The 72,089-nt window shown below is 39.5% G+C and overlaps 1 protein-coding gene and 1 pseudogene across 1 annotated transcript; both read right to left on the reverse strand.

The window, feature by feature from the left end:
• Positions 1 to 10,915: 10,915 nt before the first annotated feature.
• Positions 10,916 to 40,394, reverse strand: LOC147446397 (uncharacterized; annotated as a pseudogene).
• Positions 40,395 to 40,583: 189 nt separating this feature from the next.
• On the reverse strand, positions 40,584 to 41,258 carry LOC147446398 (uncharacterized). Its single transcript, XM_086524699.1, has one exon. The coding sequence runs from the start codon at positions 41,256 to 41,258 to the stop codon at positions 40,584 to 40,586; it is 675 nt and encodes a 224-aa protein (XP_086380825.1).
• Between the last annotated feature and the right edge of the window lie 30,831 nt (positions 41,259 to 72,089).

Below are 72,089 nucleotides of genomic sequence, written 5' to 3' on the forward strand. Positions count from 1 at the left end.
ATTGGGCACAAAGTAATAGTTATGGTGCAATCTGTAGAAGCAGCATTCTACAATTCTTGTGATTGACTACATTTGTCATAGAGGTGGAAAGCCAGAGCGTCATGGTTTAGAGAATAAGAGAATTAGAAGATCAAAAAAATGTGGTTGTCCATTCAAAGTTCAAGTGCAAAACCGTGATGATAAAGATGAGGTTACTATACAGATTTACCCTAATCATGATGGCCATGTCCCAGGTAGTAGAAGTGATCTCTATCATTTGCCAGTACACCCATCTATTGAAGTTGTGTTGAGGATTTGTTTGATATCGGTAGCTCTCGTCATGTTGCACAAATGTCACTATCTAAGGAAAGGTATCAAAGGGAGAGAGCTACCATGCTTGATCAAATCATATTTCGGTTCTTTATGATTCCGAAGGAGGTTCAAATGTTGTCCTATCAAAAGTGCATTGAAGGTAGGCTCAATCTTTTTTTCTTTGCCATTATTGAGGTGTATAACCATGCTTTTACTTATCGTGGCCATGTGGCCATGTGTACAGGTAGAATCCCTAATGATGATTGAGCAACCATGCATAGTGAGGTTGCAACTTTACAAAAAAAAAAGGTTGTAAATCTACCGCTTCTTCTCCATCAATATCTTGCTAGTATTCTATTGACATGTTCTATGTACGCAGGTGGTCTATTTCCAGCTTTATAATCCAACGCACAAAATCCAAAGGACAAACCATTCATTTGAATTCTACAAGATGATTGGATGCTACATATGGCTATGCGATTATATTCCAACAATTCATGGGTGATTGATAGCACATTCAAGACAAATGTGTTTGGTCTTCCCTTATTTGCAACAGTACTACCCAACCAACTTGGACAAGGCATCCCGTTATGGTTCATGTTATGCACAATGGATGCAGGGGCACATCATGATGTTATTTCTTTGGAGGTGACACTCAACATAATATGGGATGCATTCGACCTGCTGCACTCGTCATTGACAAGTCGCAACAGGAACTAGAAGCATTTTTAAATGTGATCGATCAGGATCCATATTGTTGGGAAATGTCAGTAGAAGGGCCACGCTGTCAAATTGCATGTCACATTATTCTATGTTGGTTTCATGCTAAGAAAGCATGGGTGGAAAATCTCATTCCACAGGTAAATGCTCCTTATATTTGCCAAGGTGTTCGATGTCTAACTTTTTGATTTTTCAATGTTCTCTCTTATGCTTGAAGGTTCCAAAAGAGTTACGAGGAGATCTATACATGGAAATGTCAAATCTCATGCACTGTCCAAGTGAGATTGACTTTGATGCTCTATATCAACAATTACTTGATCGATATTCAGGCCTTCCGAATGTGGTGCATTATGTCACTAATGGGTGGTGCGGAAAGTTTTGTATGTGGAGATCACGATGGCCAAAATTTGGAGGGTTGCTTTCCCATGGTAATGTTGACACCACAAACTTGGTAGAATGATTATGGCAATATCTCAAGTACACTCTATTGGAGGCACGCATAATCGCTCTATTGTGGACCTAATACATGCACTCGTGAGTGATTCCAAGACAGAAAATTGCATGGGTGGAACCTTACTTAGGTTCTTTATGCAAAAGCAAGAAATAGGTCGCATTTTGCACTACGTTTGGTCTGAGACCGTGAGGGAATTGATGTTGTGTTTTACAAGTGTGAGCTTGGTGCTTGAAGCTTCCATCTTCATTGCACCAACAAGTAATTGAAGGAACACAATGTATTGTATTGTAAAATGTCTCCCTTGATGGGGGAAACCTATAATACAAAGCCTTTTGGAGGGGGGACCGGCTCCATGTGTAAATCCGGTCCTCAATTGTTGTCAATAGCTTAATTTCTCTCTCTTTTTGAAGTATTGTTCATGCCTATCTAGCTAGGTGTTATTCTTTTGTTGCTCTCTCTATCCAAACACTCTTGCTATGCTTATTAGGAATCTATTCTAATGAAGTGCGCACTATGTCTATGTTATTTTCCGCTACACACAAGTTACTAGACCATTAGATGTTACATTGGTATCAGAGCACAAGGTTTCTCTTTTCTTGCTCAAGAAGAGAGGTCTTCAAGCTAACTATAAATGGTTGGTATTATTAACTGCAATTGAGTAAGTAGAATAGGGATTTTTCAGCCTTGCAGTGCGCCTGCTTTGTGCACATAACGGGGTATCATCGTCGAGAGCTGTGGTCTTAATAGTGGAGTCCTACGGGTCTTGCCTACGGCTTAACCACTATTGAGCTATTAGAAGCTTGACAAGAGCCGGCACTGTTTTGGTGGTGAAAGACCCTCTCTTCTATTCCTTGCAATTAATGATATCCGAGCCACAGGTACAGGAGCTTGAGTGCTTTTCTAAAGGGGTTAAAGTAGCAACTAGGGCTTGAAGTGCCAAAGCACACTTAGAAATTTTACATCTAAAAGTTGTTAGAATGGCTAACAATAGTAAAGAGAGTGAAATCAATGTTGATAGCTCTGATTTTGCTAATGAACAGGCTACTAATGATGCCTCTATGCTTGTTAATTATCTTGTTTCTAGGCTTCAACAAGCCATGGGTAATTCATCCCTCCAAAGTGAAGTGCAACGGCAGCTATGTGCTCGTGGGATTCTCCAAACTCCCCGCCAAGAAGAGAGAGTACCTAGGGAGCCTCCTTGTGAGACTTCCAAAAGAGGCATCTCTTCGATAAGGGAAGAAGAAGAGGATCCGTATGAAGGGCAAAAATCTACTACTTGACGACGCATCTTCTTCCCAAAGGAGAACTCAAGTTTCAATGGTAGAGTCCCCCACCAAAAGAATGAGAAAGAAGTGAGTCTCCTGCCACCTCGGCGGAGATGGCTCAACGAAGATGACGGGCAAAACGCTCTCCATCACCCCCTAAATGGAGAAGACCATCGCACACTTCTCCACACCATAATTCAAAGAGGGACAAGAGAAAACAATAGAAGAAAAAGGCAAGAAAGAGGTCACCCTCTTCTCCATCTTCTTCATCCTCTTCCTCTTATGAAGAAAGTGATGGTGCAGACAAGGAGGAACAAGGGAAGAAAAAGGCGAGAAATAGGTCACCCTGTTCTCCATCCTCCTCAAATTCTTCCTCTTCTAAAGAAAGTGATGGTGCAGCCTTCGAGCCACCAAAAAGAAGAGTCCATAGGAAATCCTATGCCACGTGGAAGAGGTCGTCCAAGCTCAAAAAGTTCAAAGAGGGAGGAAAGAACATCTCTTTCCTTACCTACAATGGCACCTTTGGTGCTACGGACAAAGTCTCGGCCTTCATTCAACAATTCGATGCGGCGTTTGGAGATGAGGGCTTCACGGAATTCTCTAAGCTACGCCATGTAGCTATGCATTTTCAAAAGTCCTCCAGGCAATGGTGGTCTAGCCTACGGGAAAACGATGAAGCTCCACAACATGGAAAGCTTTAAGAGCTTCCATCATGAAGCATTTTTTGGCTACCGATGCCAAAGACACTGCGAATGGTGAAGCTTGAAGCTCTCTCCCTACGAATCTATTCACAAATATGTATACAAGTTTTGGGACTTACATCTTAAAGCCATTGTCTTTAAAAAGATGGATTTTGGAGAGAAAAAACAACAATTTTGTGCGGGTCTAACTGAAGATATGGTGGAATGTCAACTCCCAAAGGTCACACACCATATCTGCGGTCATACACCATAACATGGTGGCTTCACGAATCAATTTCCAACAAGGGGCTAAGAGAAATTTTAAGCCCACGGAGAACAAGTACTGTAATAAATAACGAGCCCAAGGGGAAGGACAATCTCCAAAAGTCTCCTAAAGGCAACGCCAACAATAACAAAGTTAAGGAGAAGGGAGTTTATAAAGGAAAAAATTAACTCTCTCCTGAAGAGCTTGAGTGTTATCGTAAAGATAACCGCTATTTCAAGTGCGGGGAGCAAGGGCATGCCTATCGTGCTTGTCTCCACAAGAATACACAAGATGAGCCTCCTAGAGCTACCTTGGTCGAAATCCAAGAAGAGGATGCTCACCACAAAGGATCTCCTCTATGCCATGCTTGGGGAAAGGTAAGAGAACATGATGCTTTTATTCTCTTTGACCCTGGTTCTACTCACAATTTCATATCCACAGAGTTGGCCACCAAGCTAGGCATCCAAGCCTATGAGATGGGAGATGTCCTACCTGCCGATGGTGCTTTCAAGGGACAAGAAGCCTTAGTCAGTCCCTTAATTGGGAAATTGAGGCTCCATGTCCAAAGCTATGTGGACAAGGAGGACTTCTTTATCTCTCCTCTCAAGCACGAGGATGTAATCCTAGGGGCACCATGGCTTGATCGCATATGGTTGCCAATGTTAAATTCCTTGAAAGGCAAATCTACTTTAGGTTCAGGGAAAAATATATGTACATAGATGCTAAGGAGTTGGGTAACACCATACCCATTGTACATACGCAATCTTTCAATAAGTCAATAAAGAGCTCTATTTTTGTGTACATGATTTTTGTTAAAGATTCTCAAAATGAACCTAATGCTTTAGCAAAAGAAAATATAAACAATCACAAGGAATTAGAGTTATCCAATTTTCTCAAGGGATTTCAAGATTTTTTTATTGAAGACATCTCTTGTGAACTACCTCCTAAACGAGGCAATGATGACCATGCAATTGAACTTCTTCCAGGAAGTTCACCGCCTAATAAACCTCTTTATAAAGTTTCTCAAGCTCAACAAGAGGCGATTATGCGGCAAGTGCATGAGTTAGTTGAGAAGGGCATGGTTATTAGGCCTAGCTCATCTCCATTTTGTTCACCTGTGTTATTAGTGCAAAAGAAAGACGGCACATATTGTATGTGTGTCGACTATAGAGCACTAAATAGGATCACTATCAAGAATAGGTTTCCCGTTCCACGGGTAAAAGACCTATTTGATAAGCTACAAGGGTCGGCCTACTTCAGTAGGATTGACCTAAAAAGTGGCTACCATCAAATAAGGATAGTTGATCAAGACATTGTCAACACCGTATTTTGCACTACGAATACATTGTCATGCCTTTTGGCTTGACTAATGCACCAGCCACATTTAACCGCTTGTTGGAGAAGCTATTCAGGCCTCACCGAACCTTTAATGGAGTGTTCTTTGATGATATCATCATCTACTAGACGAACACAAGCAACACCTCCAAATAATATTTCAAGTCTTACGAGAGAATAAACTTTATATTAATCGAAAGAATTTTTCTTACAAGAGATTCAGTATTTAGGTCATAGTATCTCTCAAGATGGCATCCAAATGGATCCATCAAAGCTAGAGGTAATAAAAGGATGGCCTAATCCAAGGAATCTACATGAACTCAGAAGCTTTATAGGTATGCGTGCATACTATAGACGCTTCATAGAAAAGTTCTCACAAATTGCGGGACAATTACATGACCTAACAATGAAAAACATTAGGTATACATGGTCTACCAAGGAGAACAATGCTTTCGAAAATCTTATCTCTCAACTTGTGCTTACACTATCGGATCTCTCAAAGCCATTTGAGGTCCAATGTGACGCTTGTGGTGATTTCCTTGGAGCTGTTTTGCTCCAAGAAGGGCACGCCATAGCCTATGAAAGCCGACGGCTCGACCCTGTTGAGCAAGCTCTAGGAATATATGAAAAGGAACTCCTCGCAGTTCTACATGCCTTAGACTCGTGGAAGCACTGTTTATTGGGGACTCCTTTCATTCTGTGGATGGATCACCAAAGCCTTAAGTACTTCATGACGCATACCAAGCTCTCCAACAAACAAATGAGTTGGGCAAATTTCCTTTCACAATTTCATTTTCATATTTCTCACATTGCTGGCAAGCATAATCAAGTAGTCGATGCACTCTCAAGATGGATGAGAGTGAATGTGGTTTCCATAGCAACTCACAATGATCTATCTTCTATTATAGATGAGTACGCTATTGATCCCAATTTTAGAGATGTGATTTCACCCCTTGCATTAGGGAAGAAAGAGTAACCATTTACCTTACAAGATGGTTATCTTCTCTATGGCAATAGATTATGCGTTACTAACTCACTACGTGAGAAAGTAATGTATGAATCTCATGCTCCTCCTTATGCGGGGCATAGAGGGATTCAATCTATCCTAAAAGGGATAGAAACATATTTCTATTGGCCTGCCATGAAAGAAAACAAACAAGAGTATGTTTCTAAATGTGTGGTATGCCAAAAGACGAAGTTTGATAGAGGGAAGCAACTTGGATTGATTTAACCGTGGGAGAGCATATCCATGGAATTTATCTTTGGATTGCCTGAGTCTATCCATGGGAATACGCGAATATGGACGATAGTAGATAGGTTCAGCAAACAAGCTCATTTTATACCTGTCAAAAAGACTATCAAAGCCCATCAAATGGCAACCCTCTTCATATCACAAATCTTCAAGTACCATGTCTTGGCAATGTCCATAGTGTCGGATAGATATCCTAGAATGACCAGCAATTTTTGGAAGGGTCTCTTTGAGAATTTAGGGACAAGGCTAAACTTCTCTTGGGCTTATAACACGCAAACGGATGGCCGAAGTGAAATAGCTAACCTAACAATTCTTGATCTATTAAAAGCCTACGTTACGGAAGTAGATCAAAGGTCCCAATGAGAGAAGTACTTATCGTTAGTGGAGTATGCCTACAATAACACTGTACATACCTGCACAGGAAAATCACCTTTCGAGGTAATTGAGGGAAGATCTAAAAGTCCCCTGCTACTTAAGGTACACGGGAAGATCTTCACTCTGCAGATGAGTATAGCCGAGACCTACAAGAATCTTTCCAAAAGATTAAGGATGCTATCTCTATCTCAAAGGAAAGGCAAAAGGCTAGCACAGAAGAGGCCAAGCTTTTAAAGAAAATGACTGGGTCTTGCTTAAATTTCCCAAGGCTCAATTAAGGCACACGACGTGCAAGAATCCTATGGGACACCAAAAGTACTATGCTAAATTCGTAAAAAGGTAATATGGTCCCTTCTAGATTCTTAGACCAATCAATGAGATGGCCTGTCAACTCAAGTTGCCCACTCATTGGCTCATACACAATGCTTTTCATGTGAGCCTACTAAAGCCTTACAAAGGAGAGCCACCTCAAGAACCAACTATTGAAGACTCACCGGAGATCGAGGACCAAGAAGAGGCGTTGCAGCCCGAGTCTATTCTCCGACATGAAGAGAAGGTATTGAAAGGCGGTAAGATTATCGGATGGTATCTTATTAAGTTTAAGAACTATCCTTTTGAAGATGCTAGATGGATGCAAGGCATACAATTAAAGGATAACCTAAACCTTGTCAATGCTTACAATGCTTCCCTAGAGTAAGCAAATGTTTTGTCTTATAAGACTCTCTTTTTCTTTATTGTGCACAAATGTTAACAAGTATGCATGCTTACAATCAAGTTTGCCTAGACGACGTCTTCCAAAAACCAAGTAGAACTTGTCACTCTATTATGGAAGATTGATAGAACTAAATCGCAGACATGCTTGTGGTAGCGAAGGCTCTCAAGCACCAAAATGGATTAGTCATCCATTTTGTAATGATGTCGTAGGGTAAAATGGGGATCCTCTACCCGCTAGAAAAAGGACTAATGACTAGGCTTTATCTTCTCTACCTCATAGTCGAGGACTACTATGATTTCAAGAGAGAGGTAATGTCATAATAACTAATATCTAATTCTCCTAAATGATTTTCTCATGTTAAACTGATCATTTAATTTGGGGAAGTACCAGGGGAGAAAAAGATAGAATATTGGTTAGGCTGGCAGGCCAATCACAATAGGGATCCAAAGGAGGGAAAATAGGGATCCAAAGGGGGGGGTCATCTGCAAAAGAGAAATCTGCATTAATGGACTTCAAAGACCCTAAGATTCAGCCCATTAAGACTTCTAAAATGCTAAGGTTCCAAAATTCAAAGGTTATGTTCAATTGTCAAACTCTAGGTAATATTGGATGTTTGTGGCAAGACTCAAAAGTCTTCCCACATCCCTATCCTTGGGGCGGCGAGCCCTTTTAGTAGGGGATGAGAGAGAAACACACACACACTCTTGCAATCTCCCTTTACACAAAGGGCATAATGGACACATGTCAACTCCCTAGCCCAGTTGCCCCCAAGGTGCATTCAAATCCTATTGGATGGCCATAGAGGTGGACCAATGAGAATTAGGCTAGAGTAAACTTAGTTTAATTCATTTAAAAACACTTGATAAAAGAACCAATAGAAATTAAGCTCTCTAGAAGACTATTGGACAGTCTCCCAAGGGGTCCAATGAGCATTCAGCAGCCCAATGGCTTGTCTGATTCCTATTGGCCGGAAGACTAAGAGGTCCAAGAGAGTTTAATTGCATTATTTAAATACCTAAAGCTCTCACAAAAGCGGAAAGGGGGACACATGTCACAAGGCTATCACTTATGCTTCTTAATTGTCATTGGTTAAGCTTTGCAGAGGCCAATAGTATGCCAGCATGAGTAAAAAGCAAGAGGGGTCGACCAAGAGAGAGGGGGGGGGATGATTTTGGCAAGGATTATCACACACACACTCACACAAGCTCATGTGTGAAGTAAAGAAGACTATCTCTCCTTCTCAAGCTTTAATGCTCATCACCTACTCCAAGCTTGTGAGAAGGAAGGCCTACACCAACAACTCTTGGCTTTGTGATGCAAATCCAACCAAGAGACAAGCTCCAATGCATGCTCATCTCCTCTACCATGCTAATTACTAAGCTATGCTAAGCTATTATGAGTTATTATGTGAGGAGACATACTTCTTTCTCGTAAGAATACTCCTTCTTCCTCTCGATCTACTCTCATACTCCGCTAGCTCTCACCATCTTTGAATGTGTGTGAGGTCTTGGGTCTGAGACCGTGAGGGAATTGATGTTGTGTTTTACAAGAGTGAGCTTGGTGCTTGAAGCTTCCATCTTCATTGCACCTATATGGTATTCGTCTCATAGCTACTTGGTACTTTCAATACTTAAATGATATTCTTCCAATCGTGGATAAGGCTCATGAAATGATGGATAGAATGGAGAATGATGCTAATGATGCATCTGACCAAGAAAAGGGTGCAATTGAATGCTTGCAAGACATCAAGGAGATACTTCACTCACTTGAGAAACGGCTTCCAAATAAAATTTCTAGAGAGATGACAATTGCCATGCATCAACTAAAGTCCGCAAGAGACACTCTTGGATCACTAATCAGTCCAAACGAAATTCAACTGTCAATGCGAGGTAGCATCCGCCAAGTTCAAGCACACGTCACTCAAACTCTTGGCCACAGGAAGTGCAAAGTGGATTGTGAGGCTTTGAATGAAGGAGACATCAAGGGACCAATCACCCACCCTAAAAAGCCCGTCCATCAAACTGGTATTCTTCGTAGAAAACACCAACGAGGTCGTAATCGTGTTCAATTTGATGAGCATCCTCATATTTATTGTCCTCATTGTTGTACAAAGACATTATTAGTGGATCTGGAGCTACATTCTATTGCCATACATGTAATGCATTATTGCCCTTGACTAGTTGACATTGTGTAGAGAAGGAGAGTCAAGGGCTAATTGGGCGGGGGGTTCAAGCTTGCAATGGACCTAGTAGCTTTTGTGCCACTAATGCTTCTTGTGAGCATGGGAAGGAGGACCATTGAATTGAGCGTGTTCTCACTCTTATTAGCCATGATGGTAGTACTTGTAAAGTACAAGCCTCAAATATGAGGATCTTGCTTATGTACGCCCTAAATCCTACAACTCAAATGCGATTATTCCAGATTTCACCCGAGTTTTTGTAAGAATTTAAATGCTTATCCCTTCTATAATTTTAGTTTATAAGTCTCATTCATGTTATGTGGTCGTGTATTGGTTCTTCAAGTTTACACCCGAATTTACTACAGTTCAACTCCAATTTATCAAAATTCTAGAGAGCATGCCAAATTGAAGTTGCCTATATCCCGAATTTACTAATTATGCAACCCAAAATTACTAAATTTGCAGCCCAAATTTACTAGCAATCCTATTACCTTTTCTCAAGTTCTTTTCAAGAGCTCTTTAAGTGATGTTGTGCAAAAGTAAAAGTGATTTTGCTAAAGAGAGAGAGTACTTACACTAGAACGTTAACTTATCTTTTATGTTGTAATTATTACAACACAACAAGCTCATATCCAATCTCCACAACTTACTAAAACATTTTTTTAATCTGTTGACTTGTTTTAGCATGTTGGTACTACCCTTCTACCAAAAACATCCTCACAACTCTCTAATTATTTGATTGATACCTTGCACCAAAAAGAAATTGTATATGTTACATTGCACCCTTTTTCCTTTTTCTTTTGTTATCAAACTCTCCAAGAGTTTCTTCTACCCTCACTAAGCTTAATTAATCATCTCTTTTCTAAGTAAAATCCAAAGGTGGCTATCTTCTATTGCTGTTTATTTAAAAGTAGTGAGTTGAGGCAAGTCATATGGCACCCTAAAACCACATCAAAGCAATAAACTATAAATCAATCTCCTCACTAAAAGTTGATGATGGCAAGATTGTAAAGTACATCATGTCATATAACAAAAAGTACATATGTATACCATGTACATGAGTAAGCCATACACTAGCTTGATCACAACATTGGTCATTCTTTACACCACTACTAAACCACACCTACATAAGCCTTAATGAAGAGACCAAAGCATAAGCCATAGAACAAACCCAATCATCTCTTTATACTCCTTGAATGTAGTCATACAAAAAAGACACATAAATACGTATACATTTCTCCAAAAGACACATAAATATGCGCATATCCCTCAAAAAAGATACATGGTCTTGAATTTTTGTTCATCAAAGCAAAAAAAACATAGATCATTGTCACGGCTTGCTAATAGCTAGGGGATCTACAAAGAAACACGATGTGTCCAAGCACTAAGCTCCAGCTTGAGCGTCTCCACGATCACATGAGAGAACCATCCTGAAGTGAGCTACAAAAATTTAAAGAGATTAACACATTCTAGAATCATAACCCATTCTAGTAATAAGTATCACCAAAAGCACAAGCTCACGATATACTTACCCACTATTTTGGTGTGCAATTATTCACACCACCTTTGATCAATAACTTCATGACAAGCATGATGTAGTACCCAAAATCCTTAGTATTTGCTTGCCTTGGCATCTAAACAAAAAGGAAAAAACACCACATACAAAACTTGTATAGAAGCCAAATCATCAAACTGTTTCTCAACACAATACCATATATACCTCCATTGTTCTAACATGACAATTTTCCAAATCTAAAAGCTCTTTTCTAAGAACTGGATGCGATGTATAAGATCCAAAATACTGCAAAACGCTGAAAGCACAAACTATCTTATTCAAATAAAAAAGACACGAGAACAGTGTAGAGGAGAACTACACATACCTCTTCAAGGGGATAATATACCAATTAATTTCTCGCAAGGCAAGAGAGTCAAAGAACAAAATTGCACTCTTGTCTTTTTGTAAGTGAGACACATGCCGTACATGGCAATTGAAAAATACATAAAGCATCCAATGGCCTCTGCCAAAAGACATTTGCACAATATATGTAAAAGTTGAGGTAAACACATATGAATAAATCATACTTTACTAGCATCTCCATACTCATCCACAATAAAAATAAAGTGAAAATGCGGTTGGAAAGGTCAACTCTGGCAAAGTAGTTTTGCATTTCCCTTTCACTAGGCAAGGTTTGAACAAAAGAAAACCACAAGCTATCAATAAACCAAACATGATTGAGAGCCTCTTCTTCAAAAATATGCTCTATCCACCTACAAGGTCATGGCCTTATTATGCTACATATCCGTAAACCATTCAATCAAAAATCAACTCTAACAAGCAACACTTACATGACAAAGAAATTGAATGCACGTGAACTTGCCCTCTTGCTTGTAATTTCATTTGCAAGTTTAGCATCATATGAGATATCTTGCTTGTAATTTCATTTGCAAGTTTAGCATCATATGTTATCTCATATGATGCTAAACTTGATGAGCACAATTGGATGGGGATACTCTTAGAAGATCTATTAAGCATAGGTCACTCATTACATACTATGTCAAAAAGGAAATGGGCCCTTATATGGAAGAGGGTGTATCATGGCATGCCCATCAAGAGGTCATGCGCATAAGTACTCCCACTTGGAGAAGAAATGTCTATATGTGTTTGAATTTTGCCTTTATCATTTTTCATTGGCAACATGATCACCTCGTTTTTCTTAATGGAATAGAAAGAAAAGAAAACAAAAATGTTAAAAATTGAAAATAAAGCCGTGACAATTTATGGGTACAAAGTAATAAAACAACCAATACTTAGCAAACTATCGGAGATATGGTTTGGGGATGTTCCGCGCCCTCCATTTGTGATGTATATTCATATTCACTCTCCATACTCTTAGTAGGTGAGAGAGCATTATCCTCATGTTCTAAATCCATCTCCTTTTATTCTTCTCCATCATGTTTGTTATTCTTGTATTTTCTTGACTAGAGATACATTTAAGCATGCAAACAATCTTAAACTTAGAATTTATACATAAGATACAATTATGAAAGCATTGAAGCAAAGAATGAGAGCATCTCTTACCATCCTCTCGTATCCTTTTGCAATATTTGTTTTCAATCTTCACAACTCGAGTTGGCATGTCACTCTCCCACTTTTGTCATTTCCTCTTGCACATGGTTTGCAAACCATTCTTTGTATGGCATCTTTTGGAAGGAAGAGCTTAAGTGCCATCTCTTCTCACCATTTGTAACATTTAATGCACTAGTAACTTGTGTGTAGCAGAATTTGATAACATAGTGAGCATTTCATTAAGAACAAGTTCCTAATGAGCATAGAGGGAGTACTTAAAATGAGAAAGCAACATAGCAATTTACACCTAGCTAGTTTGGCATAGACAATACTTGAAAAGAGAGAGAAAGAGAACAATTGACAAAAATTGAGGACCGGATTTACATGGAGCCGGTCCCCCCTCCATAAAGGCTTTGTATTATAGCTTCTCCCATCAAACAAAACTTTTGTACAATATAATTCTTGTGTTCCTTGACAAAAATCATTGGTGCAATGAAGATGGAAGCTTCATGCACCAAATTATGCTTGAAACACACACCTAGTGTCCCTAGCCTCAATCCCAAGACCTCACACACCTTCAAAAATGGTGAGAGCTAGCAGGGAATGAGGATGATTGAGAGGAAGAAGATGTATCTTACAAGAAAGAAGTATTCTCCTCACATAAGCACTCTAATAGTATAGCTTAGCTTAGTAATTAGCATGGTAGAGAAGATGAGCATGCCATTGAAGCTTGGCTCTTGGTTGGATTTGCATTCCATAGCCAAGAGTTGTTGGTGTAGGCCTCTACTTCTCAATGCTTGGAGAAGGAGATGGAGTTCTTCTTGCACACACAAGTTATGTGTGTGTGTGTGTGTGTGTGTGTGTGTGTGTGTGTGTGTGTGTGTGTGTGTAGAAATGTGTTAGTAAAAAATGGAGCCCTCTCTCTCTTCTTGGTCGGCCCCTCTTGCCAATTACTCTTGTTGGCCTCCCATTGGCTCCTACAAAGCTTAGCCAATCACAAATTAGAATCATAATTGATAGTCTTGTGACATATGTCCCCCTTTCCCCTTTTGTGAGAGCTTTAGGTAATTAAAATAATTTATTAAACTCTCATTGGATCTTTTGGTCTTTTGACCAATAGGAATCAGGCAAGCCATTGGGCTGCTTGATGCTCATTGGACCCCTTGGTAGACTGTCCAATAGTCTTCTGGGGATCTTAATTTCTATTGGTTCTTTATCAAGCATTTTAAAATTAATTAGACTAATTTTACTCTAGCCTAATTCTCATTGGTCCACCTCTATGGCCATCCAATAGGATTTGAGGAAAGATTGGGGGCAACTGGGCTAGGAGTCTGCCATGTGTCCAGTATTCCCTTTGGGGGAAGCTTTGGAGTGTGTGTCTATGTGATTCTCTCTCCTCCCCTACTCTCAGGGATCGCCCCCTCCTTGATAGGGATGTGGGAAGACTTTTGAGTCTTCCCACCATCATCCAATTTTCCAGCTTTGACCATTTGGACTTTTTGATTAAAATTTTGGAACCTTAGCCTATGGAAGTCTTAATGAAGCTAAACCTTAGGTCTTTTAAGCTCCATTGATGCACATTGCTTTTTTGCCGATTCTCCCCCTTTGGGTCCCTATTTTCCCTCCTTTGGATCCCTACTGAGAGCGGTTTGGCAGCCTTACCAATATTCTAGCTTTTACTCCCCTGGCACCTCCCCATATTAAATGATCAGTTTAACATGAGAAAATCATTTGGGAGAATTAGATATTAGTTTTTATGACACCATTTGCATTGAGATATTTTAAATGCTTCTTTTGGGCAAGTTTTATGCGAGTCTCAATGCTTTGAAAGCGCATTTTGGCTTGCCTATGGGATCGTGATCCATTAGCCAATTCAGGATTTTGACTACCCTTTGGTCTCCCCGCGGCTCTATGAGGAACGTCGATGATAATACCATGACGCTCTTTGATATGGTCGATAAGGTCAATGCGTTTCTCCCATGCTCTATTCCACTTTGGACAGGTTTCATCTACTCGACAATAGCGAACAAGCGCCCCATGTCTTTCCTTAAACTCCTCAATGAAGAGTTGCTTTGACTAGACATTAATAGGCATTCTCATCTCTTACTATCTCCCCCCCGTTCGCTCTCTCTCTCTCTCTCTCTCTCTCTCTCTCTCTCTCTCTCTCTCTCTCTCTATCCAAAATACGAAACCGAAAAATGATCAATTTAATCACATCATATTTCACAAATTTCCTTCTCTCAAAAATCTAGATTGAAGAAGAGGTGTGTTGATCATACCATGATCTCCGGCTTGTATGCAACAACATCTCATTGTGAATGCAAAGAGGAAGACTCATCTCTCCTCTTAATGAGACTTCATTTTTCTTTACAAGCACGATTAGACGTTGTCGAGAAATTTGCGGTCTTCCCAGGAAAGCACCGGGCTTATGGCTGTGAGAGTTTGTGAGAGAACTCAACAAAAACTATATGAAGAAGTTAAACCATAGATGCCATGAAGACTAGGGTTTGGAAAGAAGTGCAATCAAAGAAGACTCGCTCTTTCTCTCTTGCACTCACACACACAAAGAAAGAACACAAAAGAGAATGTCAAAACAATACAAAAATGAAAACATCAAGGCTATGGTCATATCGTATCATGGGTAATATGAAAGGGTTAATAGATGAGTTAATGGCATTCAATCTTGACTAACCAAATAGGCTACGAATTGTTCTTTGGAATTGCAGTTTTGTGCTTACCATAATATATATATTTTGTCTAGTGATTGGGATTAATTGTGTGTACAAATCCTCTTGGTTCATAGCAAGATAACTACGCTTACGTCAAAAGAAAAGTTATAGTCTATGAGAGGTAGTATGATGGGATCCGGTGATAGAAGTATTTCATTAAACCTTTCTGGGCCAAAGAGAAACACTATACGTTGTTGAAAGTGTATTTTTCGGCTAATCCATACGTTAATTCTAATAGATCGTACAGAGTGAAAGCGATAGAAATGATCATCATGTGGGTTATTCATCTAGGATAGTATGTTAGAATGTAGCTATGAGAGAAGAGAAGAGATGAGAAGTTTCCCTCCCAAGCCCTATTCTTGCCCGTAGGCAATAAGGATACTGCGGGGAGAGATGTACCTGTAGAAAAGAGAACCTAGAATTTGCAGAGAGGATGAATTACTAAGAATGAGAGATATAGGTTTGGTTAAGGAGATGAGATTAGATACATATATATATGTATATGTCGGATTAGAGATGAAAAAGAAAACAACAAGAAATCAAGAAAACATCAATGTAGAACACATCTTACTTGACAAACCCTTCGGCACCATTATTGATGGAGAGAGAAGAAGAGTGGATAATTCCACTTTGATTGATACACCAAGTGCAAGACCTTCTTTGATTAGAGTTGATCTTCCAAGGTTAGCTTGTTGCAAGAATGGCTAGTCTCCCTCTAGGAGAAAGTGTAGGCTTGGGCTTATGTTAATGGCTAAGTACAATTAGGCATTACTACTCACTCCCTCAAGAATTCCTCTCATCAATGGCTTGAATGCTTGAGTTATTTTTTCAAGGAAGAAGAGGTCCCCTTTTATAGGTGAAGGGAACCCCCAAGGGTTTACACAAGAAGAGAGGAGCCAGTGTGAATAGGAATTGGAAAAGTTGGAAATGAGCTGTCCCTGCATGATGTGGGCAGATTGGGGTCCGGTATTTTGATCATATCTCCTCAACCGTGGCTCCAAATAAAAAAGTAAAAATATGGGCAGAAACTTCAGCTCATTAGCTACGATTTTCATTTTAAAATCATTTTTCAATTCGAATTGGAACCTTGTGTAAAAAATTCATCAAAATAGGGTCCATTTCTGGCAGCAAAAGTCTTCCCGTGGTCCCCTTAGCCTAGACTTTCATTTAATTCCAAAGGACACCTCATGCCATATGAAAGCATGACATTGCTCCTTGACAAAGTTTTGTAATCATGCTTGCAATAATGCATTAAAATAAGTGTATCTTTGAAATCATGGCACCTAGTGTCCCACTAGGATTTGATTCCCTCCTAGTAGCTATTTAAAAAAAAATATAAGAAAAGTATAAAAAATACATAGAATATATATATATTGGAGTTTACCCTATATATAGGATCTAGCTAGGGTGTGAGATGATAATGAGATATTAGAAATAAAGAATCAATGATTTTTGCCCCAAGTTAAAGAGGCGGAGCTATTGAGCTTTTCCCATAGTATTTTCTGATGGTAAAGTAAGGATAGGTTACCCTTGAGAAAAATAATAGGATGAGATAGAAAGCTTATTATTATACTTAAATATGCATATGTACATTATAGGAAAGATAATTATGTATCTAAAAAGTTACAAGATAGATCTTGTAGCATGCGTTCCCACTATGTACGTGTTACAGCACGACATCCACCCCCTCTAAACCTGCACATCCTCCGGTATGTGCCACATTATTTCTTTGTAAGATCAGCCCTCTTGTACATCTTCCTTGCTTTCTTCTTCACTGGATGATTCCAAATCTTCATCTTCACTTTGATCTTTACTTGTGGTTTGCTCTTCTTCCTCATCAACATCTTCTGAATCATTGTCTCCTCTTCTCTTAAACATTTTGATCCTTTTTCCTGCAATGGGAATCTTTATTTCTGTACCATCTAGTTCAGACAAGCTGTAAGTAGCATTTTCATGCACATGCTTTACAACATACGTTCCAAACCATCTTTTTGAAAACTTACGCATGACTATGTGCTGGTTATCAAGGCTACTATCATACACCAAAACCTAGTCACCTTTGTCAATTGCTTTGCTCCTGAGTCGATGTCGCTTATCAAAGTATTCCTTGTTTTTCAACCTTGCATTTTTGAGTCGTTTTTTTGCAGCTTCAATGTCTCCATGTCTTCTCTCTAGCTGCCTTATACGCAGTGCAAGGAGATCTTCCCTGCTAAGCCCCTCTTGCCAAGGTAGTACATTCCATGTGGGAATTGTATCTTCAATCGGCATCACTGGCTTTTGACCATACATTAGCTCCGCAGGCATGTAGCCAGTTACTGAGCTATGTGTTGTACGATCAGCCTATAAAGCATATGGTAACAGTTTTGGTCACTCACCAACTCTTCCTTCGCAAGCCTTGGCCAAAGCTTTGATGATAGGAGGATGCCCTCTTTCACTCTTTCCATTGCCTTCAGGGTTGTAAGCTGTAGTAAGAGAAAGCTTGATTCCTAATCTAAAAAAGAACTCCCTTGCTTCTTCGGCATCCAGTTCACCTCTATCTGCAGTGATTTTTCCTACACAACCATAACGGCAAATCACCTCATCAAGAAGGAATTTGCACACAGCTTCTGTGGTTTTAGCTCTTAATGCTCTTCCTTCAACCTGGTTAGTTAGGTCCTCTCGTGCAAGAACCAAGTATCTCATCTGCCAGAGTCCTAGAGGCATTGTGACTAGATCCACAACCCATTTATAGTGCATGGCTAGTGGATATGTAGGGTGCAATCCATCACGATGTCGAACATTTGAATACACTTGACAAGTTACACATGTCTCTACAAAGTGAGATACATCTTTATACATACCCTTCCACCAGTATTTTTCTTTCAACTTGGAGAAGGTTGCCCATACACCCCTGTGTCTAGCCCATAGACTCTCATGAAACTCTTGCATGAGCTTTACTTGAGTCTCTTTTTTACATATAACCCTTTGTGTTGTAGCACCCTTTTGTTTAGGATGCTTCCACAAGTAACCATCCCTCAAAAAGTACCCATATGCTTTCCTGCGTATCCTCTTGAATTCTTGTTCAGACCAATCATCCTGTTTTGTTAGAGTACTCAAGTAGCTTCCAATAAGAAGCCAATCACCTTCATAAAGCTCTTTCAAGAATGATTCAAATAGATTAGTCATGCAGACATTGTTACCTTTGACATGAGAGATAGAATAGAACTTTGTGCCTACATCATCTCCCTCGTCAATCATTTGTGACTCATCTTCATACCTTGCCCTTGATAGCATATCTGCCACTGTATTGTTTTTACCTGCAATGTGCTTAAACTCGGGATTTAAGGACTTAATGTAGGCAATCCACCGCAACATCGCAATGTCTGGTGTTGAGCAGCTTGTAATCATCCCAAGAAGTGGTAGACAATTTGTTTCTACAACCACACATGTACCAATTAGGTACTCTTTCCCACTTTTCAAGGCTGTAACCATACCCCATAACTCTCTCTTTATCTGTGGATAGTTTCTTTGGCGAGAACTTAGCACCTTTGCTCCAAATCTTACCACATACCTGTGCCCTTCTTTGTCATCTTGCCCTATTGCCCATCCAATCCCTGTAGGACTGGTGTCTACTGTCACAATTACTGGCCTTTGACACTCATAGTCTACCTTTCTCAAAGTTGTTTCTGACTGGAGCAACTCCTTTAGCTTTTTCATGGATTTTACATGTGCTTCTGTCCATTTAAACTTCTGATTCTTTCTAAGCAGCTGATAAAGAGGATCAGCTACATGTGCATAATGTGGAATCCAAATAACATAGAAGACACATGCTCCCAGAAACCTTCTAACCTCAGTGATGTTAGTGCACGTTTCTTTCATTCTTTGGATGGCATCTACCTTTTTTGGCCAAGGTTTCCTACCATATGGCCCGCACATGTGTCCCACAATAAGCACCTCATTGACACCAAACATAGACTTTTTCCCTGACAATGTAAGATTCACTTTTTCCAACCTAGACAAAATTTTATCACAATCATTTATGTGATTTACCACAAACCTGTGACATCCCTTGAGATCCAAAGCTTCATCTTTGTCACCTTCTTCACATCTTTTGATAGGCAAATCATCAATGAAAGGCATTGTGATTTGAGGAATAAAGTCATGTAAGACCTTATTCATCACATTCATCATATGTGCAACCGAGTTGGTTGCTCCCTGTGGCAAGGTACACATCCTTATCAAACCCAAAGGTGTCCTCATGGTTGTCAAGTCTCTGCTTTTGATTGCAAGCTGAAATTGATCATACCCTGAGTAGAGATCCCCCATTGAGTAGATTGCCCTCCCTGCAAATGCCTCTGCAAACTCATCCACATTTGGACCTGTACCTACATTTCTAATTGTCACCTTGTTCACTGGTTGCATATGTTGGATGAAGCGTAGAGAACCATTCTTCTTCGGAACTGTGAACCACCTGTTTGAGTATGGAGTACAAGAAGGCTCCAAGATTCCCATTTTGATTTTCTCATTCAGTAGCTCTACTAACTTTGGCAAATGAGCCTTTGGAACCGGAATAGGCCGCAGATTCCAAGGCACATGAGGTATTGTGAAAATTACCATAGGAGCTACAATAGAAGGATCAACACATCCCATCTCATGTGGCTCAAATGCAAAAGCCTTACCATGCTTTGAAAGCATTTCTTTGAAGCACTTTGTCTCCTCCTATGTTAGAAACTCCTTGCGACCAATCTGCAAGTCTTGGAAAGACTCCTTTGTGAAGGTATGCCCAATGTTTTTCGGATTCCTCAAACTTGGTTGTAAAGAAGCCTGCTCAATGTTTTCCCTGTTGTTGGGTGGTAAGGGTGAAGCTACTAGTTTCACCTTCTTTGCTACACTCTTGTATTTAGTTTCAACATGGACTTCTGGGCCAACTGTTTGGATTTTTTTAAAGGCTTCTATTACTTGATACATTTCCATAGAGCAAACTTCCACAACTTCATTTTCAAGATGCAAATTAGACCCCATTATAGCATCAAGCTCACCCATAGTATCTACAAAAGAAACTTGTTCACACAAACCCAAAACATTTTCAGTAGGCTCTAGCAACCCACTATTTTTCATGCCTATTTGTACATTATGCACATATTGCCTCTCACATCTCTTCAAATCTTCAAGTTTTGTAAAACATACTGATCCATTCTTTGTTACCAAGGAGCTCGTTGAAAATGCTTCACCTATTTTTGGATCAGGCGAGACACTTTTTCTTTCTGTACCACTGCAATCCCGCTTTACAATGGTACTTGGCCAAAACCCATCATTTCTCTATGATCATGAAACTCTTTGCTCACCTTTGGTAGAGGATGTTCTCTGAGGTTGTCACGATTTCTTTCATGGTTTACACAAACTGTGAGAAATTGGACAGCTCGTTTACCATCTTTGCTACGTATCCTAGCATATGCTGAACCATCATCCATTACCTTTGTTTCCATTCGAACTCCCACAATGTAGGGCTGTCCAAGGATGAGATGATATGAAGATGTATCCTGTACAAAGAAGTTTTGTTCAATCTTTACATCACCTATTGTTACCTTCACACCTGGACATGCTGCATACAATTCACCGGATGAATTGTTTGCCACTTTTACCATCCAGCCATGATCTGTGTCCATCGGCCATTTGCACTTGTTGTAGAGACTCTTTGACATTATGTTTATTTCTGAACCATGGTCAATCAAGGCAACAAATGGCTCTTCAAGATCACCTACCTTGACCAAATTTTCTGTAGTATCCCTTGCTCAATGACTTCGTGAATAGTAACTCCTAGGAATATCTTCAACTTCTTCATCATCATTTGAGAAATGCACTTGCTTCACTCTCCCACTAGATTAGTAGCATCCTACCACATCTCCATCATTCTCCTTATTTTGCAGTTGCATCCCTTGTGTCTTTGAGGTTTCCCCTTCAACCTGTGGACGAAAAACTTCAGCAAGGGTTTGCCTCTTCCTCTTGATGATGTCAATGATCTCCTCATGGAATTCACGCTTTGCAATGCCAAGAACTTCTCCCAGAGTAAACTCAATCTTGCTATTCAAGATCCTTTCCTCCAAGACTTTCTTTAAATCTATAGCAACCTCAATATCAGATTGTAGTTTATAAGTTGGGCCTTTTGTCTTACCTTTCGTTGGCTCTTTCTTCTTTCCTGTTGTAGACTCCTCCATGAGTACTTCAGGTGGAGATGCTCCTTGCGTTGAGGGTGTTTGAGAAGGCATTGAGTCGCTTCTTCCCCCACTTCTAGAAGCTCTTTTTGATGGTCCTTCATCAGCATTCTCACGTCTGCGCTTCTCTTCTACAATTGCCTCATTTTGTTGGCATTTTGTAATGTAGGCATGCACTGACAATGAGTCCACTGGATCATTCCATCCTGTTTCTAGACGTATGCAATCACCTGCTTTATGTAGAATCTCTTTTGTAAGCTTTCCCTTTTTAGCTAGTTGCATGACATTTGGCCAAATTTGACCATGATGGTCACTCACCTCTTCATCACAAAAATGTTCAATTTTTACTCCATAAGTAGCTGCCTCAACTGAAGAGGTGGCATGCTTAGTTGCCATATCTTCAACTAAGGTTTGCATTCCCCCCTTCCCAAAGTTAGTTCTCAAGGGTAGATATGTCTCTCTTAAGTGAATTTTACCATCCTTAAAAAAGACAACATCTTTTGACAAAGCATCACTAAAATCATCACAATCCCTTCTTACATGGTCTGTACTATCACACCTAATACATCTATTAACAAACCCTTCTTTGGGCTGTTTTCTTCGCCTAGGAAGTGGCCCTGATGGTTGGCCTTTTTCTTCAAGCTTTGCAAACTTCACCTTCAAGTCACGCATTCCCTTCACAAGCTCATCTAGCATGGACTCATCAAACTTAGGAGCGATAAAAGTAGGCTTCACCATTTTGTCAGAAGATGAGGTGGAAGGACTTGTAGTGTTTACTACCATCTTGTCCCTTCTTCTTTGTCGTTTGGCAAGCAGTGAGACAGCACCTTCAACCTCATTCCAGTCGGTCTTTAGTCCTTGCTCAGCATCTTTATCTTCAAGAAGAAGCTCCAAATTTTCTTGAAACTCTTTACTTGCAGCTTGTAAGAAAAGATCTGTCTTCTCTGCATCTAGTGTGGCCCTTTCTGTCCTGGTGAGTTGTGCATAGCGCCGCTCAAATTCCCTAAGTAGCTCTGTTATTGATAGTCCTTGCTTTGGGTTGACTACCCATTCTAAGAATGTCCTTTTGGTCACTCTCTCAGAGTCCTCCATGAAATATTCCTCCTTTAAAGCTACTTTGAGTTCTTCCCAATTTCTCCCATGCCCATCTTTAATTACCCTAACATGCTCTCTAATTTCTGGAGCAACAACTAGCTCAAAGCTTTGAATCATCTCACCTTATGACACGCAATGCAGCTCCATCTCCTTCACATACTCGCGTAAGTACTTGGTTGCATCTTTGCCATTGAACTGATCCATTCTATTGACAACTGCTTGTATGGCCTTCGTTGCTGAAATCTCCCTTCTTTCAATGGCATGTTGTTGTTGCATGAACATTGCAAATTCTTGAAACATTTGCATTGTTGCTGGGTCAAAATGCATACCCTATTGCTCAACATGATCACCCATGGTTATCCACAAAATCTCACCCTGGCAGTTTCGCGTCGGGTTCACCAGAAATATGTCGAGAAATTTGCGGTCTTCCCAGGAAAGCACCGGGCTTATGGCTGTGAGAGTTTGTGAGAGAACTCACCAAAAACTATATGAAGGAGTTAAACCATAGATGCCATGAAGACTAGGGTTTGGAAAGAAGTGCAATCAAAGAAGACTCGCTCTTTCTCTCTTGCACTCACACACACAAAGAAAGAACACAAAAGAGAATGTCAAAACAATACAAAAATGAAAACATCAAGGCTATGGTCATATCGTATCATGGGTAATATGAAAGGGTTAATAGATGAGTTAATGGCATTCAATCTTGACTAACCAAATAGGCTACGAATTGTTCTTTGGAATTGCAGTTTTGTGCTTACCATAATATATATATTTTGTCTAGTGATTGGGATTAATTGTGTGTACAAATCCTCTTGGTTCATAGCAAGATAACTACGCTTACGTCAAAAGAAAAGTTATAGTCTATGAGAGGTAGTATGATGGGATCCGGTGATAGAAGTATTTCATTAAACCTTTCTGGGCCAAAGAGAAACACTATACGTTGTTGAAAGTGTATTTTTCGGCTAATCCATACGTTAATTCTAATAGATCGTACAGAGTGAAAGCGATAGAAATGATCATCATGTGGGTTATTCATCTAGGATAGTATGTTAGAATGTAGCTATGAGAGAAGAGAAGAGATGAGAAGTTTCCCTCCCAAGCCCTATTCTTGCCCGTAGGCAATAAGGATACTGCGGGGAGAGATGTACCTGTAGAAAAAAGAACCTAAAATTTGCAGAGAGGATGAATTACTAAGAATGAGAGAGATAGGTTTGGTTAAGGAGATGAGATTAGATACATATATATATATATATATATATATATATATATATATATATATATATATATATATATATATATATATATATATATATATATATATATATGTCGAGTTAGAGATGAAAAAGAAAACAACAAGAAATCAAGAAAACATCAATGTAGAACACATCTTACTTGACAAACCCTTCGGCACCATTATTGATGGAGAGAGAAGAAGAGTGGATAATTCCACTTTGATTGATACACCAAGTGCAAGACCTTCTTTCATTAGAATTGATCTTCCAAGGTTAGCTTGTTGCAAGAATGGCTAGTCTCCCTCTAGGAGAAAGTGTAGGCTTGGGCTTATGTTAATGGCTAAGTACAATTAGGCATTACTACTCACTCCCTCAAGAATTCCTCTCAACAATGGCTTGAATGCTTGAGTTATTTTTTCAAGGAAGAAGAGGTCCCCTTTTATAGGTGAAGGGAACCCCCAAGGGTTTACACAAGAAGAGAGGAGCCAGTGTGAATAGGAATTGGAAAAGTTGGAAATGAGCTGTCCATGCATGATGTGGGCAGATTGGGGTCCGGTATTTTGATCATATCTCCCCAACCGTGGCTCCAAATAAAAAAGTAAAAATATGGGCAGAAACTTCAGCTCATTAGCTACGATTTTCATTTTAAAATCATTTTCCAATTCGAATTGGAACCTTGTGTAAAAAATTCATCAAAATAGGGTCCATTTCTGGCAGCAAAAGTCTTCCCATGGTCTCCTTAGCCTAGACTTTCATTTAATTCCAAAGGACACCTCATGCCATATGAAAGCATGACATTGCTCCTTGACAAAGTTTTGTAATCATGCTTACAATAATGCATTAAAATAAGTGTATCTTTGAAATCATGGCACCTAGTGTCCCACTAGGATTTGATTCCCTCCTAGTAGCTATTTAAAAAGAAATATAAGAAAAGTATAAAAAATACATAGAATATATATATATTGGAGTTTACCCTATATATAGGATCTAGCTAGGGTGTGAGATGATAATGAGATATTAGAAATAAAGAATCAATGATTTTTGCCCCAAGTTAAAGAGGCGGAGCTATTGAGCTTTTCCCATAGTATTTTCTGATGATAAAGTAAGGATAGGTTATCCTTGAGAAAAATAATAGGATGAGATAGAAAGCTTATTATTATACTTAAATATGCATATGTACATTATAGGAAAGATAATTATGTATCTAAAAAGTTACAAGATAGATCTTGTAGCATGCATTCCCACTATGTACGTGTTACAGCAAGACAACGTCCCCTTTGATTCCATCTTTGTAGCTCCAATCTTTGTGAGTACTGAGGCTTTTTGTAAGCACATGCTCGAGTGAGACCATCGTGGAGCTTTGCGGGGTGTCATCCTCTTGCAATTTGAAGATTTTTTTAGAAGCATGCTTAAGGTTGAGCTTGACAACGGCTTCAATGCAATCCATGGTCCACCGGCTCCCTCTCACGCGGCCCTCCTCTCCTCGCAGCACGTGACCCTGGTTTTTAAGTGACCATGCTCAACCTTATGCGGAGGTAAAAGTGTGAAAGCTTGAGAACGATTGAATGATGCAGTGAAGGTGTAGCGAAGCCTATTCGGGAGTGCAAAGAAGTCAATTTTTAGAATGCAGCCGTAGGAGGGACTCGAGGGTGGCAATAGAGGGGAATGTGGCCTCAGGTAAATTCGGGCATTGTCAAGCCTGCAATGCATATGCTTGATTATCTTGAAAGATCTATGGTAGGAGAGAGCTATGTCAAGAATCGGGACTTAAGGGCTCATAGCAGATGGAGGCCACATTGCAGGACACGATGCATGTTGATTTCCTTGCGCAGCCTTGAGTTCCCTCGCCATTATTCCCCACGTAGAGCTTTCAACGCCTTGATTCCCCCGCTGCCCACTTCCCCCACCCAAATTTACATGCCCCGCAACCAACAACCCTGGCAAGCCCCACCATCGATCCCCTCCATTTAATGGTGTGCCATATAGAGAGGAGGATAGGTGCCTGAAGAGAGCTGCAGAGATGCAGAGGTGTAGCTCTATAGAGCTATGGAGCGAGAGGGAGGTGAAGACCACTAGGAGTTGCTTGTGTCAGAACCAAGGGAGGTGCCTGGTGTAGAGGTGCGAGAGAAGAGGGGGGCATGCCTTGTGTACTACGCTAGGAGGTAGAGGATGAAGGGTCACACATGGCGCCATAGAGGGCCGAGGAGAACACAGCTCTACTTGACCATAGGACCATCATATGCAGGAAGCTATCAATAACTCAAAGGCCAGTTTCCTCATCTTCTAGGGTTACAGAGAAGCCACTTTGATAGTTTGCGGTGATTTTTTGCCACCATGTTGCATATGGATTCATGGAGAAGTGAACGCCTTAAAGTGTCCTTGCTTCATCAAGGACGTTTGAGAAAGACCCTCTTCCTTTTTTGTACCATCTTTGCCATGAATGACCTCTGTTGTTGGGATATCTCCAATCATTACTACCTACTGCAGCCTGCTTGGTGATTTTACAAGCCCTTGACCAGTCATTTGAGGGGCAAGTATAGATAAGGACAACCCAGCAATCTACTTCGCATGTGGTGATGATGTTTGGGGCTATAGTGCCAAGAAGCAGAGGAGGGATAGGTGGATGTGTGCAATGAGTGGAGGGAGAGCTTCATGGTGAGGATGCATACATAATAAGGGTATCTTTTGAGTTTTGAATTGTCTTTAAGACTACTTGGGTACAACCTACCTAGCAAAGTTGATATTAAATTTTTTCGCATAAGGTCCCCTCAAATATTTGCAGCACACACATTCCGTAGTGCCCCTCTAACTCCCAAGGGTTTAAGGGCTTTCGCAAGAGGGATCTCAGGACTACCGTGGGAGCCAGATCTTGGGCATTAACTGTCTGGTCAAAGAGCGATAGGCGATCATTGGCAAATTTTGTTCGAGCAGCAAACAATCTCAGCAGCAGCTAGCGATCCAGTCACGGTCGACCGAGGGAAAAAAAGGTTTGCTAGTCGGCGAGCATCCACTCAATAAATCAAGAATGGTTCGGTGTGCATGTAGTATGGCAAAAATTCAAAACTCACAATTGTAAGTGGTTGGTGTATTATAAAGTCACGAAGAGTAAATTACAAAGCAACGTCAATCTCATGCTGAGCCTTGAGGGATAGAAGGTTATCAGAACTTAGTCAGCCATATCAAAAGTTTTGAAGATCTTAGTGGTTGCAACATGTTTCTATGTTTGTTTGTTTTTTTGCAAAACTCACAATTTTGAGTGATTGTATTATAAACTTACAAGGATATATATGTAAGGTATAGCTCGGTGAATGATTGAGCAACTTATTCATCTTAATGGAGCTACTGGTAGATTACCAAATAAAGGGTACAGATCTCGTCTTTCCCTTTGCAAATGTGGAGAATCAGGAGCATAGTGCCCCTCTTCCTTGCAGTTGTAGCATTAATCTAGCAAAGACCTAGCTCTACCTCTTCCCCCTCTTGGCTGCCCTCTGTCCATAACAATTAACTGCAACTATTACATTTTTTTAGACAGGCACCCATTATTGTGGAATAGCTGCCATGGATCTATTTGTTTGATTCTCTGTTTAGGCTTTGTCATGCAAACTTTGCGGTTGAGTAGACGCCATCGCTTTGCTAATGCACCCTACTCAATTTTCTTGTCTATCTTGCGATTCTTTGCTCAAGCAATCCCTACAACCCCATTGTAATTCTCTTGGCTCTTAAAATCCACGTTTTCCTGCACCCTGGAATGCAAGCATGCCATCCATTTGCCTACTTTGAAGTACTCAACGTTGGCTAATTGCATAGCCATCAACAATTCTATTCGACATTCTTCAAACGGTAAAAAATATATATATCAAAATCTTCACTTGCATCTTGCTTGAGGGACTTTACCTACCATGCCTCTACTTTAACTCCCTCAAAGAAAAAACTTTCCCTTTTTGGAGGTCTCATTACTTTTTTTGGTGCATGTGCATGTGGCTCACCATTTTTGGCTACTCAGCACATGTGTGCAACCCCAACCAAGGGGTTTATTACATTAAGGCCATGAGAGTGCCCGGGATAAGGTTGGCATGGGATCTAGCCCTTCAACCACATCCGATAACACCACCAAAGACGCCAACAATGCCCACGAGAGCCAAACACCAGCCAAAATAGTGCCAGTAGTGCGGGCCCCACCCACACGTGTGCCAGTATGGAGCAGGAGGTGGAAACATTGTAGCCATGGAGCGGGAGGTGGAGACATCATAGCCATGGCAAGGAGAGCTCCAAGCTCTCTCCCTTTCATGTGATGCTTGAGAGAAGTGCTCGCTCCATACTTTATACCATCTTTTTTGGTCTTTGATCTTTACATGTGGGCTTATGGCCCCTACCACGTGGAAGCTTGTGAGGGATTGCCCCTTCTAACTTCCAAGTTCCAAAAATTCCACACCTTTGGACTTGGTTCCATCTTTAGATGCTCAAAACTTCCTGCTCACAGATCCATGAAGCTCAACTTGAAACCCACATAATGGGCTACAAACTTGACCTATTGCTTCTCATTTTGAAATTTTTGAACCCCCAAACCAGTTGCACCAAAAACAAGAAAAATCAATTTCTTTTCCTAGTCGTCGTTCACTGTCAACTTCAAATCTACGCGCATACACCTTTGATTGATGAGTTGTCACTGGCATCTTGTAACTTGTATTAAGTTTTAGCATCTTGAACCTTGGCAAGATCGAAAAATCAATTGGTACATGCTCAAAGAAAATCAATCTACTACATAGTTAGCCCCCCAAAACAACTTCCAAGTGGATATATCTTTGTTGTTCAAGCTCTGATGGGGATCCACTACCTTGATCTGCAAACTGTTAAACCTACAACCTAGCATAACTTCCTGCTCGTAGCTCCTTTTGGCGAGCTATAGAGATGAGCTTGTAGAACCCACCAAGGAATTCACCAATAAACATGCAAATTTTTTGCTTTGAACCGTTCCAACCAATATGCTCAAAACACACAGAAGTGGCCTAAAACCAAAATTTTCCATATACATTTTGATCCCCATGCAAACACAACCACCTAGTAGTCACACAAGCCCTATAGACCCCTTTGGATTGTAGCCATAACCCCCTTGTTGACATGTTGTAGCATCAACGACCTTCAGTTACACCAACATTGCTAGAGGAAGAAAATTTGGTTAAAAATCCATTCGTGTTAATTTGATCAATGTTGTCCTTGACAAAGTGTCGTGCATCATAGCAAAAGCATAAAATAAAACCTTATTGTGTGGAGTTAAGACTACTAAGTTTGTCCTTGCTATGATGTTTGAATGCCACAAACTATATCTCCTTGCTTGGATGCTTTTTAATATCAACTACCTATCCCTATCCCTATGGATAGCTATTGACCATGGCTCATACTCCAAAAGTATTAATTCAATTAGCATGGCATCTTAGAATTAGCTTGCAATCCACTATCATTCTTGTCGAATGTAAACGATTGAAAAATTGATCAAGAATGCTTGAGAAATAGCTTTGCAATGTCCTCAAAGCTTTCCCCCTCTTGTTGTTGAATAATAAATTGCCACAAGTTTGAGGTTGCAAGCGATCCTTGACAAATCAATTTGTCTCTCATCATCAACATCATTTGGAGCCTTCCTCCTTGCAAACCAAAATCACCTTGATAGGATGCACGAGCTTGCTTTTCTTACCTAGATGCACATAAGCCTCACCTTGCTTGACTTGACTTGACTTTGCATGGCTTTCTCATCACATATGTTTTGAGATTTCCATCCTAGCAAATAGGTTGCAGCCTCATGCAAGATTTTTGCAAAATTAACTCACGTACAAAATTTAAAATCGATTAAAATCTCGAACACAAATCTTGTTGTCCTACCCTTTGTGACCGTGAGCTTCATCGAACCATGTCAAAAATTGCTCAAAGGCCAAAGCCTTGGATTATGCCTTGCATGCTTTCTCGACTTTGTATGGGCTTCCCTGACCATTGTATGGATTTGCTCCTCGACTTGAAGTAGCTATACATGCTATTTGTATAGCGTCGCAACCTTCATATCATTCTCCACCCTCGCTCCATTGTAGTGGAAGAGTCACCTTATTGATGATAAATCAAAAATTTAAATTTTGAATTTATGTGCTTACTGCTCTTTGGGAGCCTCTTGAAGCAATCTCCAAACTAGACCCTCAAAGCCTTTTGTGCATTGGAATAAACCCCCTACCTTTTGTGTGTGGGAATAAACACCCTTGGAGATGGCTAAGAAAAATGGCTTTTAACTAACCCCAAAGCCCAAAATTTACAAAATATGAATAGAGGTGGTCAAGGAAGTAAATTTTCATACTATTGCAATATTTGTGTTTGATTGTACTCCTTGTCATTTTGGGGTGCCATGGGTTCTTATCTCTAATAAAGGTCAAGGATTTTGAGGCAAATTAATGTGTGCTTCAATTGAGAAGTTGGGCATTCAACGCAGGCTTTCATCATTGTACCATCTGAATACCATCCTCAATGCAATGGAGTGATTAAATTTGCAAATGGTCATATCATCAAGATGATCACCAAGTATATCTACAAGCAGGTGGAAGAGTGGGAAGCTAATCTTGTGAAAGTTTTGTGATTTTATAGAACTCCTTACAAAGTTGCTACTAATTTCACCACTTTTGACTTGGTTTATTTTAACGAAGCAGTTCTTCCTATTCATGCACAATTGGGAGCTTTGAAAGATATATGGAGTGTTGAAGAGGCTCAAAGAGATGTTTTAGAGGATCGAATCACTTGTTTTGAGACTTTGCAGATGCACAAGGAAGTGAATGTAGACTTTTATGTAAACCAAATAGAGAAAAGAGTTACCGAGTTCAACCAGATATTGCCAAAGAAAAGTATACAGGAAGGAAACTTGGTCATGAAGTACAAAAGCTATTTGGATTTTACCTTTGAGAAGAAGTTAAAAAAGAAGTGGACTAGCTCGTAAAATGCACAAAAAGCATTCCCCAAGGGTGCCTACTTGCTTGTGAGGATGAATGGTAAGCGTTTCATGCATCGTGTCAATGGGCTGCAGCGACTCAAGTTGTATGTGGTGCCAAATGTGCATCAAATCCTAATCGAAGGGGTTGGGCAACCCACTTAAAGAAAGTGTAAAGGATATGTGAATAAAACTTTGTACATATAATAGAGGGCAATTTTTCATTTCAATAAAGGGTTTGTTTATTGTTGCAATTGTCAAATTCAGTTTTTGGTTAAACATGAATGTTCAACAAGGGGTTGGGCAAAGATAGTGCATTCAAAGGCTGCCGATGCTACATGTCAAAATGAAGGGGTTATGGTTGCAGTCTAGAGGGGTCTTTAGGGCTTGTGCAGCTACCAGGTGCTTGTGCTTACGAGGGGGTTCAAGATGTATATACAAAATGTGGATTTTAGAAAATTTTGATGGTTTTTGGCCTGTTGGTCAGAATACTTCAAAGAAGGAAATTTTCAACTTTATTCCTAAATTTTGAGATCCTTGATGGGCTCTACAAGCTTGTCTTTATAGCTCACCAAAAGGAGCTACCAATAGGAAGTTATGCTGAATGTTCAACAGTTTGCAAATCAAGGCACTGATGGTGATCATGTGTATGCATCCCAAGGTCTGGTGGAAGATAGGGTTTTGAAGTGTAGAGCATGCTCTCTGAGCCAAGCTTTAGAGATCCCAAATGGAGCCCAAACGACAAAGATATGGCCACTTGCTGTAGTTTTTCTGGGGGATCGGCTTTGTAGCGCTTTGTAGCTGATTGGTTTCCTTGGAATGTGTGAACCAATGATTTTTCCAGATTTCTAGGGTTTCAAATGCTAAAGCTTAGCACAAGTTATGAGATGCAAGTTCCAACTCATCAATCGGAGGTGTATGCACATAGATATTTGTAGTCGAAGTCGTCAGTGAATGGGGACGAAGTTTTTTAAGTAGCCATTATGATATACCGATTCTTCCTAGGAGTACTCTTCTTGAATGGCCCCATAAAGTCTAATCTCCACTTCATAAATACTCCTAGTGGCTTACATGGAGTTAGAGATGTCATATTAGCTATAGTTGGTCTTCCCATTCGCTCACAAATGTCACAAGTTTTGCAAAATTCTCTAACATCTGCCATCATACTCTACCACCAGAGGCCTTCATACTCTGCCACCAATGGCCAACTTGCAAGATTTCCTACAAGTGATGTTAGTAGAAGTACCCACCTGCATCCCCATTATGAGCCTCTGTGATTACTTGCATCCTCCCTTGCATAGGCAAATGTCTTTGAAGTACACCATCAATACCTAATTTGTAGAGGGCTCCTCCAATGATGATAAACTTCAAACTTTTTATTATCAATGCCTTTTTCTTTGCGTGGGACTACTATTTAGGATAGGATCCTTCTATAGCTATATTCTAAAAAAGTTCAGCATCAATTAGTTCATCTCTTAATGATGTATTTGAACTGCCTTATGTGCTATTTGAAAGAAAATTAGCACCACAAATGGGTTTTTCTTGGCTTATGGAAGATTCTAAACTCAAATTCCATCAAAAACATCATCCATCTAATCAGATTTCCTTAAATAAGCACTTTGTTGATTAGAAAGAGGAGTGCATGATGATCTACATAAAAGCGAAATAGCTTTCCCAACAAATAATGTATGAACTTTGTGGCACTAAACACCATTTTTAGTGCTTCCCTTTCAGTAGTGGAGGATCCTTGTTCAACTAAATTAACTTGGTGTCTGGCAAAGAAGACTGGATAGTCCATTGTCCCATCAAGTTGGGCCAGTATAGCCCCATCTCCATTCCAGATGCATCAACATGTACATAAAAGATGACATCCCAATTTGGTTGTCAAAGAATTGGATTCCTATTGATCACCTCCTTTAAGCACTGGAAAATATGTTTCCATTCCTAGGTCCAAATGAACTTATTCCCCTTCTTGGTTAGCTCATATAAAGGAAGTGCTTTAGCTCCAAACATATGAATAAACCTTCGAAATAAATTCACATATCCCAAAAAAGGAACTCAATTAAGATACATTTGTCGTAGCTCTAGCTTGTTGAACACACTTGATCTTATCATTGGCCATCTCAATACCATTCCTAGAGACAATGTGTTCTAAAAGCTAGCCCTTCCATACCATGAAAATTGATTTGAATGGGCTCAAGCAAATCCTCTTCTCCTTGCATCTCTCAAAGATCACTTCTAAGAAAAGTACATGCATTTCTTCACTGGAGAAAATAGTAAAATCATCCATAAAGATTGCCAAGAATTTGTGCAAAAAATCATTGAATATCTCCATCATACACCTTTGAAATGTAGCTAGAGCTTTATAGAGTCCGAATGGTATGACTAGGTACATAAATGCTCCCAATTCAGTGATAAAAATTTTCTTGGCCCTATCCTCAGGTGCAATTTTTAGCCGATTGTAGCCACTATATCCTGCCATAAAGCTAGTTAAAAGTGATAATGCAAACTATAATCCCTCCAAAAATCTATGTAAGGAGGGCCTCTCTTTGTAATGATACATGAAAAGAAGAAGTGACAAGTCTAGATAAGAGTACAAGAGAGGCTACAAGCTTTGTGAGAGAAGCCTTGCATTATGCTATGCTAGCTTTGTGAGTGAAAATAGCCATAACTATCTCCCAATGCTTGCTAAATCTACAAATGCAAAGTGCTTTGCATAGTATATGCTAGAGAAGAGAGGGGAGGAATTGGAGGTTACTTCTACAATTGTATGCTCATTTTGGTGGTCTCATCAAAGAAGAGGTGGTTTTGGGCTTCGCCTCTCGATGGTTTTCCTTCATCTTGTGTTTGATCAACATCATGGAATCTGCACAAGTGTAAGTTTTGGTTGGTTGTTTGAGTGACGTTTTGTGTGTGTAGCCCTTGCCTCGAATAAGCCATTGTAAGAGGTTTGCAAGGTGGAGAGGGCTCCCTTGGCCTTAAGACACTGCATGGGGTGGCTAGGTTTGAGTGTGTGTTTTGTGTTGAATGGGACTTGAAATCATAAATTGTTGTAGTGCCAGTTTTGTTTAGCCTATGTGTTGTGATTTTGCCTTAGTTGAGGTGCTCATATCACATCCGTTTTCTTGAGGCTTTGAGTATGCATGCTTGTAATAGGACTTATTTTGCAAAGTTTTTGATATATATTTTGTTTGGAGCAAAGTTTGGTCATTCAGCGGTTTCCCCACAATCTAGGGTCTTATTCTGATCGCTTCCGTGAAGTTTCAAATTTTGACCCGGGACACCTCTCGAGAGCCAGTTTTGAGGATGCTACGATCAAAATTTGGAAAAGTTTTGTATGTAGGAATTGTAGTCCTCAATACAAGGAAACATATTGCTTCTTCAAGGTGTTTAGATTCCTTCATTTTGATGCCTGTTTCAACCCGTAGATTAAGGAAAAAGTGAGAAATTGCTGTTTTACGTTATTTTTGTAGAAATTGACAAGTTGCAGGTAAATGTTTGGCCAAATTGAGCAGGATATGGGTTTTTTTGCATCACACGACTATTGAAGAGATCAACGAGATGGACAAATTCATATGATACGGCCTCGGAAAAATTTTTAACTGTTTAGGGGCTACGGGTCGTTGAAAATGGCAGAGAATTGTGGACTTTTTTTTAAAAAAAAAAGTTTCTAAATTGGCTAACTCGCATGTGTGGGATCTGTTTAGCCGTTCTTATGCGTTTGTGTGCAGGATGCCTCTTTTCGAGCCTATTTTGGGCCGCTTTGTTAAAGACTGGAGTTGAGGTCGAAAATAGCGACTTTTCGTGAAGAAGACAGCCCCCATACTCAGAAGGAGGCTATTCGACTGTGATGGCGGATTGAGATTGTGATTGTGAATGAGAGTGAGAGTGAGAGTGCGATTGAGATTGAGAAATGTGCACAAGATTGAGAGTGAGATTGCAAGTGAGATAGCTCGGGGGTGGTCGAGAGGTTTGACACGAGGTACGCTCTTCTTGTACCCGTGAATTTACATCAATACAGATCTCTGATTTCCTCTTTCTATTCTGTGTACTTGCAATTTCTATTATTCAGTTTGTTGTGCTCCTGTGTCTCGTCACAATGCTTGAAGGTTTTCACAGTGTTGGCTAAGAAACATGCTCTCTCTCTCTCTCTCTCTCTCTCTCTCTCTCTCTCTCTCTCTCTCTCTCTCTCTCTCTCTCTCTCTCTCTCTCTCTCTCTCTCTCTCTCACTCTCAAAACACCTTCGCTCACGTCCTAGTTCGTGATACAAAAAAACTAGGTGGTGTCCATATATTTTCTAGATTTTTTGTCTGGTATTTGGATGTATTGATGTGTTTGGGGTCTGTGTGTCGTGTTTGTGTTAGACCCTCAAACCCTATGAGCAACACGGGAGCCTTGAACATTGTCTAGAGGCCACTTCTCTTGTCGCTTGTCCCTGACCCCCTCATTTTTTGGTGCCCCCATTGAGGAGGGCTTTTATGTGAGTGTGTTACTTGTCTTAAAGTTCAAGATTGTGTTGTGTGAATGCTAAAGGTTCATGTGATTTGAGTGCTTAAGTTCTATATTAGGATCAACGTCACAATTAGTAGAAAGATCCATTTTTAGCAACGCATGGTGTTCTTGTTTGGTGCACAAAAGCTTACAAAAATTTTGGTATCTCCACAACCTGTTACTTTGCCTCTTATTGACTATCACACTTCGTTTGATATGCATGTTTTCATTCTATTGTAAAACAAATTTCAACCTTGCAAAATAGTGTCTGCTTCTTTTTACAATTTTTTAATAAAAAAAGAAGGAATCTATTTTTCTAACAAGTATGCCTGTGCAGTGAAGGTTCAACTCTTAAGAGGTTAGTTGAGTTACTCAAAGACTTGCAGAGGAAAGTGATAGGGCGACTCCCTCACAACAAGAAGGTGGTAAGAGTGGACGGAGGTCTTTTGCATGTTGGCCCCACCCTACTTGTATTGATTGATTCTGGAGAGGACCATGCTTTCATTCAACTTGTGTGTACCCTATGCTTGGTCAAAAGGGTGTGTTTCGGTGTTTGGCTTGTAACTTTAACATTGCGTAAGACTCTAGAGGGGAACCATGACCAAATTTCACACTTCATCGGCTCACATTTGGAGAGTTTTGCCCTCATCTTTGGCTCATTAATCATTTTCCTTTTACTATCAACAAGCAAGATACTGAGCTATATAGAGCTAGCTCTATGGAGAGGGTGTAGAGAATGGAGCTATTTTTTTTAAACTCTTATCTTTTGCTACCTCCATTGACATGTTGTTGATCAATACTCTGTAAGATTGCTTTTGGCTAATCCAAAAGAGTTTTTGTTTAGGATTCCTGTAGCTGAAGGTGGATCGTTTAATCTTGCAAATTTGATTGGGCTTGGAGAAGATGTGTTGTATGAAACTATGAGAAGGTTGCCACACTCAGAGTGGGTAGATATTGAAGACAATGAGTTGCTAATAAATTGCTACTTTCTCACTGCTTTCAATAAACAAGAGGATCTGTTTTACATTCAAATTGTGCGTGCTTTGGGACTTGTTGAGCAAGATTAATTTATCACTTGGGATGTTGCAACATATTGGGACCATGAAGACGAGGCTCTATAGGTGTACATCTATCCATTGAATTTTGAGGAATTTCAACTTTTCTTAGGACTAATCAATAGGGTGCCAATCTATTTTGATCAAACAAATTGTGACCTTATTGAGTCTAGGATAGCCGATGAGTGTTGATGATTGGCAATGAATCTCTTGTATTTGTCCTTGTTGTAATCAATCTATTTGCAAATGGAGGGTCAACAACAAATGTCGAGATATCCTCTTTGCTTTGGAGAGCCTCGTGAGGATGTTGAGTTGTTTTTTGCAAACTTTCGCATGGGGTTGCATATTAATCATCAAGTGACAGATCAAGAGAGATTGGGTGTGTTGAAGGAGTCCTTAGAAAAGATGCATGCACTTGGTTTCAATCCCTGCCTAAGGATATTAGAGGTAATTTTTAACAAGTTGAACGAAGGCTCTCATACCAATATTTTCATCCCACAAGCACCCAAAAACTAGGGCAAGAAATTGTTGTTTTGAAACAAAAGTCGTTTCATGATTATCATGCATATAAAAAGGAATTTTTGCGCCCATGGAGTCTTTGGTTAAGAATCCTTCCTAACCCTGGGGATAGGGCTGAGTTTTTGAAAAAGGAAAGGTTAATTGTTGGACTATTTCCAACTTTAAAAACTAAGGTGATGGTAGGCAAACCGGCAAACTTTAATGAAGCTGAGCAAAGAGATACTCAAAAGTTTCATAAAATGTGCAGGATTGTGGTAGTAATGAAGACAACCCAACAAGGGAGACCGAACAAAGGTCCAACCATTGTGAAGTCCCAAAAGTCATATCCCAAGTAATCGAGAGGCTCAACGAGTCAATTAACAATTTGTCCATTCATTTTGCACAAGGTATAGGACCAAGAGGGTCACCTCCACAACCAATGGAGCGAGGGACCCACCTCCACAACCAATGGAGCGAGAACCTAGACATAGGTTGGTGCTAGAGTGCTGGAATCATGGAGAAAGAGAACGTGACATGTACAATTGCCCTTATCCAAGAGGAGAGCCAAGGAGGCCAAACCTAAACTACTCAGTGAGGTGACGAATGCGAACGACCCGCCACAACAACCACTCTTACTGCAACAAAGAAAAACATGACCAGTGTGACTGAGGTGAGTCCACCACGACCCACCAAAAATGAAGGAGAGACTATCCCTCCTCTACCAAATCCTAGTGTGCATGTAGTAGAGGTAGTTCATCCATCTCAAAGGAATGATGAGGTCATAGAAGCAAATGGAATAAAAAGAGATCATGGTAAAGAAAAAGTGCAGGAAGATCAACCAGAGAGTAGTAAGAAGAGGGGTAAGGAAGAGAAAGCGAAAGTGAGGAGAAGAAGGCGGATCAAATTCCAAGACTTTCCACTTGGTAATGGGATGGATCCATACGGTTTGATTGAGGATATATAAGGTAAGGGTCCTAAAATTTCTTGGATTCAATTTGTAGCCCTATGTCCACAAGTGAGGAAAGATCTTGGAACGAGCGGTAAGCACGAGGGTGAAAGTCAAGGGAGGGGTACCTGTTGTAAAAATTGCACAAGTAGAGGCTCAAGAGGACATTGCTCCAACTCTAATTGTTATATAAAGGGTTTGACCTTGTGCCTTGTTGATGATTGTCATTCCAAATGCAAGCCTCACAGGAAACTGTCTACGCTTCATTTCAAAAGATAGTCCATGAGAAGCCCCTATAATAAAGTCTATTCTCGGTATGAATACCCTTTCTCCAGCATGTGACCCAGTGATTACTTCTGCATCAATAATCATGTGGTGAAACTGCTTACATATCAACCTTGTACCATTGCACAAACCTTGTCGAGGATCCAAGTGCGAAGAAGCATAATTGGAGCATTCTCTTTCAATTGCAAAGAGTGTGGTGGAAAACCTCCCCCAAGCTCAAGAGAATTCAAAAATTCAGTTGTATAAAGAATACTACTACAATCAGATGAACATACTGAGTCTGCACTCACATATTCCTTGAATATTCCTCTCATTTTACCCATGGCCAAGTCATTAATGGCATCAACCCCCTTATTGCAAGGAGCAAGGATACCTCTATCCTTAAAAAACCTCTTGTAATCTTGAATGTGTTTCATATCTCCATATATACAATCAATGAGCCCTTCAAGACTATTTCCTGGAAGAAGCATGTTATTTGGCAATGGGACATGGTCATTCAAATCTCCATGACCATCACCAATGCGAAGTATCCAATCTGCAAATTCTCTTGCAAGTGCATTATTTGAGCCTTGAAACACACGCATATTATCTGTTAGCCGCAAAACCTTTATATATTTCCATATGTGTGAGTGACACAAAGATGCATTCACAATATCTGCACGACTTCCTTTGCGGACAATGGGCAAGATTTGTCTAAAATCACCCCCAAACAAAAGCACTTTTCCTCCGAACAATACATCATTTTGCATCACGTCCCTTAACATTCGATCTAGTGCCTCATAAGCATATCTATGGGTCATGGGAGCTTCATCCCATATGATCAACGCAGCTCTCTTCAAAAGTTCAGCAAGCTGACTGTTCACTTTGATACTACATGTTGATTCCGAATGCAACTCTAATGGTATTTTAAACCTTGAGTGAGCGGTCCTTCCATTGCTAAGAAGTAAAGCTGCAATGGCGGATGATGCACATGCCAAAGCAACCTTTTGTTGACCACAAATGCGAGAGAGCAAGGCATTATAAAGATATGTTTTTCCAGTTCCACCCGGTCCATCTAGAAAATAAATACTTCCTTCCGCCTTTTCAACTGCCTCCATGACTTCATTATATGCAATGTGTTGCCCTTGATTCAAAGAACTCTCCATTTTATCTGCCAAATCATTTTGTTCATGTGTATTGAATATTGTCTCCTCACTTAGCAATCCACCACTACGTTGGAATAAACTTGCTTGATCTATGCTAGGCATTCCAGAATAGTCAGCAAGTCGTTTTCCATATTGTTGAAGCATATAATTTAGGGTAGATAATGCTTGGTTGTTTGCTATTTCATGACGAACATGCTCATGAAGGGTACATGTGCGCAAAGCATTAAAAAAGTCCTTAGAAAGATCTTTGGAGAAATTATTCCATAGAGTACCTGGAGACAAAGGCTCACAAAACACCAAAATGATCACAAATAATTGTCGCAATTGTGGTCCCAATCGTTGTAAGGATGCCTCCTGTAGACACATTGACCATTCAGCATCATTTTGTAGTAGGCCCCTAGCATTGCAAGCTTCCTTAAAGGTAGGGTAAGTGTGCCCACTAAAAGTTTGAAGGCAAAGTTCCATGAACCCTTGGACTCGTTAAGCAACAGTCGAAGGTAATAAACCTCGCCAGCTGTGGGAACAATGTTGTGCATTCTTTCGATGGTGTTGCCCTTTTCTCTGTGAGTCCATACTTTTCTAGGTTCACTCCAAACTCATTGAGTAGGAAAGTTGTGTAGAGCAAATCATTTGCTTCCGGATACCTTTGATTTGCCACAAACCACTCTGTGAGTGTTGTCTTTCTATTTGCATCATTAGTGACTACTCCCGCCAAATCTGCAGCATCTTCAAAAGCTACCATATTCTGTAAAGGAAGATGAACTTGTAATCGCATTGTATCGGGCTTCTCATCATGTAGGTTAAATCCAAATATCCTCCAAATCGCCTCCGATGCTGATACATAACGTGCCTCTAGATAGCTCTTAATTTCATCAAGAACACCTTCACCATCTTGCAGCAAGACTGTGGCTCTATCATGGCCCTTATACACATATTTGTAAAGATATTTTACAGTTGTGATAGTCGAGCATATCTCAACATTGATGTGACCTTTATATCTCAAAGAGAGAAGTGGATTATATGGCACAACCCATCGATTATCCACGTTCATTTGTTTTGATAGCACATAATTTCCATCATCTCGTCGCATGTATGTTGGATATCCAGTGCCATCAATGCAAGTTTCTTCACAAAACTTGTGTGGATATTTAAATATGCACCTCCCTTCTACCATGCATCATGCATTTTGATTCAAGACACCACATGGACAGTGAATGTTACAACGTGCTATAACATTGTGCAAATCAGGAAACCTATCTTTGTCTTGCTCAGCACAAATCATTTTATCATAGTGTGAAACATCAGTGGGCTTGTACTGAGATGCAAGTATCAACAAAATATGAGCATGAGGAAGTCCTCTTTTCTAAAATTCTATCACACTGACATGTCCAATGACATCTCCAAAAATAGAACCCTGTATAAGCAAATACATCAAGTCTTTAAACTTATGATAAAAGACTCGTGATGTCAAATCAAGATGATCAGAAGCACTTTGCCCTGGCAATAAGGCATCATCAATCTCTTTCCAACGTGGATTGCATGTGAAAGTTATAAATAGGTCTGGCTTCCCACGCTTGCGCACAATTGCCATCGCATCTTGATAGAGCTGATACATATGTCGTGGGCCACCCACAAAAGACGAAGACAAAACAATCCTTTGTCCAACATTAATACCTCTCACTCCTTCCACCACATCCCTAGCTGCCACCATGTCTGCAAGGCCTTGATAAGCTTCAACACGAAGTTCCTTCTGATGGTTTCTCAACCATAGTAGCCTAGACTCCTCCATTGTGCTGTAAGCATCAACAATGTGTTGCTGCAATAACCTACCCCCGCGTAAAAGAGACTCTGTGGTGTCACTCCTTACTTGTATCCTAAAGGTATAATACTGCTTTTGAGTCATAAAGCGTGTTCTCCTTTCAGTATTCCCACCGGCATCATCATCGGAGTTAACATCATTATTGATATTGAGAAGAGGTATGTACGGGTGCCAGCCATCTTCTCCTCTTGGAAACAACAAAACATATAGTAAAGGCATATATGAGCGATGCAAGGAAGAAATTCTTTTAAGTCCTCCTCTTCGATATTGCAATCAAATATCACGATGCCCCACATTTCTTTCATCTCCATGCCCAGGTATGATTGCTGCAACTTATGAACCACGGGGTGCTAGGTACTGCCAACCATTTGAACGTGCTTCAGTAATTACCATCTAACTAAACCTCAGGTATTATAGGATCTTGCATCATTGTAGCGGCATGACGAAAGGCATTTGCATATGGGTTCTCACGATGCATCATCGTTTGCAAACTTTGCAAAACATCTCTGTCCACATTTGGTACATGGTGTAATCGATTATTCAACTCATTCTCTGTGTCAAAAAAGTACAATTGTGCAAAGCGAGGGATTTGATCTATTGTTTCCCCTGGAGTCATAGGCCCAATATTATGGTACACAGATCCATGAACTTTAAAAGTGTATATACCTCTCCCTCTAGAAAATTGCTCATCTACATGGGCCCCCAATGATGCAAAAGCTAATGCATTATTATATGCCCTTATGTTTCTAAGAAATCTTTTGCTTCTAGGAGTAGTCCCCCGCATCAACTCTTTAAGCTCCATTGGTGGATCACTTAAATTAAGCAAAGAAATTTTACCCGATGAGCAACAATACTTTCCCACAAATGTTTGTATTGACCTCCCTTCTACCTTCCAATAAAAAGCACCATAGATAGAACATCTAAATTCCAAGATGCCCAAGCTGTGTAGTACACATTTACCATGGTAAAGAGAAAGCATGGAGCTATGATTTAAGACCAAGGAATCTGGATACACTGTACGAAATGAAAGGCTATATTTCTTAACTTTGGAGAAGACACCCTCTCTAAGAGCATTGTGAGGATTTGTGTGGACATCCTACACGGGTCCATGAGTTTCAGTATTGTAGAGATTATTTTCAGAGTTAGCAGCAGTTGGTCCTTGCTCATTGATAGAAACCCTTGATGAATAGGGGTCATTCGAAATATCAATCCTTGATGAAGAGGGGGCATTGATATAGACCATTGATGAAGAGGGTTCATTTGAAAAATCAACCCCATGTAGAGATCTTCGAGCCCTAGACCGTGCAACTTTCCGTCTTGCTTTTCGAGTAGCATCACACAATCTTCTACGTCTTGCATGTCTAGGAGTCAAAAAACGTGGTCGAGAAGACACCATCTGTTTCTGTTTCAAATAGAGATTGAATTATTCTCACATTTAAATATTAGATCAATTACATTACAAATGAATAACATACATCATCATCATCAAAAACATTGTTAATAAAATCAATTGTTCTTAACATCGAAACATCATAAGTATCATAGCTCACACTAAGTAAGAGCTTACATATTGGGTGCATTACTTGGTGCACCTGGACCACTTGGCATAACTATACGACCAATCCTTTTGTCAATTTCATTCAAACGACTAATAGATACTTTTAAGGATTGAACTTCATTCCCTAGTTTGGTTACTTGCTCTTTCAAGGCTTCAACTTGCTCCTTGTGCTCTTTAAAGAGTAAAGAGAGTTTCTCCATGACCTCATACTGAAAGGTTTCAGTAAACCTATAGAGCTCATGTTGATTGAGCTCCAAACGTCTCATTGTTGAGAAGAACTCTTCTCGAAAAGTCTCTTGGTCACTTTCACTTGTAGGTGCTTGAACCTCTTTCCAAATTTTACATAAATAATTCATTGGACTCGTATTTGTTAGCTTCATTACGTTCACACCAACACGAGGCAGGGGTGTCCCTCCACGTGTCTGCAAATGCGTGTAGCCACAGCTCTTCCCCTCCCTTTGGCATAGCTAACAACCCACATGGCGGAGCCAGCCGTACCCTTTGGCCATTGTGGCAAAGCCAGCAAGCGTGCTAGAGCACACTTGGAGCTACAAGGAGGCCAGAGTGGAGGTTCAAAGTCTTGATTTGCGGGTAAAGGCCCTAAAGAATAGGGAGGAAGGCATCCACGCTGACAGCACCTCTGCGCGGACGCACAACAAAGTGCACAGAAGGCATGTGGCTCCCTGCAACTCAAGAGTAGCTTCGACCCGCTTCCTCTCTATATAGACTCCGTGCAATGTTATTCTTTAGCTTGAAGGACAACCACCACCTGAAGGTGAAGGTGAACCATCGCCTGCTCTTAGCCCTCCATGTACCTCCACCCATGCGTGCTCCTGCTCCTCATTGCTCTCTGCGATGAGGCTGAGGGAGGCACCTTAAGGCAATGTCAACGTCTCCTGCGTCCGGAGCCCTCACGACAGTGACACGGCAGTGAGCTCTACGCATCTCTCGGGAGGGTATGTGAGAACTGGGCATGCACTTCAGATAGAAACTCCTTCATCTATGGAAACTGTTGACGACAAGGTAGAGAGAGAGAGAGAGAGAGAGAGAGAGAGAGAGAAAGAGACGCTTCGCTGATGATGGCGATGTCAACGTCTCCTGAGTCCGGAGCCCTCACGACAGTGACACGGCAGTGAGCTCTGAGCATCTATCGGGAGGGTATGTGAGAACTGGGCATGCACTTGAGATAGAAACTCCTTCATCTACGGTAGCTGTTGACGATAAGGTAGAGAGAGAGAGAGAGACGCTCCACTGATGATGAGCAGTGAGCGACCGTAGCCCTGCCCTTCTCTATTTTCCTCTATTTTCCTTGGTTTTGAGGTTCCAACTGGTTGTTTTGAAATTGAAAATGGCTTGATATTAAGACACTCACTGAACAGGCCCTGTGCCAGGGGCTTCCAGCTCCAAGGTCTCTCTCTCTCTCTCTCTCTCTCTCTCTCTCCCCATGATTACAAAATCCATCTTTGGTAGCAAACCCTCGCTCTCCCTGCAAAAGCACCATGAACGGAGTCATCTCGACAAAAATAAAAAGGAGAAGTGGGGACCTACATGCAGCCAACCGAGAGAGAGAGAGAGAGAGAGAGAGAGAGAGAGAGAGAGAGGCCGCCGAAGGCGACCGGCCGTACTAGTTATGCTATATAGAGAGAACGTTATCCACCTGAGAGGAGGAGGATGTGACCATGGAGTCCGTATCCGCACTTTTATCTGCCATGAGTATGGCACTTAGTAGATGTTTTGTATATCTTTGGCACTGAGATTGTATGCTCAACCACCATATGGACCTTTTTGAGTATTTTCCCTTTCAAAGGACAGGGACTTGCATGAGATAGCACATGTGATTGTGAATGGAGGCTTTAGTGCATGTGTGCAAGTTCATATATAATGAGATCCATATGGAGTTACATTGACTGGGCTCAAACTAATGAAGAGCGCCAATGCGTTGATTGACATTGTCGATAAGCATGAGGCAAATAACGAGTGAGTGTCAGAGCTCTTTGAAATCATACGTAATTTTTCTGAAATCAGAGCTCTTTTTTCTAGGTCAGAGCAAACTTTCATTCTTGCAGTTGGCTTTCCCACGACCTGGTTAACAGAAGTAATAGATTATGTAAATGATAGTATTTAAAGTAAAGTAAGAAGCATGAATATAAAGTGGAATGGTAGTGCTAGCAACCTTTTCACCAGTTAGGTTAAAAAAACCACAGAGACTGTGTGATAGCACCCCTGCCTATTAGAGTATAAACTTTATACTATCATAGGCGAAAGTTTCTAGAGTCATTGTCTGAGAGAGAAAAACTGTCAAGTCAATCTCTCTTTTGTGTTTATTGTGTGTGTAGCAGTTCTAAATCTATATAAATATACGCAAACGAACACCAACTGTTCACAGACAACAATTCTAGAAAGGTACAGTGGCTTTGCAGAGTAATTTATTTGCAGTTGAAAATAAATTATGTACAAGGTAATGAAGATAACAAAATACAGCTCAAGAATCCTTAAACCCAAAGTCTGGGAAATCTTGTATCACACTACGAGATCCACCATTTGTTAAGAACTGGACGTTTTAATCAAGGAAGGTAGCCCTCACCTGCACCCATAGCCACAAGAAAACTATTCGTTAGCACGTGACTGTACGCAGGTGATGCAGGGCATCCCAATTGTTATCCATGTCACCTTAAAAAAACACATAGTTCTTAACTAGTATATTGTTTATATTTGAAAAAACATTTCTTTGGCATTTTTGCCAATCTGATACAGAAAAGTGAACACTCATAAAGCATCTATGTATGTCAGAATTTCCAAATTTATAAACCTGAGCTCACCCCCTTTTTTTATTTTTATTAAAAAAAACATTATTTCTCAAGAAATATTTATGCTTATCATGTCATGTCTGCCATACTGTAGCCCAAGCCAGATATAAATTGTTTTATATATATATCATAAAGCCCTAGATGAGTTAGTCCTTAGACGAGACTCAGACCTGTCGAAAAAAAAACGACAAAAGATTCACCAGCAAAGACCAGTTAGAGGGAATTATATGACTTTCCTTATCATACCAAGGCCTTAAAAACCAACTTCTAGAAGCTTTTATGTATATACTGTAAGATCTTAGGTATGAATCAATTAATATATACTTGAGTGAAATTAGGAAGCCAACAGATGAAGACCAGCAAATTCTATTGAATAGCCGAGGTTCAAACCAACCAAGACCTTCAAACCTCAGTCACTATGTTGAAGTAATGGTAAGTCACCGAACACTATCACTAAACTTCATAGTATGAGATGTATAAAAGACCAAGTAACTTTGCAACCAGCTTAATCCGGTATGTGTTGCCACACTTTAGCTCCATAGACAATCCGGTATGTGTTGCCACTCTCAGCTTTTTAAAGAATTAGAGAAAGAGCAACCTATCAGAAGCTAGTACTAAGTAAATATAAAATAGTTTTTAGCAGATTCAGTGAGATAGGCATCTGCTCTAAAAAACAATTCGATCTTACTAGTAGATGATGTAATATAGTAGAACCAGTTAAGTCAATTTGCAAAACCAAAATTTTCTCCTACACGTGGTTATGAGATACTACTTACTACCAACCAAATATCAGACGACAGGACACCATTTTCGAAACCTGTATTAAGTGCCCTCAGAATAATCTACAGCTGATTCAATAGAATAGGTACCAGAACTAGAAAGTGAATCAGTCAAGGGACTATCCTCTTACTGAAAGGACCTCAGCAAAGTAGTGTTACAATAAACCAAATTATCTTTTCAACTTTATAAGATCATTACGGCTCATTTTTTTGTGAATTTTTGGTATATTTTTTTCTGCAGTATCCCTTTCAAGAGTACATTACATCTAATGAGTAGTTTTTTAACAAACCATAACATCATCACCCATATATACAATTCCTTTCCTTTAAGTACCATACAATCCTCTTACCTCAGCAGTCAAACTCCCTTATACCAGGCAGTCTCCCCATTTTTCTTTTTTTATAAATTTTTTTTTACAGATTATTCCTCAAAAAACCAGTTTTACAGCACTTTTTACGGCAACCAGTCATATTACCATCATCATTCACAAAAAACCAGGTATTTCTCAGTTTAACTGAGCCATTCACACTTCTTCCCTTAACAGTAAGAGTCAATTTCCAGAACCAGGTTATATATCTATTCTTTTGTTTATTTTACAAAAACAAACACTATTAGTCAAAAGAGGGTTACAATTTCCTAACTGTCCCAAAGCAGACATGTACTCCCACTAAAGTCTCTTCATTCCAAAAATTCGGTACCAGTATTCTGAGTTTATTCAGTCTGAGGTCAGCACATGTAAAAATTGTACTCCGACTCTTTAGTATTACAGCAGACATAGGTTTCCAACATTACATGCACACTATTTTTAGCTTATTTTTTTAGATATTTGTGAATTTCTGGCTCTATGTAAAGACCAGCGAGACATACATCACACAATTGAATAATCCCAGCTAACATTACCTTTTCCAATGCAGTCCGCTCCCTAATCATGCCATTAGACATGCTCAAGTCATATTATTCCATAGCCGACAGTGTCAGACTAATCCCCTCCAAAAAAGATATAGCATACAAAACCAGTTTTTATTTCCCCTTCCCCACTGATTTCACGGACCCATACCACATAAGTCAAAGAAAAACCATAACTTGCATCGATGACAAAGCAAGCCAATCTCATATCTCCTCTTACTCCTTTTGCACACGAAAGCTCAGTAACCAGAAACTAATTAACTGGTTTTTTTTTTAAAAACATTCTCAAAACAGTCTCAGCAAAGCTACACAGTGTTTATAGAAGTTTCCTAGAGCAAGACAGAAAATTTCTGTTAACCTGAAGATTAGGAGACGATGACGCCTCCACAATGGCTTTCTCCGATTTTTTCGGCATGTTTAAGCCACAGCAACTAGTAGATAGAATATGCACAATTTTGAACTAACACACGCAGAGAAATGATGACAGAGCACGCAGCTATGTGAGTATGATAACTCACCTTAGAAGTCATATTTATATAGTTGATGCTCCTCTGTAGCAGACGGGACAGTTGAGTTGGACAGGTTATGCCCACAATTGAGGAAGTCAGTCCAGGCACGTACACCAGTATCCCCCATAGCCTAAGATCCGGAGGCAGAATCCAGAGGTTAACAGGTAAGATTCCTCAATATCAGCACCTACTGCTCAAGGGAAAAATGGCGGGGAAGACTGTCATCGCAGACCATTCCTCAAAAACCTAAGCGGTGGCGTGCAGTAGATGCAAGAAGGACCTCAAGCCACGCTTACAACAAATTAAAGATTTGTATTGTGACCAACACAATGTGAAGCCAAGTTGGACAGTCCACCTCAAACTATGGTAACATAAGATAGCATATATTCCCATAGTCAAAGCCCGATTTTTATCCACTAGAAGCGATTATATTCGGTGTCGGGTATTTAAACCCCATTAGGTATTTTTATCTGCTATCCTAGCCTAACCTTAAGTTTTAGCATTTCCTTAGTGTAAAACACTTTTCTACACTGTGAGTATATGATATTTTTTGGGAAAACTTTCCAAATCATAATAAGTCTTAGGAGTTAATAAACTGGTTTTATTCTAAATGGTTGTTTAAATAAATAAAAAAACAAATCTCGAGTATCATTTTCAGAGTAAGTGGTTTTTAACTATTTTGTTTTAATTTAAATGCAAAGCCCGGTCAGACAGACTACATCACCCCAAGGTAAAATTAAATAGCAATAGTTCCCATATTCATACCCAGGTCTCTAGACTCATAGCTAGTAAGCTGTATCAGGTCTTGGGTATATATACAGTAGGTATTTATACCTGCTATCCATGCCCTATGCTAAGCTTCCGCCCACACACTAGTGTGTAAAAAAAACACCTTTTAAAGTGTGAGAGATAACACCATATTAGGCACACTTTCCTATTTCAAAAATGGTTTTATTAGAGATGGTTGGTCAAATATAAAACCCCAAGTATAGAGTATCATTTCCAGAGTTTGGCATTCTTCATCTATTTTGCATCCTTGGTGTATTATGGCCTACTGTCATGACCAAGTTTTTTTCATAGCAACCACACATCTCTTTATGTCAAATGAATCTATACGTCGAGCAACATTACTCCGTTATGAACACCATCTATTCCCGCAGTTAGGAACTTCTGTTTCCCAAACAAAGTGGTGGACATATCAGGACAAAGTGACGAGAGTGACACTTTGGGGTCGTGAAAATTTCAAGAATAATATCCGATTGGCGATGTTTACTGAAGCAGTGGGTCTAGGGCCTAAGTATTATTATATCGATCATTCCATAAAGCCTGGTTTTTCAGATCGGCTATATCTGCTAGCCCAGTTTCTACCTCCTCAGAAGATTTTCCTATACCGTAGTTATGGTCATCAGCTACGAGGATATTTTAACTGTACTCACCACACTCGAGAGTATGGAGTTTCCTTGGTGACTCATATCGTGCCTTTGGCAGAGAGGCCAAATACTCGCTTCTACTGTGACAGTTGTTTGTGTGATCATGTGATGGGCGGCATAATAGAGATGTAGCTACAAAGCTCATTAGCTAAGCTTTTTTTTGTCTCGGGACAGCTTTTTGTGTGTGTGTGTGTGTGTGCCCACCCATTCCCAGGCACCTTATCCTATGAGGTAGTAGACCCCATAGAATAGGGGCCTACCACCTCAAGAAGTGTTTGTATTAATTCGCAACAAGCTATGCTGAGGTTAGATTTATTTTGATTTAAGCAGACTTATCAGATTTTGTAAGTCAAACTTAAGGTAGGTCCAGTTGTGCTTTTCTAAGGAGTTGTAGATGCATGCAACAAGGTCTTTTTTTGTAAACCCGTTCTTAATGAACTTGGTAATCAAAGTTTCGATCTCTTCATATGCTCTAAAACAGTCGGAAGAGGCATACATTATAAGAAAAAGCATTCCAAGACAAGTGTGTACAGAATTTTTGTACAGTCTATTGCTTTTTTTCTTCGTAAATTCAGAGGACACAAGCTTAAGTTTATCTCTTTTCCAAAAGAAACGAGTATAAAAATTTCCCAAAAATGGGGAAGTTAAAGTAACCTCAATATTCAGGAAGTGTGTTCTCGAAATGATCCATTTATCCTGCCATAGTACTCTCTCAGAGAATGTAGGTTCAATACTTAAGCAAGGTGGATAAATATCTTTAAGAGTAATCTCAAATATGGGGTTGTTGATGTTACATAGGTCATCCATAAATCTGAATGAATGTGCAAAATGTGTGAGTAACGAATTACTTGCAGGGTTATTTAATATTTTTCGGAGCCATTGATATTCGAAGTAACAGAGATAAAGATTACACATAACCGGAGAGCATGCAAAACCCATTGGGATTCCTAGAGTTTGTTTGTAGTAGGTATTTCCTAATTGGATACAGGTGTTATTCAGTAGCCAAAGGATATACTTATAAAGATCTTCCTCTTTAAAGCTGAACGGTGCAGATTTATTCGATTTTTTTACCCATCCTTTATTCGCCTTTTGTGAGATGCATGTATACCCAAGTTCCTTTGTGTGGGCAAAGGCAATCTTTACAAGACACGATAAGGTATAAATAAGTCCCCATGGCCCATCTAAAGGGATATTTTCATAGCATTGAGTTATGTCTGCCGTGAAAATAGAGTAAATGCTTTCTGGGAGGTTGATAAACACCTCAGCTGCGTTTTTTATGACCCAAAAAGGGCAATAATCTATATTTTTGAATCTCTTTATATCTCTGTGTTTGATGGCACATATATTTTTGATTTCTAGTAGGGCCAAATTTAAGCAGTGGGTGATATCATTCGTAACACAAGAGAACAGGCTATTTGAAGCGTCAGAAATCCATCTAAATTTATGCTTATGATTCTTATATGTTGGGAAGAGTACAGGAATTTTTAGAGATTCAGGACTATAACCGAGTCCTGATAATTCCTTGTTCAATGTTGTAGCTACACAAAGCGGAGAGTTATCAAGTTTACTAAAGTCATTACTATTAAGTCTTGAACTGGCCGCCTCAAATGCCAATTTTTTACATATAACGGATGCAGTGTTTGAAGCTTTATCTAGGCCAATAATGAGCCATTTCTTTTTAATATCATAGATAGAGGTCTTCATTTTTGGCGTAAGCCAGGTAGTATCAATGCTTAGCCATACTTATGGCAAAAGACTGATCTTTTTCCAAAAAATTCTTTTGAGTGTTGATGTAAGTTGGAAGTGAACTTCCTCCTCCAGTTGGAGTTTTAATGCCAAGCCGGCCAGGCATTCAAGTAGTGTTGATAAGGCACTTTGAGGATTTAGCGGAAAAGGAGGAATATGATTCAAGCCATTACTCAATAGACTCCTTACTTGAGGATCCGAAACGATTTCTAAGTTAGAAGTACAAACATGTAAACCAAAGTCAGTGAAGTTTTTACAGAATTTTTTAAATAGATGACAAGAGCAGATAGGTATCTCATTATTATGGAGAAACTTAATGGAATAAAAAATATTCTTAATAGGCGGTGAGTATTTCCAACCAATCATCACATCCTTTAGTAATAAATTTGACCCAAAAATATGTCCAAAACATTCTGCAAAGACAGCTTGGGGAGTAAAGAAATCCAAAATTTTGCTTGTAAACAAGCAATGTGTGAAAATCTTACTACACGCTTCTTCCTTTGGAGGTAGGTAACGTCTTCCGCAAGCAATCCATCGATCCTGCATATTACATATCCAAAAGGTTTCTGACTGGTAGGTTTCTACCCCTACCTCTCACAAAACTTCTACCTCTCCCTCTTCCAAACACAGATTCACTCGAGGAGGGGGTTAGGAAAGAGGTGTAAGACGCCGCTGGAGAGACAAGAGTATTAGGACGTTTGGAAACTTGAGATTCATCTTCTTCAATATTCGGTTTAATTTGGCTAACTATACTTTTGATACCTTTAAAGCCGCCATAAGTGGTTAGCAGAGTCCCACATCCATCAGATCCAAGCTCTTCAAGGGTGTCACGCATAATTGATCTATACTGAATAAAGGCAATTTGAGCTAAGACCAGATCCTTCGCTTGACCACCAAGCCAAGAACAAAAGAGGGAAAGGTGAAATTATTCTGCTTTATCAGGAAAGATACTAGGCAGATTGTTGAGGGCATACCAAATAGCATGGTCAAACCAGATTATGCTTGACTCGCAAGAAGCTTTGGGGTCCAAGAATCTGCAAGCACACTTAAGGTAAGGCCTGAACACATTCCACACTGTTTCGGTGTAGTAATCAGCATTGCTTTTACTAAAGGTCATCACTCCTTTAGTCCTTGCATATAACCCTGCATTCGAACTACATTTTTTATCATCAAGGAAACTCATATTGAAAGGAGCTTTAATCAGATCCCCTTTGTCCAAGAGCTGGATCCCTTGTAGAACTTTAAGTTTGCATTCCTCAATAGTAGCAGGGGCCAAGTTGGCAAGGAAGACCCAGGTTTCCATGGATATGGGTGCAAGAAATCCTTTATTTGGAAACATCCACAACCTGTGCTCGACTCCCAAGGATTCTACCTCAACTTGTCGGGACGGTAAAAAAGGAAAGGCCCTAGAGACTTTCGGTACCATGTCCAAAAGCGAGGCTTCACTGAGTGAACAAAGGTCTTTTTGAAATTTCTTCATTGCTTCTAAAGCAGCTGCATCTCTACAGAAGAGGCTATTCTGTGGAGGGACAATAGGCGTAGAGGGAGCAGTAACAAAGATAGGACTAAGCCCACAAAATTTTCTAAGAAGATTGGACAGTTCAGAACCTTTGGAAGAAAAAGACGCTAAGTCTTGAATATGTGCTTTGGAAAGTCTAGCCAGATTTGAAGTAACTTCCATCAAAAGGTTGATACCATCAGATTTATTGTTTACAAGAAGAGCTAGTACTTTAACCCATAGGTCAAATGAAATCAGTTGGACAAGAGATAGACTAGACTCCTTCGAAGCATCATAAATTAGGGCAGAAGCTTCTCTATCTTGTATACATTTTAGTACAAGAAGAGAGGCTAGGGAAAGGGGTTCCACAGGAAAAGCCAGTCCTTGAGAAAGGGGAACAATCTGCAAAATTATCATTAGTTAGAATTCCATAGTCTAGGAAGAGGAGCATAGACTTGAAGATCTAATACAAAGTGTTACATTTTTTTGAATTTTACAGCCCTATGAAGATAAGGCCTAGTCCTATGTGAGATACAAGGGAAGGTCTTTTCTATTTCTTTAGCTAGACGTAATTTCTCTGAAATCAGAGCTCTTTTTTCTGGGTCAGAGCAGTCTTTCATTCTTGCAGTGAGCTTTCCCACGACCTGGTTAACAGAAGTAATAGATTATGTAAATGATAGTATTTAAAGTAAAGTAAGAAGCATGAATATAAAGTGGAATGGTAGTGCTAGCAACCTTTTCACCAGTTAGGTTAAAAAAACCACAGAGTCTGTGTGATAGCACCCCTGCCTATTAGAGTATAAACTTTATACTATCATAGGCGAAAGTTTCTAGAGTCATTGTCTGAGAGAGAAAAAATGTCAAGTCAATCTCTCTTTTGTGTTTATTGTGTGTGTAGCAGTTCTAAATCTATATAAATATACGCAAACGAACACCAACTGTTCACAGACAACAATTCTAGAAAAGTACAGTGGCTTTGCACAGTAATTTATTTGCAGTTGAAAATAAATTATGTACAAGGTAATGAAGATAACAAAATACAGCTCAAGAATCCTTAAACCCAAAGTCTGGGAAATCTTGTATCACACTACGAGATCCACCATTTGTTAAGAACTGGACGTTTTAATCAAGGAAGGTAGCCCTCACCTGCACCCATAGCCACAAGAAAACTATTCGTTAGCACGTGACTATACGCAGGTGATGCAGGGCATCCCAATTGTTATCCATGTCACCTTAAAAAAACACATAGTTCTTAACTAGTATATTGTTTATATTTGAAAAAACATTTCTTTGGCATTTTTGCCAATCTGATACAGAAAAGTGAACACTCATAAAGCATCTATGTATGTCAGAATTTCCAAATTTATAAACCTGAGCTCACCCCCTTTTTTTATTTTTATTAAAAAAAACATTATTTCTCAAGAAATATTTATGCTTATCATGTCATGTCTGCCATACTGTAGCCCAAGCCAGATATAAATTGTTTTATATATATATCATAAAGCCCTAGATGAGTTAGTCCTTAGACGAGACTCAGACCTGTCGAAAAAAAAACGACAAAAGATTCACCAGCAAAGACCAGTTAGAGGGAATTATATGACTTTCCTTATCATACCAAGGCCTTAAAAACCAACTTCTAGAAGCTTTTATGTATATACTGTAAGATCTTAGGTATGAATCAATTAATATATACTTGAGTGAAATTAGGAAGCCAACAGATGAAGACCAGCAAATTCTATTGAATAGCCGAGGTTCAAACCAACCAAGACCTTCAAACCTCAGTCACTATGTTGAAGTAATGGTAAGTCACCGAACACTATCACTAAACTTCATAGTATGAGATGTATAAAAGACCAAGTAACTTTGCAACCAGCTTAATCCGGTATGTGTTGCCACACTTTAGCTCCATAGACAATCCGGTATGTGTTGCCACTCTCAGCTTTTTAAAGAATTAGAGAAAGAGCAACCTATCAGAAGCTAGTACTAAGTAAATATAAAATAGTTTTTAGCAGATTCAGTGAGATAGGCATCTGCTCTAAAAAACAATTCGATCTTACTAGTAGATGATGTAATATAGTAGAACCAGTTAAGTCAATTTGCAAAACCAAAATTTTCTCCTACACGTGGTTATGAGATACTACTTACTACCAACCAAATATCAGACGACAGGACACCATTTTCGAAACCTGTATTAAGTGCCCTCAGAATAATCTACAACTGATTCAATAGAATAGGTACCAGAACTAGAAAGTGAATCAGTCAAGGGACTATCCTCTTACTGAAAGGACCTCAGCAAAGTAGTGTTACAATAAACCAAAATATCTTTTCAACTTTATAAGATCATTACGGCTCATTTTTTTGTGAATTTTTGGTTTTTTTTTTTCTGCAGTATCCCTTTCAAAAGTACATTACATCTAATGAGTAGTTTTTTAACAGAACATAACATCATCACCCATATATACAATTCCTTTCCTTTAAGTACCATACAATCCTCTTACCTCAGCAGTCAAACTCCCTTATACCAGGCAGTCTCCCCATTTTTCTTTTTTTATAAATTTTTTTTTACAGATTATTCCTCAGAAAACCAGTTTTACAGCACTTTTTACGGCAACCAGTCATATTACCATCATCATTCAAAAAAAACCAGGTATTTCTCAGTTTAACTGAGCCATTCACACTTCTTCCCTTAACAGTAAGAGTCAATTTTCAGAACCAGGTTATATATCTATTCTTTTGTTTATTTTACGAAAACAAACACTATTAGTCAAAAGAGGGTTACAATTTCCTAACTGTCCCAGAGCATACATGTACTCCCACTAAAGTCTCTTCATTCGAAGTCTCTTCATTCCAAAAATTCGGTACCAGTATTCTGAGTTTATTCAGTCTGAGGTCAGCACATGTAAAAATTATACTCCGACTCTTTAGTATTACAGCAGACATAGGTTTCCAACATTACATGCACACTATTTTTAGCTTATTTTTTTAGATATTTGTGAATTTCTGGCTCTATGTAAAGACCAGCGAGACATACATCAAACAATTGAATAATCCCAGCTAACATTACCTTTTCCAATGCAGTCCGCTCCCTAATCATGCCATTAGACATGCTCAAGTCATATTATTCCATAGCCGACAGTGTCAGACTAATCCCCTCCAAAAAAGATATAGCATACAAAACAAGTTTTTATTTCCCCTTCCCCACTGATTTCACGAACCCATACCACATAAGTCAAAGAAAAACCATAACTTGCATCGATGACAAAGCAAGCCAATCTTATATCTCCTCTTACTCCTTTTACACACGAAAGCTCAGTAACCGGAAACTAATTAACTGGTTTTTTTAAAAAAAACATTCTCAAAACAGTCTCAGCAAAGCTACACAGTGTTTATAGAACTTCCCTAGAGCAAGACAGAAAATTTCTGTTAACTTGAAGATTAGGAGACGATGACGCCTCCACACTGGCTTTCTCCGATTTTTTCGGCATGTTTAAGCCACAGCAACCAGTAGATAGAATACGCACAATTTTGAACTAACACACGCAGAGAAATGATGACAGAGCACGCAGCTATGTGAGTATGATAACTCACCTTAGAAGTCATATTTATATAGTTGATGCTCCTCTGTAGCAGACGGGACAGTTGAGTTGGACAGGTTATGCCCACAATTGAGGAAGTCAGTCCAGGCACGTACACCAGTATCCCCCATAGCCTAAGATCCGGAGGCAGAATTCGGAGGTTAACAGGTAAGATTCCTCAATATCAGCACCTACTGCTCAAGGGAAAAATGGCGGGGAAGACTGTCATCGCAGACCATTCCTCAAAAACCTAAGCGGTGGCGTGCAGTAGATGCAAGAAGGACCTCAAGCCACGCTTACAACAAATTAAAGATTTGTATTGTGACCAACACAATGTGAAGCCAAGTTGGACAGTCCACCTCAAACTATGGTAACATAAGATAGCATATATTCCCATAGTCAAAGCCGGTTTTTATCCACTAGAAGCGATTATATTCGGTGTCGGTTATTTAAACCCCATTAGGTATTTTTATCTGCTATCCTAGCCTGACCTTAAGTTATAGCATTTCCTTAGTGTAAAACACTTTTCTACACTGTGAGTATATGATATTTTTTGGGAAAACTTTCCAAATCATAATAAGTCTTAGGAGTTAATAAACTGTTTTTATTCTAAATGGTTGTTTAAATAAATAAAAAAACAAATCTCGAGTATCATTTCCAGAGTAAGTGGTTTTTAACTATTTTGTTTTAATTTAAATGCAAAGCCCGGTCAGACAGACTACATCACCCCAAGGTAAAATTAAATAGCAATAGTTCCCATGTTCATACCCGGGTCTCTAGACTCATAGCTAGTATGTTGTATCAGGTCTTGGGTATATATACACAGTAGGTATTTAAACTTGCTATCCATGCCCTATGCTAAGCTTCCGCCCGCACACTAGTGTGTAAAAAAAACACCTTTTCAAGTGTGAGAGACAACACCATATTAGGCACACTTTCCTATTTCAAAAATGGTTTTATTAGAGATGGTTGGTCAAATATAAAACCCCAAGTATAGAGTATCATTTCCAGAGTTTGGCATTCTTCATCTATTTTGCATCCTTGGTGTATTAAGGCCTACTGTCATGACCAGGTTTTTTTCATAGCAACTGCACATCTCTTTATGTCAAATGAATCTATACGTCGAGCAACATTACTCCGTTATGAACAACATCTATTCCCGCAGTTAGGAACTTCTGTTTCCCAAACAAAGTGGTGGACATATCAGGACAGAGTGACCAGAGTGACACTTTGGGGTCGTGAACATTTCAAGAATAATATCCGATTGGCGATGTTTACTGAAGCAGTGGGTCTAGGGCCTAAGTATTATTATATCGAGCATTCCATAAAGCCTGGTTTTTTAGATCGGCTATATCTGCTAGCCCAGTTTCTACCTCCTCAGAAGATTTTCCTATACCGTAGTTATGGTCATCAGCTACGAGGATATTTTAACTGTACTCACCACACTCGGGAGTATGGAGTAGCCTTGTCGACTCGAATTGTGCCTTTGGCAGAGAGGCCAAATACTTGCTTCTACTGTGACAGCTATTTGTGTGATCATGTGATGGTGGGCAGCATAATAGAGATGTAGCTGCAAAGCTCATTAGCTAAGATTTTTTTTTTCTGTCCCGTGATAACTTTTTGTGTGTGTGTGTGTGTGTGTGTGTGTGTGTGTGTGTGTGTGTGTGTGTGTGTGTGTGTGTGTGTGAGAGAGAGAGAGAGAGAGAGAGCGAGAGAGAGAGAGAGAGAAAGAGAGAGAGAGAGAGAGAGAGAGAGAGAGAGGCATTGCTATCTTCCTAGAGTGATTCCAAGGACTACAATTTCATTATCCTCACAAATGGGCATGCAGATACACACACACCCCCCTACCTATATATGACTTTGTGTGTGTGTGTGTGTGTGTGAGGAGAGAGAGAGAGAGAAAGAGAGAGAGAGAGAATAACCATGTTTTTTTTTTGCCGCAGTAGCGCACGGGTCACATACTAGCTAGACATGAAAGGTGAATATACCTCCCCACCCCCTTCATTCACTTCACTAGCCGCATGTTCAAAGCGAGTGGCCCTACTAAAGGTCTCTATTAAACGGCTAAACATGTTGGACCTGGGCCAAGGCATGTATGTCTTGACTTCAACTCTTAGGGTTTTGTGTAGGGTACCGTTCTATGATGTTGTAGACAGAGGAAGAGTCACTAGACGCGATATGTGGGTCCTGGGTCGCACTACCTTGGGTCTTGGCCAAAGGTCCGAAACCTAACGTAGGTGGATAGTGAGTGCCCATGTAATTTCAAACACTCTCAAGTCTTTCAGACTCTAAGACTCGACCAAAGCATAGATGCATGTGACACATGTATTCTAACAGTGTTGACGAGTACCCAAAGATGCCTTGACACTAGCTAATTTGGTCGTTTTGTGTGATGTGGAATCGGTCATGTGATAGCTCAAAACAAGAATATCGTTTAGAGGAACATGGCATGCTTTAGAACACATAATTCGGTTATCAGAAGCCCTCGTAATCCCCAAAATAGTCGATTTCTACTTGGGCGTGTAGGCACAAGAGGGAACGTCTAAGGAAGCTAGTGGAGGGAAACAGGGGAGCCCTTATCCCACATTCTCCATTCCATTTGGATCTTGATGCACAATGCCTCCTCGGCAATGACGCCAAAAATGTCGGATCGCAAGGCACTTGTCGTAAGTCATGTGTGAGCCACTGAAGCTGCAAATACACAACCTATGTGCAGGAAAGCTCACAGACGTAAGCAGGTGTGTCACTCACCTTTGTGTAGATGTCGATGCAGGAAACTTGCACCACCATGAAGAGCTTCCCGCCACTGCTCAACCACCTCGCCACTGCTTAATATGTCTATCAACCATTATGGGTACTTCATTTCATTCATGTCTGACACTTATGCACAAGATGATGATTTCAAAACCACATGGTTGCATATGATTGAGAACTCTGGGCACACAGTTTTGGAATACACTATTCAAGAAAACTTTCTTTATTTCAAACAAAAACTATGTGTAACTAAACCTTTTTGTACATTGATCATTGAAGAGTTGCACAAACCACCCTATGCTGGACATAGAGGATTTGCTGCTACTTTTCAAAACTTATGTCATGATTTCTTTTGGCCTACTATGAAAACTAATGTTAAAAAGTATGTTTCAACTTGTTTAATCTATCAAAAGGTCAAAGCAGCAATAGGTAAGAAATTGGGACTTTTACACCCTCTCCCTATTCCTCAAAAACCTTGGGAACATATTTCAATGGATTTTGTCACTAGATTTCCACTCACTAGTGACAAGCATGATATGATTTGGACTGGCATTGACTGTTTTTCTAAACAAGCACATTTAATTCCTTGTAAGAAAACACTCACAACACATCCATCTGCACTTCTATTTCTTAAAGATGTCTTTCCACATCATGGTTTGCCTAAACTTATAGTATCTGATCCAGATTCCAAATTTTAGAGTGCTTTTTGGACTACTGTTTTTGAAAATCTTGTAACCACACTTGATTTTACTTCTGCATTCCATCCTAAGTCTAATGGTCAAATCAAAGTCGCTAATCACACCATCATTGACTTGTTGAAAGCTTATGTTTCTTCTCAACCCAAGAAATGGGATGATTACCTACATATTCTACAATTTGCATATAACAACACCACTCACACTGCCACAGGTAGATCTCCATTTAAAATTATTTATGGTCATTCTCTGCCTAATCTTGCTTCACGTCTTTCCAATATTGTGCCTATCGCTCATAATTTTACTGCTAATTTTCATGATATTTATGCAAGTGTGCATTTTGCCATTAAACACTCACAAGAACTTTACACTAAATGCTAACAAGCACCCCACGACACCCCAATTCAAAGAAGGTGATTATGTTATGCTTCACATTGAAAAACAAAGGATCAAAAGTGTTGATACTAATTTTTTGTTAAACTTGCTCCTTGTTTCCACGGTCCTTTCAAAATTTCTATTGTGATCAATGATGTTTCATTTTGTGTAGACCTACCTTCACATTGTCACATTCACAATGCTTTCCACATTAGTCTTTTAAGACTTTTCAGAGGACCCCTACCTACACATCACATTTATGAGAATCCACCTTCACTTGTGGACCAAGAAAAATAACTCATTCTTGCACAAATAGTTGATCAGGAAACCGACACCACATGCACTCAAATGGTTTATAACTTCTATCTTTTGACCTTCAAAGGCCACCCTTGAGAGGATGCCAAATGGATGCCTGAATTTTTTTTCCACAACTTCCCAGACCTTCTCCACACTTTCCATCACTCACGATCTAGTTGATTCTTTAGTGAGCAACTGAGGACAGTTGCTATCCCCGGTGGGAGGGATGTTACAAGACTGGGCACCCTCCTATTGCATGTGGTTAACTGCAATTGGGATAGCTGGCTTAATGGTTAATTATGTGCTATCTATTTGAATTTTACTAACAGTGAGTGCATGATGTTGATAGGCATAGATATTTAATATCGGTGGTAGCATCCAAAGTTGGAGTTCATTCTGAGATAGGTCAGGCAAAGGCAAGTACAACTACCAAGGTCTAAACGGATGGTAAGTCATCGAGCTATAGTCAGGCATGTGGCTTGTAGTGGAATTCTCCAGGAGGGTGAAGGTCCTCAAAGTTGTTTATCCCTATATAAAAGGTATCGGTGCCGCACGACAAGCTTCTCGGTACTCATTTGATAGTTTTTGTTTCAATTTTGAATTGGTTCTACAAAACTTACCATCCAAGGGGTATACATAAGCTTATAAAGCCTAGTTTTTTGGTCATTACAGCAACGCTATAGCTAGATTTAGCAATTTCCATTCAACTGTATGGATTTGCGAGTAGGAATGATCATTGCTTTTACTATTGCACATGCATATGAATTATGGTTTTGCAATATGCTTGAAGTTGACAAGTCCATTGAGCCATACATTTCGTTGGTCAATGGCATGGATTGCATTGCATTACAACAAGTTTTTAAATCCATTTGGCAATACAATTCATTGGCCAATATTTCTTTTGATATGTCCTCTTTGTGCATGGTCAAGCAAAGGGGGGGAAAGTAAAGCTTGCAGGAGCACGACTCCATATCTATGTATATGCATTGGATGCATTGTCACTTCAAAGCATTTACAGCTTGTCCACGTGCAAACAAAAAAAGTACAAAAAGTGCATTGAAAGCACATTGACATCCACAGCTATGAGTTGATTCCAATGTCAGCAATCATGCCACAAGATGCTATAACTTTTGGTGCCAAGGGCAGCAGTCACAGAAATATCATAAGTAGCTTAAATTTAAGTTTCAATTTTTAATGTATTCCATCTTGCAGGATATTCTACAATGCCAACTTGAAAAGAAAATGTTGCTTTGGTCAAGAGGAGTTTGGCAGTTAGATGGCATGTGATAGCTAAGCTTCACAAGCTATCTCTTGTAATATTGGGCACTCTTATGATTCTCGAAAAGTTACATGATTCAGCAAGGCCGATTCTTTTTTAAAGTTTGACAAGGTGGCTTTGATTTTTGTGTCAACCCAAGCACATGCTAGCTAAGAACAATCAGACTTGGTTCTTCTCACCTCCTAGATGAACTTATGTGAAGCAAGGCTTCACTTTAAGCCATTTTTTCTAGAAGCTTCCAAAGCTTGGAATATGCTAGTAGCATCAACTTGGGAAAACTTGGCAACACGTCTACCTATTTTTTATTGGAGGTCGGTATGAACCAAGCCCAAGGGCATACAAGGTACATCTACAAATAGCTCTAAATTTTTTAGCATACATTACTACGAGTCACATTCCACCAAAGGCAACTGCTCTCAGATGGGCGACAAGGTCACACATTTTCAAGTTTGACTTGTATTTTTGTCCTTCAATTTTTATTTGGATAAGATTTATCTGTTGTAAGCAAGGCTTCTATTCCTTGCCGTAGTACTATCCATTGACTTAGGATAAAGGATAATGGCACACACATTTGGCAATAAGAGGGTTTAAGGTCACTATTATGGTTTGCAATGACCAACTATGAGGTATCCATGCCAGTATGCTTTGTGCAAGGAACATATGGCATTTTCTCACATTATGGAGACCATCATTGAATCCAATGGCTTATCACACTATTTTTCTATTATGCGTGCATGGCATGCTAGTATTGTGGACTCGTTCCACTAAAGCATAGTTTACGCTTTCGCTATAACATCAAATACTCTGTTTAGAAAGAGTTCAGGTTGGTATAATTGCTTGTGATCGTTGTATTTGATTACAGCGAGACGAGCAATTTTTGTGCACAAGGTGCTAGCAATATAGATGATGGTTTCTATGGGTAGCCAGTAGGCATGGCCTAGCTATCAAGTACATAATTCATGGGATTACATGAATAGACTAAGAGAGGCTACCAATAGGTAATCTCTTGTTGCAAACTTGCAAACCCAAATAAAATTTAGTCTAACTACTTTCTTTGGGATGTTAGGAATCGTTCTCTTCTGTCCGTGCAGAGATATGAATATTTTAAGATTCAGTTGTGAATAAAATTCCAACTTGAGAAGAGATATTGCTTAGTTCTAGCATTGATTATGTCTCTAGGAGTGGTATTTTTAGGGGTATGACCTAGCTGATACATAATCACTTCATTGTTGTTGAAAGTCACAGTTTGATTTGAACACGCTTGTTCTTTCAAGGAAATAAGTCTGCAATATGCCACGGGATAGTGGACAAGTTCAACTTTCAAAGTTGATTTCAATCACTATTAGACACGGTAGACTATGTTGGTCACCATTTGCTACTAGTTTGAGCAGTTTCCATGCAGAGTCTAACCAAGGGGTTTGACAATGTAGATTCTAACCAAGGGATTTGGATTGCAAAGGCAACACCCAGGGTTACTAGTGCACTACAGCTTGATTTTCACTAATGTTTCAATTAGTGTTTCTAGGCCTTTGCAGGCGAGAAATTTAGACATGTGCATGTGACTACTACAGGTTAGTGAAGACTATGTTCAACCTCCACGTATGCATCTGATTTGGTTCTATTTCATTTTTTAATATTTTTTCGTTTATTTTTCCAAGTAGGATGTATAAGCTTCTATGTTTTCATCCATTTTTCTCTTCAGAGACATGACAATGTCATGTAGAAGAAAAGTATTTTGGGTTGTAGTGTCCAAAATACATGTTTGCAATATGCAGTTATGGACCTACATGTAGGGTTTGGTTTGGCACATGTTGTCACATGGGATACAACATGGTCTAGGAACTCAAGGAGCAGTTTAGCCAGTATGGAGTAAGGATAATGAGGGTCCCTCTCACTCACGTTGCAAAGTGTTTATAGTTACATCCACACACAAGTGCATTTCTTACTTGAAGGATGTTCGTCTTTCAGACACCCTTATATGATACATATTCCATATGTGGAGAATATGAGTCTCTATGACTGACACTGGCACACATTATTTCAATTATGTGTCACGATAGAGTCCCTAGGTGCTGGTCACATCCATTTTCATACCATTTTGAGCACATCGTATCAAAACAATTTTAGTGGCCAAAAATTGTCAGGTACCTAGTAAGACTTGTTAAGGTCACAAGTACAATTAAACAACTTTAACGGATGGTAGTTTACACATGCATCAAAGATATGTTTTGTTAATGAACTAGCTCATTGGTACCTAGATGTGATGGATTTTCACATTCTATTATGGTCCAAATATGTTATCACAATTTTCACGTGTAAAGTATTTTGTTTTTTTCATGTGAGACGTGAGCATAACACTAGCCATAAGTATTGGCAAGTACAATAATGGAGATACAGGTTCACATCTATTTCTTGCTAAATGTATGTACACTAGGTGTTATGGGCCCTACTATTTAGCAAAGGCTGACTTGAAGCGGCATGCACATTCATGACATTAGAAGCTTCTAAAGCATTTTGCACTCTATGTGCACTATCTCTATGAGACTAATTGTCAATCTATTAATCACCAATAGAGCTCATGGCTCGGTTTGGGTTCTTGTAGATCAACTCACTGCAATTAATAGATGGTTTCTCCTAAAATTATTGATTAATTGGCAATAATACAAGAAAGTGTGATCTATGTTTACTAGTTATTTTGGAGGACTGTCTGTAACGGTCGGGAAACACACTTCAGTACTATCAATTATCCAAAGGGTTTAGGTAGTTTACAAGTGTTAATCTTGTGCTAAATGAAATGCTAGACGGATATGTTAGCACCAAACAATCCAATTAGAATGGTTATATCTCTAGTTGGAATTTTCTTCCATACAACAAAGCATGTTGGCAACTAAGTTTAGCTTCTTTATGTTTGAATCAGGTTCTAGACCTTGATCACCAGTTATGGTGGGGTTTTTAATTAATGAAGAATGATATTAAGTCAAGGTCTTATACTTTGTTGATGAGTTGTTACTTTTATGGAAAGTGAAACAAGATACTCTTTTAGGTACATCTTACTTATGATAACTCGTTTAGCATACTCAAGTGAGTTCTTAATGCAGTATAGGCTATGTTGGTGGATATGGGTCAGTCACACAAGACTGTTCAATGGGACAACAATGCAAAAAATCAATATGCTCATCTTGATTTCATTGAACCTCCTATTGAATTGTATTCTAGTCAAAAGGACAGTTGGATCCATGAAGGATGCCACTGCCAAAAACATTAGTGTTCGATGCTATTACCACTTTTGTTTTTTAGGACAAAAATGCTTCTCCAAGGGGGGACTAATGTACTACCAAGGGAAAACCCGGGGGGGTCATGGACACCCCACAAGGACTGGCTACTAGGTGTGGACACGAGATTCTAAATTTGGATGGCCAAGGGCCTATATAAAGGGTGGTAGGGTGGAGAATCCTCAAGGCAATTCCCCTGGGTCTTATAACTAGAGGATAGTCACAGGGATGGAGGCCTCACTTGATTTCTTTTTTTTCTAATAAGTTGACCTTATTGCACCTTGTGTTGAGTATTATTGGACTTCATCTATTGCTAGGCAAGAGGTGTAAATAGGGTGTTGTTGTATAAAGAAATGGGGTTATCATTATTGGTTCAGAGGATGTCATCAAAGTACCAAACAAGGCATTTGAGCTAAGCTAAACTCTATATCATGTAGATATAGGTTACACCATATGGGTGAACAAACTAGGACCATAGGGATTTCATTGTTCTGTCAAAAAGTATTCCTTTTCAATTGAATAATCATGTGGTCTATTAAACAAATCTTTAGAGTGACCTCTTGCTCTTTGTCAAATGATAGGTGGTTTTTGTATTATTGATTAGTCCATAAGCTAGCTTGGCCTTTTATTAGGAAAGTTCCTAAAAGAGATATATTTGGCATGTGCTTGCTCAAAAGCATAATCAATGAGGGCATTGATAATTGGACTAAGGCCAATAGACCCATCATGAGTGTTATTCTTATAGCACTTTTTAGTGTCAGGTTGAGGATCCGGATGTAGCCTCTTTTGGGAGATCTAGTATGGCATCATATAAGGAGTCTACTACACACCAAGACTGAAGGTCTAGATGGTGACATAGCAGAGCCTTCTAAGTAAGAGATGGGTTTTATGCTTGAGGATGGGGAGGCATGTTTTTGACATTTATGCTAGTAACAATGAGATATTTGGAAAACAAAAAGCTATGCCATGAATTTTAATCCATCTGAAATATCTCGTATGAGCTTTGAATGTAGCCATGAACTAGAATAGACTTTTCTCACTGTTAATCTGGAAAACAGTGCAAAATTCCTTTAGCTTTTTTAAGGAATTCATTGGAGGTAGAGGGTGGCAAAGAAAGTTGTCAAACCAAAGAGAGGACCAAGGGGCAAGGCCCTAGACTAGGCATGTAGTTCAAGGGACTTCTATAGCCAAAGGCTATATAAGTGTATGTTACGAGGAGAAATACATGCCCTAGTTTCCCTTGGCATTTCAATGGTATCAATACTTCTTGTACTTAATGGATGTCACATTTACTGGCATCACTCTATGAGACATGGAGATTATGAGTCTTTGGGACCGACACTAGCACCTTCTTTTCTAATAATGTGTCACAAAAAAAGTCCCTCTGTGTTGGTCAAATCCATGTATTCACCAAAACTTATCAAATATCTTGTAAGACTTGTTAATGTAACAAGTATTGTAAACACCATTAAAGGGTGGTTGTTTCAGCTATTTAGGTTGCAATTCTATGTATCTATTATGCACATAGCAAGGCCATCTCATGTCAATGAAAATGTATCATTATTTGTACATGGATGTGATTTGTGTTCACATTCTATTATGGTCAAATGTTTTAGCAAGGCTATCGAGGAATTTTTATGTACTGCTATGGTTCAAAGAGGGAAGTATTTACTTCTTTAATTTTTACAAGACATATTTACAAATCTATTCCCTCAAGTTTCATGTATGCTATGAGTGCCATGAAAATTAGCAAATAGTGGAACTGCAAGCTCGGGTAAGTTTTTGCTAATGCATGCACACTAGTTTTAACAAGCCCTAGTGTTTAGCAAAGGCATTTCTACAATGGCATGAAAATTCATGCATTTCACAGCTTATGAAGCTTTCAAGTCGCAACAAGTGCAGTATCTCTATGGATTTTTTGTGGGTCTGCCAACCATCATACAAGGAAGGTCATGACTCGGTATGGGTGATTGTAGATAGGTTGACTAACCTTTGTAATTTTATTTCAACCAAGTCCACTATGAATTCTTTAGAGTTAACCAAGTTGTGTATTGAAAATCTGTATAGATTATATGGATTTTCGTGAAATTTTGTGAGTGATTGTGGTCCCAAGTTTATTTGTCATTTCTAGAGGGTTGTCTTTAAACAATTGGGAACACAACTTACTATCAATATTATAGATCATCCAAAGATGGATGGAAATATTGAATGTTAATCGAGTGCTAACATTAGCAAGAAGCAATCCGATTGGGAAGATTCTCTCTCTATTTTGGAGTTTTCTTATAATAGTACAAAGCATGTCACGACTAGGTTTAGTCCCTTCATGCTTATGTATGGTTTTTTACTTCAAGATGTCAAAAACTTTATCCAAGATCATATGGATAGGCTGAAATTTGTTGAAGATCCAAGAAGTATACTGATGAGAACGTGGCAAGTAACTTTGACAAAAATTCACAAAGAGGTATTCTTATGGGTTCCAAAACCTTCAAAAAGTTTGAATTGAAAATTGGTCATCCATCTAGTTACCTCTTAGATGTTGTTGTCCATTCAAAATACTTAAGCAAGTTGGGGATAGGGATAACAATGTAATTGATCATGATGTATTTCATTGAGCCTTGACCATCTTGGTATAGGTCAAGTGTAAAAGATAGAACCTAAGTACGGTGCCACTACACAAAACATTGGTGTTCTCAAGAAATATCCCACTTTTGCTTCTAAGGAGGAAAACTCTTCTCCAAGGGGGGAGTAATGTTGTAGCAACAATAGGACCATGGGGCAAGGCCCTAAACTAGGCATGCAGTTCAAGGGGTTTATATAACCAAGGGCTATATAAGCGTAGGCTGGGAGGAGAAGTGCATGCCCTAGGTTCCCTTGTCCATTCATAAGTCTTCTCCATTTAGTCTTTTTTGGGATCTGGAAATGATGAAAGTTTTGCAAATAAAAACTAGGTTAGTGCTAGGTTCTTTCTCTAATCAAGTGACGTAGTATCTGGAAATGATGAAGTTTTGCAAATGAAAACTAGGTTAGTGCTAGGTTCTTTCTCTAATCAAGTGACGTAGTATCTCTCTTCAAACTTTTCTAAGAGAGGGTCAAGTGAGATAAATGTCTTTTATAGAATTTTTGTGAGGGAGGTGTCTCTCATTGTGCTTCCAAAACATCATTTTATACTATCCAAGGTGATTTTTTTTTAATGTCATCTTTAGCCCTAAAATATACGTGTAACCAAAGATCTTCTATAGATTTTTGTAGGCATAGGGTTTGTGTAAGTATATTATTAAGACCCTTTCCAAGTGTTTCCCCTTTGAACAAATAGTGGAAGAAACAATGGTCGGAAGCGTGCTGGGTTGAGGTCATAAAGAACATTTGGAATCCACAGTGGCCTCATCATTTTATGAAGGTATTTTTGTGGAAGGTCCTATGGGGGGCTTTGTCAACATGTGTCAAGATTCAGGCACATGGTATCAAGTATGATAGATGCTCTAGGTGCACAGTGTCTAGCAAAGACCTCGCCCGCCATTTTATGAAACGCTCGACAATTAGAGGCCTAGCAAGAAAGGCGTGCAAATGGATACAAAGAATGTGGAAGATAAGATTTTTCAAGAAGGCTGTGTGCCTTGGAGGGAAACAGTTTCTAGGTCTTGCACTTCCAATGTGTACTCAAATTGTCAAATACTGTTTCTTCCATAATATCCGGAAGGTCAGGAACGGCCGTGTATTTGATGGTGACCTCTTTGTGGCTAGCTTCTCTGAGATCATACAAGAAAGTAAGGAAATGATATATGTGATAGGTAAAAGGCCAAACTCAGACGATTGGCTTAGGGCGACCCTCACCATCCGATGGAGCCTTGTTGTGTAAAGGATTGGGCCTTTGGTAATAATTCTAGGTACTTCTAGCTAGGCTTTGATGTAACCATCTGCCCTTCAAGGCTTGGCATGAGCTTGAGGCTGATTTTTAAATTTCTTGGTGTCATTCTAGCACAATCACTCACAATTGTGAGTTTTGCAAAAAAAAAAAAGGAAAGACCCTTTTCGAGTGTAGTTTTGAGGGTGTCATCATTAAACATCTTGAGATTATACAATAGTAAATGATTCACATCACTGTTAAACCCAATATAGCTTGCATCACACTTGCATACATGAATATTTATCATGGAGAAGACTTACTTTGCATTACATAATTTAAGTTCCGCCATGTTCAAAAAAGACCATGTTCAAACAAGGTGAAGACTCACAGTGGCTTGCGCAATGGAAGAATTGGAAGAAATTGATTTAAACCATTACGTAAGTAGATGAGTGATATGATCAAGAGATGTAGTTAGTTCCAAATTTCTTTGGTGTGTCTTTGTCGTCCAGATTTGATCTAGTGTTAACCCTCAGATGGTGGTTGTCAAGTTGATCGTGTGATAAATCTTTCCAATGACAGAACGTTCTTTAATTTTTTGAAGTTATAGTATTCGGTCCTTGCATCAATGTTGAAATATCCCAGAATAAGGATTAGAATGTTGGGATCTTGCTGCTTTAGGATGGAGTTCAATTCATGGTAGAAGGTTGTCAAAGGAGATGACGGTGGTTGGTATAATGAGAATATTGTTAGGGTGAGTGTTGGGAGTACTTGGATTGTTGTGTAGATGGTTTCTATAGTTGGGTTGGCATGGATGTGCAGTAAATGTGTTGTGATATTATTTTTGTGTAGAAGTGACACTCCCTAAGTCCATTTGATTGCAAATGGTGGACGTTGGGAAGGGCTAGATTTGTTTTGTTATGCAACTTTGTTTCTTGCAAAGCAGAGCACAATGGAGGCTAGTAAGTTTGAGTTACGATCAAGTCCAAGCAAATCCATTGTGCATCCTTTTGGAGGCGAGTAATCTCTTGCAAGACAGCCTTGTCCACCTTTATGTGATCAAGGAGTAATCTTTCTAGAAGGTATAGGTTGTTTGGGCCGTTTATACGGGAGAGGGCTATTTAAGTTAGGCCCTGTGTCTTAATATTCAATGGGCTGAAAGCAAGTGTATTGAGTGTTAAGCCTTACGACTTGTGTATAGTCCGTGCAAATGTTGGTTGAAGGGGCAACTGAGTTCTTGATATTGTGTTATTTGAACTTTTGCCAATTTGGAATTCTTGTGTTATTTGCTCAATTGGTGTCCATTTCTTGGAGATGGCGTTTGAGTATAGATGTTTGTAACGTTTCATTTCCCTATTTCAGGGTTGTTGAAGCAAACCCAAAGCACTTGGGGGGACTGATGTGTTGGAAGCTCCCATGAAGACCGCATCAACCCCATTGACAAGCCCATAAAAAAATTTTAGGTTGTTGGTGTAGATCTCCACGACCATACTTGTTTTGAGGCTGAGTTTGGCATGGAAGAAGGTTGCAGTCAGCTTGGGGTTGTAGGGTATCTGTATTTTCCTTTTGCATGTTGGGTTGCATGTGTCTATTGTGTTGTACGTTTGTGGATCTCTTTCCTAATCTTGGAAAATTTTGAGGTTGTGGGCGTCTTTGTTTTTGTTTAAGTGAAACAAATATGAAATTAAGTGGGTGTTGGTATTGGATGGTGGTATGTGATGTTTAAGTAGTCTATGTCTTCAATTGATTGCCTATTTATGCGTATTTTGTTCAGAATGTTGATGTACTAAGAGTCAGTTTTGTGCATTGTGGTTGTGAGCTCAAAACACTTTGGAAATTCATGCCAGTAAGATGGTGCAATTGTTTCCAGTATGGGAGTTTCCTTAGTAAATATCCAAGAATCTTTCACAGGGCTAGCTTGGCAGAAGTCACTATAGAGGAGCACGTCCAAATGACCAAATGGATTATCATGTTCTTGTTTAATAGCATGCAAGCATGCATCAACGAGGGTCAATAGGTTGCTCCCTATTAGAGACACCTCATCAAATATAACTAGCTATAGTTGCCTATACTGCAAAGTTAAGGTGTCAAGGGTTTTTGCACATAGTCTTGTGCTTGCGGTTGTCACCAATGGGAGATGCAGAGCCGATTCTATAGTGGTACCTCTAATGTTGAGAGCAGCTTTTCTTGTGTATGCCATGAGTAAAACTTTTGTTGCTTCAGGGTCTTGAATTGATCTATGGGTGGAAAAATGCAGCAAGCCTTGGAGGAGTAGAAGTAGCATGAAAGTTTTCCATGTTCTTGCACCACCAATCAAGAAGAGATGGAATGGTGTGTTTGGTTTCAAACGCTTATTCAACATTATGTCATTAAAAATATGTTCTTGTTGTGGGTTAAGCATAGCTAGACCATTGAAGAAATCTTCATTAGGCATTGTGAGTATTTTGGATGCTTGGAAAGTTTGTTTACATCTTGGAGTGATGTGCATCCCTAGGTTGGTGGCAATGTCAATCTCATTATGGGCATAAATGGCACATGAAGAATCTTTTGTTGTTGGAGTCATGATTTTTTGCATGTTGTTTGTGTCATCAAGTATGGATTCCCTAATGCCAAATTTCGCCGACAAGGGGATAGGCTCAAGCATGTAAGTGTGGGTACGGTTTCCTCTTTTAGCAAAGAACATGGTTTTGTAGTTGGGGGCAATATGGGTGGTGTAATGTATGAAGCGTGACCCATTGGATTTCTCCCAAGCCCTAATACATTGGTGTTGTAGAAAAGCTTCATTCACTTGGGCGTCAATTGAAGCATCATGTAGCAAGTGTAATGCATCCCATCTCCCAAACCACTTCTTTATGTCTTGCATCCATCCCGTGCTCAAGATCTTGCTTTTATGTGTCTTTTGAACTTTTTTGCTTGCTTCCCATGCAATTGTAGGAAGTCGATGTGAGGGGTTTTGACCAATATTTATCATGTACTCCACAACCCTTTCCATGCCCATAACCTCAATTGGAAGAGATCCCAACTCAAAGAATTAGGAGCATATATGGTGTTTGTGTCTTAACTTGAAAAAAGTTTGTAAGAAAATGCTTTTGGACATTCTCAAACTCTTTCCAAGTAGACTTTGAGATGCTCCCGCCCCACACTTCAACTCCATAAAGAAGAATCGGTGTCACCAATGCATCAAAAAGATACTTAAGAACCCAACACTTGATGTTTCCTACATTACACATGTTCTCAAATGCATAATATGCTCTCTTTCTCGCTTCCAAACAATGCATAGCACATTCATGCCACTTGTGATTGGACGGAACCTCAAGGCCAAGGTACTTAAAGCTCTCAACAACTTCAAGTGTCTCATTGTTGTACACAATGCATGGCTTCTTCTCCTTATGGTTGGTTTTCACAAGCATAACCTTTGTTTTGTATTCATTCACAATCAGACCACTATGCAAGCAAAAGTTCTCAAGGAAAATCGTAATCTTTTGTGCATCTTCTAAAGTCTGTGTTAGAAGCACTACGTCATCCGCATACAATAAAAGCATGATTACCACATTGCCAATAGTGACCTCTTCAATGCATTTTTCTTACATAAAGTCAAGTACCATTTGTTCCAATTGATCAATGCATAGACCAAGGAGAGTTGGTGACAATGGAAATCCTTGTTTAACCTCAATAGTGCTTACAATTTTTTTTTTAATATCTCTTCCCATGCACAATTGACAAATCAC

This window comes from Adiantum capillus-veneris, chromosome 12, assembly GCF_014529385.1.
Source record: "Adiantum capillus-veneris isolate H3 chromosome 12, ASM1452938v2, whole genome shotgun sequence".
Taxonomy (NCBI): domain Eukaryota; kingdom Viridiplantae; phylum Streptophyta; class Polypodiopsida; order Polypodiales; family Pteridaceae; genus Adiantum; species Adiantum capillus-veneris.

Excerpts from the sequence above, each read along its gene's own strand:
- LOC147446398 (XM_086524699.1), bottom strand. The coding sequence starts at position 41,258 with ATGCCTTTACTATATGTTTTGTTGTTTCCAAGAGGAGAAGATGGCTGG.